The 72,089-nt window shown below is 40.9% G+C and overlaps 2 protein-coding genes, 1 long non-coding RNA gene and 1 pseudogene across 6 annotated transcripts; 1 reads left to right on the forward strand and 3 right to left on the reverse strand.

The window, feature by feature from the left end:
• Positions 1–14,796: 14,796 nt before the first annotated feature.
• LOC148845694 (putative disease resistance RPP13-like protein 1) lies at positions 14,797–19,844 on the reverse strand. Of its 2 annotated transcripts, none has more exons than XM_088953181.1 (2): positions 16,059–19,844; positions 14,797–15,302 (listed from the first exon to the last, which is right to left on the reverse strand). In XM_088953181.1, exon 1 carries the CDS (start codon positions 19,662–19,664, stop codon positions 16,074–16,076), a length of 3,591 nt encoding a protein of 1,196 aa, XP_088809307.1. In that variant the 5' UTR covers positions 19,665–19,844; the 3' UTR covers positions 14,797–15,302; positions 16,059–16,073. The 2 variants fall into 2 exon arrangements, with proteins under 2 accessions (XP_088809307.1, XP_088809306.1); XM_088953180.1 differs by having other exon boundaries at positions 14,797–15,281; positions 16,059–19,843.
• Positions 19,845–34,219: 14,375 nt separating this feature from the next.
• On the forward strand, positions 34,220–47,055 carry LOC148845695 (F-box protein PP2-B15-like). Its single transcript, XM_088955329.1, has 3 exons — positions 34,220–34,834; positions 38,852–38,970; positions 46,408–47,055. Exons 1-3 carry the CDS (start codon positions 34,613–34,615, stop codon positions 46,901–46,903), a joined length of 837 nt encoding a protein of 278 aa, XP_088811455.1. The 5' UTR covers positions 34,220–34,612; the 3' UTR covers positions 46,904–47,055.
• LOC148845696 (uncharacterized) lies at positions 43,028–44,685 on the reverse strand. The gene is made up of 2 exons (XR_016102343.1): positions 43,330–44,685; positions 43,028–43,225 (listed from the first exon to the last, which is right to left on the reverse strand). It is a non-coding gene; the product is annotated as an uncharacterized LOC148845696 (long non-coding RNA).
• A 10,572-nt stretch (positions 47,056–57,627) lies between the features above and the next one.
• LOC148845697 (UBP1-associated protein 2B pseudogene) lies at positions 57,628–68,274 on the reverse strand (annotated as a pseudogene). Of its 2 annotated transcripts, none has more exons than XR_016101998.1 (2): positions 66,748–68,274; positions 57,628–57,872 (listed from the first exon to the last, which is right to left on the reverse strand). The product of XR_016101998.1 is annotated as a UBP1-associated protein 2B pseudogene, transcript variant X1 (transcript). The 2 variants fall into 2 exon arrangements; XR_016101999.1 differs by lacking the exon at positions 57,628–57,872 and adding an exon at positions 58,180–58,520.
• Between the last annotated feature and the right edge of the window lie 3,815 nt (positions 68,275–72,089).

The following is a 72,089-nucleotide window of genomic DNA, read 5'->3' on the forward strand; positions in this document are numbered from 1 at the left end:
ATGGCTAAGAAATTCAACAATTCGAATCAAATTGATAAATCTATGAAGTCATAGTTAAGTAATAAAATTTTTAAAATAGAAATAAATATAGAAAATTATAAATGTAGAAAAAACTAGACACATTTATGATACTTTTATTAATCAAATAAAAAAAAGTGTACTAAAAAGAATTATTTTTATTGAGCAGTAGGCATGTTTCCCGCCTTCTCGGAACCGAAGAACCCTGGCAAAGGCAACTCGCGTAGTCAAGATTCGAAGGATGGGACAAATCCACTTACCACCTCGCAAAACTCCCCGCACTAGGGCAAGACCCTTGGCGCGAGGAGTGGGGGGCAATTGATGAAGGAAGATTTGGCCCAACCTCACACTTATGCGACACGTGGCAAAAGCAACAGCTCGGCACAAAAGCAAGCCTAAGGCGTTTACACCAAGGGGAGAAACTAGCGGATCGTACTCCCTACTAGGGGCCCGAACTCACCCTTGGCCCCAACTGGCCTACCTTGTAACAGTTCAGGATATACTTTGTCGAACTGACCTACCTTGTAACAGTTCGGGATACACCTCGCCGAACTGGTCTGCCTTCAGCTTGGGATACACCTCGCCGAACTGACCTGCCTTTAGCTCGGGATACACCTCGCCAAACTGGCCTGCCTTGTAACAGCTCGGGATACCCCTTGCCGAACTGACCCGCCTTGTAACAGCTCGGGATACACCTCGCCGAACTGACCTGCCCTATACATACCTCCGAACTCAAGACTTCGCCTTGCTCACCACTCCACATCACCTTCAGGGCACCAAAACCAAACAAATCGTACTATGCCTGACACTGAGGAAGTCCGTACCCGAGGGCGCCACACCTGACTGACTTGGGATCTGACGCTTGACGGCCGCACTCTAAACGGCCACCTGCCACCGCCACCTGACACCGCCTTCTCCAATTAGAGAGATGGTTAGGCAGTGACGGTTTTGTCCCAGTAGAAAGGACGACAGCCGAATTGACAAACGCAAGGGTAATCATACCCGACCTGACAAGGGCCTCGAAGCGAGTGGGCGAAGTGATTATAAGAGCCCCCTGCCCCCAACAAACAAGGTATGTGAACTTTGCGCTATCTGGTCTACACTTTGCCTTTGAGAGATTACTGACTTGAGCTTCGGAGTTGTCACACCAGGTTCCCCCCAGAGTTCTCTCATCTTTCCCGTTTCAGGCTCCCCGACGCTCCAGCTCAGAGGCGAGTTCGTTGACAGCTAAGACCGGCCAGATTGCGCTCCATCAATTGGCGCCGTCTGTGGGAATGCTTCTAAAAGCCTCCCTCTAAATCTCTTTTTCCTATTCTTCTTTCAAAAACTCCAACACCCACTCCAACACCGAAATGGCCTCCTCCAGCAGTGCCGGACGTGGGATCGAAACAGCCACTACCGGAGAGCAACTTCATGTTCCGGCGGTGTGCATTGGGCAGTTCACCATCTCCCTTTCAGTGGATGGGATCCCAAGTTTGAATGTGCCACATGTGGTGGCACCTCTGAACACTCCCTCGCTAAACATCCCTCTTCCACTCCCCATCGAAACGAACTTCGCGGAACCAACTGCCGTCCCACTGGCAGCCCGCCAAAACCAGATAGATGATATGATGCAATGCATGCGGGCAATGCAGGCCCAAATGCAACAATTCCAGCAGCACCAACTCCAGCAACACCAGGTGTTGCACCACCTCTCCCAACACCATTATCAACAACAATTCCCTCAGCTACCCTTGACCCATCCACTCCCCCCCCGGCACCCTGTTTCAAAGCCGGTCAAGGCCTCCCCTCAAGGTGGACGACCTCACCAAGGAGAGGCTTCCCGACCGCAAAACCCCCCTAACAGTCAGGCCTCATCCCTGGGTGGGTCAAGAACCTCGCCAACAAAGTCACCTCGACGCTCCAAGCCCGAGTTCCCACTCACGGAGAACCGCTTCAGCGCCTTGGCCTTCCCCCCATTCAGCAGAACTTTTGGCAGTCCCCTTGCCTAGAGATTTCAAACTCCCTTCTCTGGACAAGTATGATGGGTCATTTGACCCAAACGACCACGTCGACGCGTTTCAGTCGCAAATGCACCTCACTAGGGCAAGCAAGTCGTGCATGTGCGTGGCTTTCACCACCACCTTCAGAGGGGTGGTCCACACCTGGTACCGGAACCTAGCTTCCGGGTCAATAAGAAGCTGGCCCCAGTTCGTGCAGATCTTCACTGCGCACTTTGTTACCAGCAAAAGGTGTCCCAGAACCGAGGAAAGTATCTTCGGGGTAATCCAAAGAGAGGGAGAACCCATCCGGAGCTACATCAAACGTTTCAATGAAGCATGTTTGCAGATCCCTCGGTTAGACCCCGTGGTACAGCTCGCCGCGGCCAAAAGAGGGGTGACGCACAAAGAGTTCAAATGGCACATGGTGGCCAGCCAGCCAGCAACCGTGGCCGACTTCCTCAAGCTCACGGACAAGTTTATGAGAACAGAGGAAGAGATCAACCAGAGAAACGAAGGCGGGGTTGAAAAAAGAAAAAGAGAAGGTGAGCAGCCCTCCAACCCCGGTGACAGAAGAGGCCATAACCGAGAGGCGAAGCCAAGCCAGCCGTCCCGAGCTCCCTTAGTAGTTCGGACGGATTACACGCCATTGAACACAAGGCGGACCAAGATCCTGATGACGATCAAGGACGCCCCTTACGTAAAGTGGCCACCTCGGTTGAAGAGCAACCCCAACGAGAGGAACAAAAATTTATATTGTAGTTTTCATAAAGATCACGGTCATACCACCGAGCAATGTAATAATTTCTGCGATGAGATAGAAGGACTCATCCGTCGCGGGTACTTGAGAAATTTTGTACATTATGACAGTAGTAATAAAGCAGGTCGGCAAGGGGAGCACGGGAAGGATGTCCCCGAGCCGAGCAACAAACTCGCCGAAGCCTTTCAGCGACCTCCCCCAGAAGAAAGGCCAGTCCGGGGAACCATCCACATGATAGTGGGCGGTTCGGTGGTGGCAGGATGCAGTTCGGCGGCATCAAGGACGTCAATTCGCAAAGCAGCCCGAGAGGAGCAGAACCCTCCCAAGAGGCCGAAGAAGGAAGAACCGATCTTTTTTACAGAAGACGATGCGCGAGGTGTTCACTACCCCCACGACGACGCGCTCGCCATAAAGCTAAGGATCAGCAACTTTGAATTCCGGCACGTACTGGTAGACTCAGGCAGTTCGACGGACATACTATTCAAATCGGCGTCCGACCAATTACAGTTGTAGAAAAGCGATTTGAAACCCGCTCACACTCCTCTGGTAGGCTTCAGCTGAAAGGAAGTCAGGCCCTTGGGAAAAATAATAGTACCTGTGGAAGTCGGCACATGGTCATGGGCGGTAAGACTCAACCACGATTTCTTGGTGGTCGCGACCCCCTCCCCTTACAACGCCATAATAGGGCGACCAATTACGCATATTCTGCGTGTAGTGGTCTCCACCTATTATCTGGCAATGAAGTTCCCCACGGACTTCGGTGTGGGGGTAGTGCGGGGCGACCAACTTGAGTCCCACAAATGTTTATGTTGTCGCCGTGAAGGGAAAAACCAAGGCAGCCGACGATCTCGAACTAGAGCGACCTGCGGAGCAGGGCGAGGAACGAACTTCGCCCACTGAGGAAACAGTCACAGTCCCGGCCTCGGCTACAGATCCGATGCGAACACTATAGATTGGTGCCTCGGTCAACGAGCCTTTGCGAACTGAACTGGTGAGTTTTCTACTCCAAAATTTAGACATTTTTGCATGGTCTGCGGCAGATATGCCCGGTATTGACCCCGGCCTTATAACTCACAAGCTTAACACTGACCCTGTAGTCAGACCCATTAGACAGAAGAATCGCAACTTAGCCCCGGAGTGTTGGAGGGCGGTCGACGAAGAAGTCAAAAAGCTCCTCGCAACGGACTTCATAAGGGAAGTTCATTACCCGAGCTGGGTAGCCAACCCAGTGCTGGTGAAAAAAGCCAACGGCAAGTGGCGCATGTGCGTCGAATACACCGACCTGAACCGAGCTTGCCCAAAAGACTGCTTCCCCCTGCCTCGAATTGACCGCCTGGTGGACGCGACCTCGGGACACGAGCTGCTAAGCTTCCTGGACACCTACTCAGGCTACAACCAGATTAAGATGGACCAGTCCGACCAAGAAAAAACCAGCTTCATTACCGAGTTCGGCCTGTACTGTTACAAGGTCATGCCCTTCGGGCTAAAGAATGCTGGTGCAACCTTTCAAAGACCTGTAAATAAACTTTTTCGGCCTTTAATTGGCACAAAAATCGAATGTTATGTAGACGACATGGTCGTGAAAACACAATTTTCGCGAGAATTAATAAAAGACTTGGATTCTGTCTTCCAAATTCTGTGTCAATATAACATGAGACTAAACCCAAACAAGTGTGTCTTCGGTGTCACCTCGAGTAAGTTTCTAGGGTACATTGTCAACCGGCGCGGTATTAAGGCCAACCCGGACAAAATAAAGGCCATCCTTGACATGAGACCACCTCGGAAAGTAAAAGAAGTTCAAAGGCTAAACGGATGCATAGCCACTCTGAGCCGCTTCATGTCGAAGTCGGCAGACCGCTGCCTACCTTTCTTCAAGGCAATCAAAGGCAAAGGGATCGAATGGACCCGAGATTGCCAACTCGCGTTCGACAAGCTAAAGACTTACCTCGCCACCGTACCAACCTTAGCCAGACCCGAGGAGGGCGAGGTCTTAGAACTGTACCTCTCGGCAAGCGACGAAGTGGTAAGTTCGGTATTAGTAAAACAAGTAGATCGGGTCCAACGGCCCGTCTATTATGTTAGTAAAATTCTGCAGGGAGCAGAAACAAGGTACCGGCAGATAGAAAAAATTGCCTACGCACTGGTGATATCAGCTTGGAAACTCCGCCTGTACTTCCAAGTTCACACCGTCATCGTCTTAACCGAAAAACCCCTAAGACAAGTCTTGCTGAAGCCCGAGGTCTCTGGTAGGCTGACGAAGTGGGCCATCGAACTCAGCGAGTACGATCTCCAGTACAAACCACGGACCGCAATTAAGGCCCAAGCTTTGGCAGATTTTATTGCCGAGTGCACTTTCAGCCACGAAGCCCTACAGGTTGAGCCCGAGGTCCCCAGTTCGGGCGAACCCGGAGCTCCCAAGCCAATAGAGTCTGAACCCCGTGAAGTAGCAGCCAGTGTGGCATCTCTCCTGGTTAGGCGAAACCCGAACTAGGATGAGGAGCCCTGGATCCTTCACGTGGATGGTTCCTCGAACCAGCAAGGCAGCGGGGCTGGAATAGTCTTATGCGGCTCGGGAGGCACAAAATTAGAGTATGCACTACGCTTTGAGTTCGCGGCATCCAACAATGAGGCAGAGTACGAAGCACTGATAGCCGGGCTGAACCTAGCACGAAAGGTAAAGGCAAAGCACCTGGTCATCTGCAGCGATTCCAAGCTCGTGGTCAACCAAGTTACGGGCGAGTATGAAGTGCGCAAGCTCTCCATGATCGCATATTTGGCGAAAGTAAAAGAGGCCCTGCTCAACTTCCAGTCACACTTCATCAGGCAAATCCCGAGTTCAGAGAACACTGAGGCCGGCGCTCTATCCCAGTTAGCCAGCACAAGTCACAACAACATGAGAACCGTGTACATAGAGGATTTACCTCGGCCTACTATTCTCGGGGGGGGGGGGGGGGGGGGGGGGGCAGAGGAGGTCGCTCCCGTCCTCGAAGCAGAGCTGAGCTGGATCGACCCACTCGCAAGCTTCTTGATAGACGGAACCCTCCCTGCAGAACGCAATGCGGCCAAGAGGGTGCAGCGCCAGGCAGCCAAATACGTCATAATAGACGAACGGTTATACCGACGGTCCTACACGCTCCCCTACTTGCGTTGCCTGCGACTTGCCGAGGCCGAGCTCGAACTCCATGACACTCATGAAGGCCTGTGTGGCGGACACTTGGGAGGCAGAGCACTTGCCCAAAAAGCACTTCTACGAGGATACTACTAGCCAACGATGAAGGCAGAAGCTGTTGAGCTCGTCAGAAAATGCGATAAGTGTCAGAAACACGCCAATATCCACCATCAGCGTGCTTCCGACCTCAAATACCTCGCCAGCCCATGGCCCTTTGCACAATGGGGCATCGACCTCCTGGGGTCATTCCCGCTAGCAACAGGTGGAAGAAAATTCCTAGTTGTTGTAGTAGATTACTTCACGAAGTGGATAGAAGCTGAACCTCTGGCAACTGTTACGGCCCGAAACATACAGAACTTCTTTTGGAAGAACATAATATGTCGTTTCATGTTACCTCGGGTACTAATTTCCGACAATGGCAAACAGTTCGAGGATATCAAGTTCCAAGAGTGGTGCTAGAACATGGGGATTCAGCAAAACTTCACATCAGTCGCGCACCTGTAGGAAAATGGTCAGACGGAAGTAATGAACAGAACCATCCTGCGCGGACTGAAGCTTGTCTCGACGAGCTAAGGGATTGTGGGTCGAAGAGCTACCAAGTGTCTTATGGGCTCACCGAACTACAGAAAAAACTGCCACGGGAGAAACCCCCTTCAACCTCACCTACGGCACCGAAGCAGTGATCTCGGCGAAAATCGAAGTACCAACAATGAGACTAGAAACATACGACGACCGGACAAACGGAGATGAGTTACATACCAACCTTGACCTATTGGACGAGGTAAGGGACCTCGCGCACATCCGGATAGCGGCCTACCAGCAGCAGGTAGCTCGCTACTACAATGCCAGAGTAAAGCAACGAAGCTTCCGAGTCGGTGACCTGGTCCTTCGTAAGATTATGGTGTCCGAACCCGGCATAGGCAAACTTGGACCAAACTGGGAAGAGCCCTATAAAGTAAAGAGAGCGCTCAGGGGGCGCATACGAGCTCGAAACCGTGGAAGGCAAACAAGTACCTCGAGCGTGGAACATCGTGAACTTAAGGCGATACTACCTATAAACCGCCAAGCGAAGTGTGCGAAATCGCTATAAGGTCCTATGGGCCACGATGTAGAGCCAAGAGGAACCTCGGCGTAAACATGCAAAGAAAAGTCGGGCATATTATCAGCTCGGTGAAAAATCAGTTCGCTGCAAAAGCCTTAGCAACAAAACAGGTCGCGGAAGTACAATAACCCGGACAAGAAAGTGGCATATTATCAGTTCGACAAAGAATCAATTCGGGAAAAAGGAACACTTGGGCAAACAGATTATCTATTCCGTTGCAAGAAACAGGAGTACATTGGCCATCAGAAGGCACTTCAAAAAAAAAAAAAAGATTATCTTTACATGCCCATAGCTACTTCTTCGCCACCAGAAGGCACTTCAACAACACCCGAAGGCCCTGCCTCTCCTTTAGAGTCCGGCTCGCCATTGGCAGCATTGGCCATCTCCTGAGTTATACGTGAAGTGGATATGGCACTAACATCAAGGTCAGAGTACGTGTTATGGATCATCCACCAGCTCAGCTTGAACCCCCTTCTGTAAGAATCCACCATCAGATCGTCAAAACGCGGAGAGGCAATATAGTCTTCAACGGCCTTCTTCTTGACGTCTTCAGTGCCTTGGGAAAAAATCTGCGTTTTCTCCCTGATGTCCTACTGAAGGTATTCAACTTGATGCTGCAAGTCCAACTTCAAGTCCGCCATGTGCTTGACGACTACCCCCATGGCCTCGACATCACGCTGAGACCTCGCTGCCTGGCCATTGCGACGCGAGCAGCCTTTTCGGCAGCATAAGTGGCCGCCTCAACAGCTCGGGTATTCACCTCTGCGGCACGAAAAGCCTCTTCAGCAGCATGGGCGGCAGCCTCAATAGATTGCGCCTGTTGCGAGCTCCTCTCCACTTGGGCTGCTAAGGTGTGAATTGAAGAATTCACCTACCAAAAGAAACAAGTGAGCAATAACAGCAAAAGCGATAGAAAATGAAAAAGGTAGACGAAATCAGACTTACCACCATAGCATGTGTTACGGCGCGACAGGCGACCTGGTTCAAAGGAAGATCGGTCCACGCCGCGACCTCCTCGGGAAAAGTATCCTCCCTACTCTTCTGAAGAGCGTAGTTCAGCGTCAACACGCTCCTGAACTCCCCTTGTGCTCCCGAACCCGAGGGCCCAGCCCGTGTACGAGCGGACCCAGAGTGAGTAGGAGCACTGGAGTATGCAGGAGCGCCCGTAGGAATGAAATATGTATACCCCCCAGGCAGATTGTAAGACATAAGTATAGATTGAAGCCCCTCGGGCGTCATGGTCGAGGGACCAAACCTGTCTAGCATCCAACCTCGGCGAGAGGTAGATGCCAAACTGCCCAAACCAGCTCGGCCTATGGGTTCATATTCATCCTCGAGTTCCACCTCAGGATCACTAAGGCAATCGGGGGATACGACTCGGTTTGTAGAACCTACGTCAGTCCTACTTGAAGAGTCGTCTGAGCTATCAAAGCTAGACATTGAGGAAAAGAGGTGGATTCAGAAAGGTACTCACCGGAAGAAAGTTTTGAAGACTCTGGAGACGGGAACAAGCCAAAAAACCTTGGAGGCTATGTAACCAGCCTAGACGCGAGCTGAAAAATTGGACACGAGCTCAATAGGCAAACCGCAGAAGTGACAAACCGACTGGGGTCCCCCACTATTTATAGCTACAGTAACCAAGAACCGGCTGTGCAGATCAAAGATGATCCGACGGCCCACATTCGCTCTGACCACACATCCCCTGAGGTCGAGACGTGCTTGGCGCACGTCTTTCCAAAAAGAGCGAAATGTCAGCGCACGTCTTTTTGAAACCGATGTCGCGTCGACGCACATCTTTCTGAAACTGACTGCGCCGCATGTCTCCCTGACAACCGCCAGCGCACGTCTAGCAGTGGCGCGCTTTTTTCAAATTTAAATAACCCGCTGTCACATCCCAGCGGCGCGAATTTTTTGAAATTTAAAACGCGCGCTGTCACGACCATCAACATTTATGAGCAGTAGGTACGTTTCCCGCCTTCTCGGAACCGAAGAACCCTGGCAAAGGCAACTCGCGCAGTCAAGATTCGAAGGATGGGACAAATCCATTTACCACCTCGCAAAACTCCCTGCACCAGGGCAAGACCCTTGGCGCGAGGAGTGGGGGGCAATTGATGAAGGAAGATTTGGCCCGACCTCACAGTTATGCGACACGTGGCAAAAGCAACAGCTCGGCACAAAAGCAAGCCTAAGGCGTTTACACCAAGGGGAGAAACCAGCGGACCGAACTCCCTACTAGGGGCCCGAACTCACCCTTGGCCCCAACTGGCCTACCTTGTAACGGTTCGGGATATACCTTGCCGAACTGACCTACCTTGTAACAGTTCGGGATACACCTCGCCGAACTGGTCTGCCTTCAGCTCGGGATACACCTCGCCGAACTGGTCTGCCTTTAGCTCGGGATACACCTCGCCAAACTGGCATGCCTTGTAACAGCTCAGGATACACCTCGCCGAACTGACCTGCCCTATACATACCTCCGAACTCAAGACTTCGCCTCGCTCACCACTCCACATCACCTTCAGGGCACCAAAACCAAACAAATCGTACTATGCCTGACACTGAGGAAGTCCGTACCCGAGGGCGCCGCACCTGACTGACTTGGGATCTGACGCTTGACGGCCGCACTCTAAACGGCCACCTGCCACCGCCACCTAACACCGCCATCTCTAGTTAGAGAGACGGTTAGGCAGTGACGGTTCTGTCCCAGTAGAAAGGACGATGGCCGAATTGACAGATGCAAGGGTAATCATACCCGACCTGACAAGGGCCTCGGAGCGAGTGCGCGAAATGATTATAAGAGCCCCCTACCCCCAACAAACAAGGCATGTGAACTTTGCGCTATCTGGTCTACACTTTGCCTTTGAGAGATTACTGACTTGAGCTTCGGAGTTGTCACACCGAGTTCCCCCCGGAGTTCTCTCATCTTTCCCATTTTAGGCTCCCCGACGCTCCAGCTCAGAGGCAAGTTCGTTGACAGCTAAGACCGGCCGGATTGCACTCCATCACATCGTTTAGAATTGACCAAAAATGAAATTATGTTACTATTTGGCAAAGATCAATAGTTCAACTTTTGGACCAAGTGTATTAACATTTAATGTCATAAATAAGTAATAAAAATTAATAAAATATTAAAATAAAAAAAAACATAAATGTTACAAGAAAAAAATTTAGGCATATGTATAATATTAATTAACTATCATATTAAACAAAAAGTAAGTGTGACATATTAGAATTATTTTTACACAAAAATATTAAACAAATATAGAAAAAATTAAACACATCTATAATTCTATATTTATACTACTATTAAAAAATAAATAAGATTGTGGAACCATCTTTTCACTAAAATTAATGTTTTAAAAACCGACTAAAAAAGGAAACCACTTTGGCTTCTAGTTTCTGAGAGTGGTTCAACTGTCACTACAACACCGCTTGCCCTCTTCTTACATCTCTCTCATCTCTCTAAGTCTCTCCCAAATCTCAAATCATTTGATTCATTAGTGTATCTCATATTTAATATAGGATTGGTGTTTGATCTCTCATCTCTTGCATTAGTTTTTCAATTTCATCATGGAGTCGCAATTAATTTTTTGTTATTACAACTTGAAAAAATCACAAAAATGATAGAACTCAAAATCAAAATAAAATAACTAAAAACCCTAATTTATTTTGGCCATTGGGAATAACCAAATAAGATTTTGAGATATGGAAGTTTCTTTTATCATTTTTTTAATTATTATTTTTAAAATGAATAAAAATTTTGGATTTAGTTTGAAAGCAACTCGAGAATCGTTGACCAGGTTGAACATTTTAATGGTTAAATTGTCCAAATTAGCAGTTCTCTAACCATTTGAACTTTTTTTTTTGTAAAATAGCAATTCAAGGCCAAAACATAATTGGTGACCTAACCAGTTCCTGGGCCAAAATGGTTTGACTGTCTGGTCTAGTCCAAAATTTAAAACATTGACTAAAATACTTATTTTTGAATTTAGTCCCTATTTAATTGAAAAGTTTAAATTGTAAATTGAACTACTACTTTTCACATCATTTAATTCCCTCTATTTAAATCTTACGTTTTTCTAATAAATGAACAAAAGAAAAAGATCTATATCTCTACAATATATAAAAGTGGAAGTTTTTTGTGGACTAAAATTCACCTCTATTTCTTTGTTTGATAAAGGGTATGGAAGTCATTTTATTACAACTTTAATGCCAACTTTTGATGGCTACTAAAATGCTTATATTTTTCTTATTTTTACATCTCTAAATGTAAGTTTTGAAAATATAATTTGAATTATTACTTTCCACCTCATTTATTCCCCTTTCGTTCAGTCTTATACTTAAAGGTATTAACTCCCATTTTCTCTTATTAAATCATATATTTAAGTTATTTTTCACCAATAAACGTTACTAATTAGATCTATGTCAATTTTTTTAACAATATAAACCCATATATTTTAAAACTGGCTAAAAACAAAAACATTTTTTATCCAAGTGATGGATAAGCAATTCAACTATTCAAATCAAATTGATGAACCTATGAAGTTATTGTTAGGTAATAAAATTTTAAATAGAAACGAATATAGAAAATTACAAAAATGTAGAAAAGATTAGACACATTTATTAAACTTTTATTAATCAAATTAAAAAATAAGTGTAATAAAAAGAATTAATTTTATTGATAATGAAAATGAATACATACTCTAGAACTAACCAAAAATGAAATTATTTTACTATTTGGAAAAGATTAGTAGTTCAACTTTTGGGGAAAATGTATTAACATTTAATGTCATAAATAAATAATAAAATAATATTAAACAAAAAAATAAGTGTGACATATCGGAATTATTTTTACATAGAAATATAAAAAATATAAAAAAAAAATTGAACACACCTTTAATTCTATATTTACACTCTATTAAAAAAATAAATAAGATTGTAGAAATTTCTTTTGACTAAAATACTCATTTTTGAATTTAGTCTCTATTTTTGAATTTAGACGAATGTATAATATCATATATTTTTCATATTAAACAAAAAGTATGAATACTTCTTTATTTACACTACTATTAAAAATATGAATAAGATTGTAAAATTTTCTTTTGACTAAAATCAAGATTTCAAAAACCGACCCAAAAATATAACCTCGTCTCGGCTTTTACTTTTCAGGTTAATGGTTCAACCATCCAGTTTGAGTGAGTCCAATTGGTAAAAGTCCACTATATATGCATTATTATGAGAGGAGAGTGTAATATTTTGATAATGAGGTAACTAGTTAAAGTTGAGAAGTGAGAAAGAAGAAAAAGAAGAGGAAGAGGAAGAAGAAGGAATCACTGGCGGTGGCTATCTCTCTCATCTCTCTAAATCTATCTTAGATCCCAGATCATTTGGTTCATTGGTGTATCTCAAAATTTCTAATCTAAGATCAATGTTAAATCTCTCGTTTCTTGAATCGGTTTTTCAATTTATTCATTGGAGTTTCAATTTTTTTGTTGTTATAACTTAAAAAATCACAAAAATGATCAAAAAGCTCAAAATCAAAATGGAAAAAATTAAAAACCCTAACTAATTTTGGCCATTGAGAATAGTCGAATAAGATTATGAGATATGTAAGTTTCTTTTCTCAATTTTTTATTTTCTAATTTCTATTTTAAAATAAATAAAAAATTGAAATTATTTTGAAAGCAACTCGAGAATCATAACCAGGACAAAAATTTTAACAGTTAAACCATCCGGGTTAGTGGTTTTCTGTTCATTTCAATGGTTTTTTGTAAAATAGCAATTCATGACTAGATTGGAACCGATGACCTCAGGCTAAACAATTTCGATTGGTCTGGTTCGATTTTTAAAATAGTGACTAAAATACTAATTTTTGAATTCTCTATTTAATTGTAAATTGAATTACTACTTTTCACCTCATTCAATTTTCTCTATTTAAATCTTACATTTGTTTGATAAATGAACAAAAGAAAATAAATACACTACAAAAAAAAGAGTCTAGCCAAGTAGGTAAGCCTATCAATGATACTTAAAGCTTCACAATTCGATTTGATTATCACATATATGGATGATGCATTTATGTAATTAGATTTGGATTTTGCAATTTGCATCTAATTAATAATAAAAAACAAAAAATAAAAAATACATAAAGTTTATAGAAAATTGGATATATTATTGCTATAATTATTATCATCTAGAATTATCATGTGCAAAGCATATCCACATTTACTAGTGTCAACAAAGGAAGAGCAATCCCACCCTCAAGGGGGCAATCAGAGACCATAAAATATGTCTCGCCCCAATAGGGAAGGTCCTTTTGCTTTTGAAAATGTATTTTGGGGTAAGGATGGGTTTTGGGATTTTACAACCTATACAGGTACAAGTAGGGTATGGTATTAGGCTAAACCCTTCCCTCCTTGACCCACATATTGTTTAAAGACTTGAAATTATGTATTAGGTGTTGAATTTAAGAATATTTTGAATTTTATGTGAATAATAATTGATAGTTTATATGTTTTTTTCTGACAAAGGTAGTTTATATGTTTTTTAAATGCTTTAATCAAATAATTGGAAATTTTGATGTTTAGTCATGTTACTTGTTTATTGCTTATATTTAATAGAAAACAATAGAAAATTAAGTGCATTTTCATGCATAGGGAGGGTTTGAATTTTAACTTGCTACGGAGTTTGGGGAGTACAGGTGGGAGGGTTTGAATTTTAACCTACTATGGAGTTTGGAGAGGGTATGGGTTAGGATGCCTAGAGAGGTGGATAGGGTCTAGAATTTACAAAACCATCCCCAAACCCGTTCCATTGCCATACCTACTAAGTAGGGGTGCAAATGGATCGGATCATGATCCGATCTTATCCTATTTGGTCGAATTCAAATCACCCCCTATTCGGATCGATTGGATTGAATAATATGATCCAATCAGAAATCGGTTCGGATTTGGATCACCCTCTATCCAATCTGATATATATTATATATTTATAGATATAAATAAATATATATATATATATATATATATATATTTATAAATTTGTTATAATGTTTATTTTTTATAAAATATATATATATATATATGATGAAAATAATTAAAAAATACTTATATTTTTTGCTTTTAATTTTTTATTTAAATTAGTATATTTTATTTTTCTTTTAATAATTTATTATTTAAAAAAAAACAAGTCGGATCAAATCAGATCCAAAGATCCGAACTACTAATATAATTCGAATTCAAATTGAGTCTTATCAGATCCGATCAGATCTTCAGATCGGGTCGAATCTGACATGAACAATGTTGGATCGATTTCAAATATATCCTGATTTAAATCGAATCCCATTTATTTGCATCCCTACTACTGATACGTCGACAAAAGTGGAGCTTACACCCCTAGGGGCAGTCACAGCCCATGAAATTTGTCTTCCCAGAGAGTGGTTGTATCCTTAAAACTTATCATCATTAATTGTTAGGTCAATTTTGAATGTTATTGGTATCATACACACTGTCTCAGAAACAAGAACTTCACCTATTTTAGAGCTGCTAGGACTCCTCAAGGTCCTGGGAACAAAATTTGAATGCAGGGAGCATTTGCTCATTTCCGTGTCCTGTCACAGTAGGGAAGAGGCAAGAGGGAAAGAGGGAGAAAGAGGGGAAAGGAGAAGAAGAAGAAGGAGAGTATGGAAAATTTGATTTATTGTGAGTTTAAGAGAAATGGGTTAAAATCATGGTGAGTTTTATGACATCGTAGATTGACCATTGTGGTATTTTAATGAAGAAAATGTCCCAAAATATGAGACCCCATTTGTATTTCTAATAGTAATATAGATATAAATAAAATAATATTGTACATTGGCATTTGGCAAACAATAAACTATATCGTCTGTAGAAGAAATCAGCAGGTAGAAATATAAATTACAACAAACATCAATCCCTCACAATATGCGGTACGACTCTAGACTAAGGAGGAGGAAAAAAGAAGAGAAAAGAAAAGAACTGAACTGAACTTCAATTCCATCAAGTCTACGACTGGATTTGTTTTTCTCCCTATGAATTAGGCCTTTCACACTTTTGAATCGGATGCTTGCTAGATCGACTTGATCATCACTTCTTTCCTTGCCCTGTTCTTCAATGCTCAAACCATGCACAATACGGTTCTTATAATTCTCAGTACGAAAGTTTAGATCTTTGCCATTGATGAGCTCAACAGATGAATCAGTCCCATTATAATCCCAAATGGAGCTTGGTTTGCCTTCAAGTTATAAATCCACGCCTGGAATCAAATTTTCTCACATTTCTCATGCAGGAAAAAGTAAAAACTCAAAGAAATTCATTAATTAAGGATCTGCGAGAAAAATGGATCCAACACAAGTAAACATTGGAACAATGTTTTAAAATGTGGAGGCGTGAGGTGAAGTGTTCCACTAAGGCACTACCTAGAGGCATTAGGCGTAGTTCAGAACATAAGAGGCGTAAGCCTCCCGAACACAAGGAGGCAAAAGAGGAAGAAGAAATAAGAGGGAGAACTTTTTTTTTTTTTAATAAAATCTTTTATATTAAGATAAATGAAGATGCATAGGTCCGGGGGCTAAGCCCCCGGCCCATTTTCTTTCTTCTTTCCTTTTCTTTCTTTTTCTTCCCCTTCCCTTTCCTTTCCTTTCCTTTCCTTTCCTTTCCTTTCCCTTTTTTCCTTTTTCTTTTTGCTTTTTTCTCTCTTTTTCTGTCTTTTTACATGATATGTGCATGAGTCATATACCTCTAGCATACCTCATGAAAAAAGCAAATGAGACGTATGCTTCTTGCACCTGAAGTGTATGAGGTGTCAGCACCTCTGGCATACGCCTCAGGGCGTTTTAGGGGTGTCTCGTCTGGAGGGGCGCCTTCCAGGCATACCCCTCCCACGGCTTTCAAAACACTGCATTGGAATAAGGTATAGCCTCTTGTTTCATTTAAATGCAAATGACAAAAAAGAGTGGAATTTAAACAGAAAATTGGTAAATATATTACAGATCAGAATAGAAAACTGTACCTTGGGGGAGCCAATTTAGTTGTGGTTTTGGATCTTTACATGGTCGATTTCAATATCAGCTATATGGGATACTGTCGACCTATCAATTTTCCTTAGAAGTGGACAGCCAACGATACAGAGTCGATGAATCGTCATCTGATTTAGCTCTTCAGGCAATGATCTTAACTTGGGACAAAAGTGAATATCAAGTGAATTGAGTGCTTTGAGCTTGCACAAGCCCTGCGGGAAGCTCCTGAGGTCAGATGATAATGTAATTTTCAATGATTTGAGCTCCGGAATGTTGGGCAAAGAACGCTGCTTATCATTCACCATGTAATCATTGTATTTCAGAACAAGGTGCTCCACTGATGGTAGAGGTGGATTAAGAGAAAGTGACTCGCAATTATAAATCTCTAGTTTATTCAGTTTTTTGTGGAACCTTGGAAGAGATATCAAGCTAGGACAGTCTCGGAGTATGAGTTCCTCAAATTTAGGCATATCTCCCACCTCCCTTGTGACTTCCCACCTCTCCAATTTACGCATTCTCTCAAAAACCAGGCTCAACAACTCTGGAAAGCATTCTGTGCTGCTACCCTCATCATAGAATTCATTGCCTATGCTTTTCACTTCATCCATTTCACATATGAGAAGGAATTTAAGCCTCTGCAGTTTACCAAGTTGTGGTAAATGCTCCGCCTTCAAGCACTTGACGAGCTTCAAAGAGGTAAGATTTGTGAGTGATGATGCATCTTTCATCCAAAAGGGGAATTCAGATCCGATGTAGTTCCATATTTCTAACTTTTTCAAATTGGAATGAGGTTTGATGCCTTCAAACACATCACGCATCCTTGTCATCTTCTCAGTTTCATTGGATGAATTCAATTGGGTGTCCTCGTTATGGATATGGTCTAGCATAAGAGAAGCCAAATGCGTGCTACGACCCAGTTTCCGCAAGCTGAAGTGTTTCTTAGCATCCAACACCAACCAATCTATTTGATCCTTGTTAGCAAGGTCTGCTTTTTGGGTGTCTTCAATGCTTTTAAGTCTACTCAAGTAACTAATGATTAGCTTTCCCTGGAGGAATCTTAGAGGTCGAAGTTCACAAAGCATACAGCCACTTTCACCATCACTTACAATGAACTCACTCAACTTTTGGATTCTAGTTAACCTTTCTATCCCAACAGGCAAATAGTTTATAAGAGTACCTTCAATTTCCAGGTGCTTCAAGTTTACCAGCTTCCCCGTTTCTTTCGGCAATTCACGAAGTAATGCATATGAAAGCTTCAATGTCTGAAGAAACCAAAGGTCGCAAATTGATTGTGGCAGCCCTTTCACACTTGTATAAGACAAATTGAGGTATCTCAAGAGTTTCAATTTGTTAATGGAATGTGACAGTTCTTTAATGTTAGTTGAACTCAAATCTAATGCTCGAAGCAGATTCAAACGTGAGAAGAGACGATTTGGCAACTTACCATTTTTTGGATTTCCAAAACATAGCAGTGTGTGCAAATTACTGTTGGTGTTACCCAAAATCATTGTTGTATTCCCATTTTGATTTCCTGGATCTCCAAAACATAACAGTGTTTGCAAATTGCTGGCGCTAAGAGGTTTTGTACCATTCACAGTTTTAGCATCACCATCTCGCTTCTTCAGACCTCCAAAACACGACAGTGTGGGAAAACAAAGATTTCTTCGATTCCTTGTTGAATCCACATCCCAATGCAATGACAAATGACGAGTCCTCCCAAGATGATTGAATCCTTCTTTTGCATCCTTAATTAATGTATATTCATCTCTTGAAAGTTCACGCACAAAATCATGGAATGGCTCATGGATCTTGCATCTAAAAATTTTCCCATCTTCATCTTTTTCAACATCCCTAAAGAAACAAGTTTGTGACACCAACTTTTCAAAGTAATCAATGCTGGTATCTTCAGCACCTTGGGTGACACCCTCAGCCATCCATAACTGTATTAAGACATCCTTCTCAATCCAACAACCTTTGGGGAATAGCGAGCAGTACTTTAAGCACCTCTTTAGATCTCTGGGCAACCTAACATAACCCGATTTAAGTGATTGTAAAACATTTTTCCAGACATTCAACTGCGGATAAAGTTGCCACTGGCCAATCTTAGCAGCCTCCCATATCTCATTCTCAGAGAAATGCTGCCACTCTTCTCTTGTATCCCCCATAAGGAGAATGCTTCCCCACGCCTTAACAAATAGAGGAAATCCTCCACCTTTTTGAAAAATCTTCTTCCCGATATCTTCCAACGGCGAGCAATCAGATTTTCTTCTTTCCCAGAAAGCTATACTCTCAAATAGTGACCAAGAGGCTTTATCTCCCAATGGCTGTAAATAGTACTGAAGGTGGGTCATGCTCATGCCCATTGACCGTGCAACTGCAACCTCGCTTCGAGTGGTGACCAAAACTCGGCTACCCCTTGCCCCGTTCTGTAGGAAATCCCACAGTTTTGACCAGATATCGGTCCACATATCATCCAACACAATCAAAAAACGCTTCCTTCGCAAACGTTCTTTAAGTTGTTGCAAAGAATCGAGGGTGTTGTCAGATGATGATGGTAGGTTATTGGTGGAAATGTCTGCAAATTCTATAATAGGATCTGCATTTGTACTTCCATCTGATCTAGAATCATAATCAGAATCAACCATATGTACCGTGTTTCCAATGATCAATTCTGCATCGGTACTTACATCTGATCTAGAATCATAGTCATCCATATGTACCGAACTTCCAATTATCGATTCTGCAATCTTACTTACATCTGAACTAAGATCATAATCACCCATAGGTACCCAACGTATGATCTCAAAGTGGGACTTCACCTTGTCATCGTCACAGACAATTTTAGCAAGGGCCGTTTTCCCAAGACCCCCGGCACCAATAATCGAAATCAAAATCACAGAATCGCGGTATTGTTCATCTTTCTCTAGCAATAGCTCGATTATTTCTTTCTTTTCGGATTCCCTGCCAAAGATCTCTACTTCCTCGGCGGATTGTTGTGGATCTATATCATCAGAACTAAAACTAGACGAAATAGAATCGCCAGATGACTGTCGACTTATATCACCAGATCTCCTAGTAGATTCACTAGAAGAAGAATTGGAATTTGTTCTTAAATCCTCAAGCCGCTTCTCAAATGAACTTATTTTTTGGCGAAGTAGGTGATTTCGGAAGAACTTGCGTACCTTGTTATGAACTCTTGGAGATCTCCCCCTCCTATGTTGAAGTTGGGAATTGGGAGTTCCGATGTTAACTGTAGCAGCTCCATCTCTATCATTTTCCTTCCGTAATGCGAGAACTTTGGGGCTTTGCCTGTCCAAGAAGTCTTCTATGTCATAAAGCAGGGCTCTGGCATCCAAAAACCATTCAAGCATCCCCTTGGAGCCATCAGATGGGGTTACAATGAAATTGAGAGACTCCGCCTCAGCTTCCTGAACATTCGCTTGGATTTTTTGGAGTCTGATAGACAATTTCCTGAGAGCTTCGTCACTACCTCTGAGCAGCTGCTCTCCTTCTTCTGTAATAGATGTTTTTATACACTTTAGTAGGTCTTTCAGTTTAATTAAAACCTTCTTCTGCATAACCATCTCCTTTCCCTCCATGGTGTGGTATGTATTAGCAGGTTGAAAGAACGAGTCTACAACCGAGCTCAAGCTGTGACAGAAAAAAGAATTGGAAGGGATTTTAGGAGAGCAATTTCTCAGACCACCCAGATCATCAACTGTGTCCTGTAAAACCCTCCCCTGCTGCTTGTGAATTAGAGCTAGCTGCGACCAAAAAAGTCTACAAGGGAAGGGGGCTTTGACCTCCGCGCCAATAAAATGCGTTCCAACACCCTCCCAACTACACATCCCAGCATATGTATGAGATTTGAGTCCAACCTTCTACCAACATGATCACACACCTCACATCTCCTGATACCGACCTCACAACATGTGTTAGGCCGCCGCACGTCCGAAACATATTTAGTACTTTCAATATTCATGGGGAGATGTCCCTAACAAACGATGGGATGTGGTTGTGACATCGGTTCAAAGAGTACTTTGTGAGAAGAAGATCCCAATAATTTATATTTTTTGTGTATTTTTATAGGTGGTGTTTGGGCATTAGCTCTTAAGTTAGTCCCATTCAAATTTTGACAAATGCTCAAATTTTTCTGATTCATGATAAGTGGCATTTAATATGGTTAAAATGTTTAACCTAATTAATTAATTTTTGAAATTATGTTATATATATATATAAATATATAATCTAATTTTTTAAATTCATAAAATTGAATGGAAGCCATAAACCAAAATTTTAAAGTTTCTCAAACCAAATGAGACCATTTTTAATTAAGACCAGGCAAAATCAAATCGTCAAATTCTATTCAGTACAATCCCATTTGGTGCTTGGATCATATTACGAATACCCCTATTAAGAAGAGTAAATTGATCGTACTAGTGTACTAACTTGATGGTTATGTTAATTTGGTGCAAACCATGCAATAATAATTAATGCCCCGCACCAACCATAAATCAAAGTGAGAAATTAGGTGGTTATGAGTCATATATATGCAATTTATGGGTAACGTGAAGTGTTATTATGGGTTCCACAGACAATAACATAGCCATAAAGTTCAATTAAATGAATTAATCCATCTTTTAGAGAAGAGTAGATTGTTTGAACTTGATGGCTGTGCTTTATGCTATGGAGGGGTGTTTACGGTTTGGTTAATAGATCCGTTTTTCTTTAAATTGAATCAGTCCTATCGGTTTTTTCATATTCTCAAACTGAAATCGAACCGATACCATTGCTTGATCGGTTTAATTCTTTGGTTTTCTTTTGACTTTTTATGTTTATAACAATCTTATAAATAAATATATGATAAATAGTAATTGTAAATAATATATATATATATATTATGCATTTAATTACGTATATTGGCCGATTTGGATAACTGCCAGTTTTTTCTAGATTAACTAAAAACCAAACCAATTGATTTGGTTAATCACATTTTTCGGTTTGGTTTGCTTGATTCAGTTCGATATTTTAGTTTTTCAATTTTTTATGAACACTCCTAATGCTATGGGCCCTACTGATAATAATGCATTAATGCCCCATTGCCATGTGGCATTATCATTGATCCCCACTTGGGTCCGTTTTACACACACACAAAAAAAAAAAAAAAAACTTGGGTCAAATCCCACCTCAAGTGGGTTGAGGTTCTTGGGGTGAATTGGGATTTTCTCCTCAGAGAATGCTCCTCACGCCCAGCTTATAGTCACATCTCACCATTAATTTGGAACATCTCCCCATGAATAATAAATACAAGCACAAAAGATGTACCTGATGTGCAGCCAAGACACACTATGAGATCAGTGTGAAAAGCACTTTGTGAGAACAACTCATATATAATTTATGAATTGATCTACATAGTCGATCACAAGTGTTTAACTTTTATACTTTATATGACAAAATAGATTGAAATAGGCATCTGTAAATTAATATTAACCAAAATAATATTTATTTTAACAAAATGGTAATCAAATGATTTAAAAAAATAAAAATATTATTTTATTGATAAAAACATTGAAAATTTAATATTAACATGAAAAAGATTATTATTATTTTATTAAAGAAGGAGCTTCCAACAATAAATGTAAGGAGGCAATGTACAATATCAAGTAGAAAGTAAAAAATCACCATGGATCAATATAACCATGATATATATATATATATATATATGTGTGTGTGTGTGTGTGTGTGTGTGTTTGTGTGTTGAGGAGATTTTGAGGTGTGAACGGGGCCGGTCCATGATATATTGTAGACTAATCTCATCCATACCAAATTGAATGTCGTGGTCATCCTGTGGTATGGACCGAAACGGGCCATCTACAAGATGACCATGGTTTTGAACACCACCTAAAATTTCTCATGGGTGAGCTAATAGCAAGCAAGATAAGAACACTAAATTTTTCCAAGGAAATCTCTTGGGCCATCTACGAGTGAGGGTTGTAGAAACTCAAAGGATTTGCTTGCCAACATAGATAGAAGCACTACCCATGCATGCTTAAGTTGTAACTCTTGAAAGGTCGGATTGTGAAGAAGAAATTATTATTGCTTTCAAGCAAATGACCCCCCTCAAAAGCTGAGGCCGGATGGACTTCCAAAATTATTTTTTTTCAAAAATATAAGAATAGTGTTGGTCCTACGGTGGTAAAGTCATAAAGGAGTTTTTCTAAACAAGGGAGTTAAATGAAAAAATAAAGTGTTTCTAGCAGATAAGGGCAACTTTTTGCCCTTTATATCAATAAAAAAATAATATTTTTATATAATAACTAAAATAGGATAGCTTTTTCGGAAAAATATTAAGAAAGGGCATGGTTGCTCGTCTTCCTCCTTTGCCTCTATATTCGTGGTAGGTTAAGTTTGTCGGCAACAACTATGACTGAAGTCCTCATGAGAAACCATGTTAGGTAAAATCATAGGTGGCATAGTGGAATGTCTTCTTGCTTCTTTAGTTAAAGTGATATCAACAACCTCAGGATTCCAGTCAACCTCAAACCAGAACTCTCTCTCTCTCTCTCTCTCTCTCTCTCTCTCTCTCTCTCTCTCTCTCTCTCTCTCTCTCTCTCTCTCTCTCTCTCTCTCTCTCTCTGTGAAACTTATTTCTATAACTATAATGGTAACTATAATGGCTCCAATTGCTCCAGTGGAGACTGCAACGAAGCAAAAGAAATTCATTTACAGGTCAAGTGATTATGCTTCTACTACCCAACTCACTCGAATTTGTCTTCGCCTTCCTCGGTGCATCTTACCATGGTGCCACCAACACAACAACGAATCCCTTCTACACCTTGCCGAAGATTGCCAAACAAGACAAAGACTCGAATGCGGCTGCCGGTTTGCTTTATGGGGTGTGAAGAGCATTTTTTATTATAACTTGGCCGGAATCTTATGATCCATTCACATGAATACAGAGGAAGAGGAGGAAGACAAGCAACGTTGCCCTTTCTTGATATTTATCCAAAAAAGTTACGTCCATTCGCATGAATACAGAGGAAGAGGAGGAAGACGAGCAACAGTGCCCTTTCTTGATATTTTTCCAAAAAAAACTACTCTTTTTTAGTTATTATATAAAAATATTATTTTTTATTGATATTAAGGAAAAAATTGCCTTTATCTGCTAATCAACCTCAGTAACACCACTTATAAACTGAACACAAAAGTGTTGGTGAACCGAATAAAGTAGGTAATGGACCAACTAATCAGTCCTTTTCAAAGTGCTTCATGGCTGGTAGATTAATCTCTGATAATATTCTTGTAGCTAATGACAATATGCACTTTATGAAAAGAAAGAGAAAATCCATATGGCTCTGAAGCTAGACATGATGAAAGCGTATGATAGAGTAATAGAATGGCCTTTTCTAGAAAAATAATGCTAAAGATGGGTTTTGGATCCAAGTGGACGAGTTGGATAATGGAATGTATCAACGGTGTTGTATAGGATTTTGATCAACGGGTCCCTTAGTCAACCTATTAAGCCAACGAGAGGTCTAAGACTGGGAGACCCCCTCTCCCCTTTCCTCTTCCTTGTTGTTTTAGAGGCCTTCTCAGCCAGTCTAAGTGCAGGAGAGAGAAATAAAAAATTTTGGCTATTAGAGTGTGTAGAAGAGCTCCATCTGTGAATAATCTACTCTTTCTACATGACAGTTAACAATGAAATTTTGAATATTTTGGATCGAGCTCTACAAAAGGGCTAAAGGTCAAAAAGTGAAGTATAAAAAATCTGAAGTTTACTTCACTAGGAACACCCCTTGTAAGCTCCAAAAACTTATTGCTAGAATCCTAAAGATGAAACGAGTAGATAAGCCTGCAATCTACCTAGGCCTTCTAGCAGAGCTCCAAAGAGCTAAAACATAGTCCTTTGAATCTATCATTGACAGAATGGCTACAAGAGTGCAAGGGTGGAAGGAACAGTTTCTGTCACCTGCGGGCAAAGAGATTTTGATCAAAGCAGTAACATCTGTCCTCCCAAGTCCCAATTCCTTTTTATGTCCTGCTTCCTAGTTTCTCGGAAAGTGTGCAATGCCATTAAAAAACTCCAAGGAGCTTTTTGGTAGGGTTTTTCTAATCAGAATCACAAGATGGCTTGGCTGAAATGGAGCCTTCTCTGCAAAAATAAGGAAGAAGGGGGTCTTGGATTTAGAGATCCCCACCTCTTCAATTTGGCTTTACTAGCCAAGCAAGCCCGGAAGATCCTCTCCGATCCTTTCTCTCTTTTGGAAAAATATTTTAAATCAACTAGTTTCCTTCAGGCTAAAGCTTCAGATGGGTGCTCTTGGGATGGCGGAGCATTTGTGATTGGAAAGATGTTTTACTGAAAAGCTGTTTGTAGAAGGTAGGTGATGGTCCCCTCCTTGACATTTGGACAAACACTTGGATCCCTACCTTTAGGGGTTTTAAGGTCTCCAGACAATCAGACTTGGAATGATGATCTGCTCAATGGGTTGACTCAAATTAGAAAATCCGTGAAATTAAAAAAATCTATCTGCCCTCGGATCAGGGTCAGGGTCAGGGTAGAATTTGTTGGACTTTGGATAAGAAATGTTTATTTTCTGTTAAATATGTTTATAGAGTCCTAAAAATAAAGCATTATTTTCATAACCCTTTGCCATCCTCATGGCAAGAAAATTGGTCTCACTTCGATTGCAGTTCATAGTGCCAGTCTACTTTTGATTCAGGCACTCAAATCAAACTCAAGTTCGATCCATTCAGATATTTGGTTTATGTTTGATGACATTCTACAATTAGCTTCATCTTTTGTCTCAGTAAAATGGTGTTTTATTAAAAGGGATTTGAATGTAATAGCCCACTCTTTCTCTAGCACCAACTGTCCTAAAGGTTGTTGGGTTCACAAGTCACAACCCTCTTAATGTCTTTGAGTCGGAGGCAATGGCTGGTCCCAATGTCTTGTATTTGGATCTTGTTTCTTTCAATGAATGAATCTATCTTTTAACAAAAAACAAAAAACAAAAATTCTGGTCACATCCATAAATGTTTAGTGTTACTTTCTCTCTTAAAAGCTCAAATCATAATAAATTACTGTAACAAGTTGAAACCAACAATTTCCAATAGAAATTGCCACCACTCTCTACTTTTTCTAAAAAAAACTTTTCTACTTTTCATTTTTTATTTTATTTTATTATTATAGATAACTTGGTTGATTGTACATCGCAACTATTATTACAAACCCTTTCTTGTTATAATCAACTATCTTTATACTTTTATTTAATTTACCCTTTAATCTAAACCTGGCAATTGGGTTGGGCGGGTCAGGTTCAGGTTGGGTCAAGAAACTTTGGGTTGATTTTGGGTTGGGTTGCCAAATGGTAGACCCTCACCCTAAATGTTCGGGTTAGGGTTGACTCATGGGTCAATTTGGATCATCCAAAAAATAATTAAAATTTAAAAATTGAAGAATAAATATATAAAAATTGCCAAAATTAAAGGAATTAACCTTAAATTTTCAAATATAAAATGAAAAAACTTTAACATTTAACAATTCAAAGAGTAAAGACTAACTACTAAAAATTAAAGAGTGGAAACTTCTAACAATGCATAAATAGTCTCAATTAGACCTAACAATCGGGTCAACGACTTGATCATGACTCAACCCAGTTTTTTCCGGGTTGGGTTGGGTCCTTCTCAAATTTAGGTAGTTCAATTTGAGAACCTAAATTAAGATAGTTCATGATGGAACGCGATCCGGATGGTCTTAGCTGTCCGCTGCCTTGCTTCCGAACGGGGTAGCAGGGAACCTGAAACGGAGGAGATGGGAAAGCTCTGGGGGGAACCCAGTGTAGAGGCTCCGAAGCTCAAGTTAGAATCCTTCAAAAGCAAGGTAATACCAGATAGTGCAAAGTTTGCATACCTCCGTTGTCGGGGGGCAGGGGGTTCTTATAGTCACTTCGTGTACTCGTCCCGAGGCCCTTGTCAGATCGGGTATGATTACCCTTGTGCTTGTCAATTTGGTCGTCGTCCTTTCTGCTGAGACAGAACCGTCACTGCCTAACCGTCTAACTGGAGATGGCGGCGTCAGTGGCGGTGGCAGGTGGCCGTTTAGAGTGCTGCTGCCAAACATCAAATCCCAAGTCAGTCAGGCGTGGCGCCCTCGGGCACGGACTTCCCTAGTGTCAGGCATGGTATGACTTGTTTGGCTTTAGTGCCCAGAAGATGATGCGAAGTGCTAAGCGAGGCGGTCTTGAGCTCGGAGGTATCTATAGGGCAGGTCAGTTCGGCGAAATCTATCCCGAGCTGTTACAAGGTGGCAGTTGGGCGAAGTCTATCCTGAGCTTGTTACAAGGTGGGTCAGTTCGGCAAAGTCTATCCCGAGATGTTACAAGGTGGCAGTTCGGCGAAGTCTATCCTGAGATGTTACAAGGTGGCAGTTCGGCGAAGTCTATCCCGAGATGTTACAAGGTGGCAGTTCGGCGAAGTCTATCCCGAGCTGTTACAAGGTGGGTCAGTTCGGCAAAGTGTATCCCGAGCTGTTACAAGGTGGATCAGTTCGGCGAACTTGTTCCCGCCAAGGCTTAGCCCCTTTTGCCGAGCTGTCGTTTCTGCCACGTGTCACATAATAGAGAGGTCGGGCCAAATCTTCCTTCATCAATTGCCCCCCACTCCTTGCGCCGAGGGCCTTGCCATGGTGCGGGGAGTTTTTGTGAGGTAGCTGGTGGATTTGTCCCGTCCTTCAAACCTTCACTGTACGAGACGCTTTTGCTAGGGTTCTTTCGGTTTCCGAGAAGGCTGGAAACGTGCTTACTCAAGAACGCTGGTGGTTGTGACCGCGCGTTTTAAATTTCAAACCAAATCGCGCCGCTGGGACGTGATAGCGGGTCATTTCAAAAAGGCACACCACTGCTGTATGTGCGCGGTCGACTGTCAGGGAGACGTGCGACGTGTCAGTTTCGAAAAGACGCGTGTCGAAGCGACGTCGGTTTCAAAACGATGCGCTGACGTTTCACTTTTTTTGGAAAGACGTGCGCCAGTCACGTCTCGACCTTAAGGGTTGTGCGGTCGGTAAGAACATGGGCCATCGGATCGTCTTCGGTCTGCACGGTCGATTCTTGGTTACTGTAGATATAAATAGTGGGGGACCCCGATTGTTGTCACTTCTACGGTTTGTCTACTGAGTTCGCGTCCAACCCTTCAGCTCGCGTCCAAGACTTTTCCAGCTCGCGTCAAGGCTGGTTATACAGTTCACGGTTCTTTTGTTTTTCTTCAAACTTTCCGGTGAGTACTTTCTTGAATTCGTCTTTTACCCAATGTCTAGCTTTGATAGCTCAGACGATTCTTCGAGTAGGGCTGATGTAGGTTCCACCAACCGAGCCGTGTCTCCAGACTGCCTCAGTGATCCTGAGGTGGAGTTTGAGGACTACGAACCAGTAGGTCGAGTCGCTTCGGGCAGTTTGGCGTCTACCTCCCGCCGAGGTCGGATGCTAGACCGGTTTGGCCCTACGACCATGACGCCTGAGGGGCTTCAATCCATACTTCTATCTTACAATCTTCCTGGGGGGTACACATATTTTATTCCTTCGGGTAGCTTTCCTTGGGAACACGGTCCCGACGAGATCGTGATTTTTCGAGAGCAGCTTGCTGCAGGGTTGCGACTTCCTTTCCATCCCCTTCTCGTCGAAGTCATAAACCACTTCGGTGTCACCATTGGCCAGCTTCATCCGAACTCTATTCGGAACCTGGTGGGGACAATTTCCCTTTTTTGTGAGCAGAACTTTCCCTTAGACTTAGAGATATTCTCCTCTATCTTGATGCTCAAGAGACAGGCTGGTTCTCTTCCAGGGGGGAGACGGGCGTATTACATTTCTCCTCGCCAGGGTTTCAAGCTTCTGCATGATCTTCCTAATAAGGTCCCAGCTTGGAAGCGGGACTACTTTGGCGTGCGAAGTGCACAAGGATGGCCCTTTCAGACCGGGTGGGGTGAGGCCGCTCCCGATTTGGGCGTAACTCTTGATGAAGAGACGGTGAAGGGTTTCCGGCAATGGGCACGGCAAGGCTTAAAGTGCCACCACTACTTAACGGAGGCCAAGCTTATTGCAGCCGGCCTGAGTTCGGGTAGGTTTCTGGCTATGCGGTTTCTTGCTTTCTTTGTTCTTTTTTTTTTTTTTTTTTTTTGTCGAACTCGTTTCTGTAGGTGTGATGGATGCGAAGAGAACTCGTGGGGGGCGTTTGTTCCAAGGTATGAAGAGGAGGAAATGGGTAACCAAGCAAACTCGTAACGAGCTGCCCCTGGATGAGGAGCCCCAAGCCCCAGACCATACGCCAGAGGACCTGCCCAGGGAGCCCGAAGTGACTCCATCGGTGCACGAAACTACCAGGGCGCCTTACGCTAAAACCACTCATACGGGCGCTCCCGCATACTCAAGTGCTCCTGCTCACTCCGGGTCTGCTCATACGCGGGTTGGGCTCTCAGGCTCGGGAGCTCAAGGGGAGTTTAGGAGCGTGTTGACGCCGAACTACGCTCTTCAGAAGAGTAGGGACGCTACTTTCCCCAAGGAGGTCGCGGTGTGGACCGATCTTCCCTTGAATCAGGTCGCTTGCCGCGCTGTAACACATGCCATGGTGGTAAGTTAGATTTTGTCTTCCTTTTTTATTCTGTTGCTTCTGCTGTCATTTTGCTCACTAGTTTCTTTTGGTAGGTGAATTCTTCGATTCATGCCTTGGCGGCCCAAGTGGAGAGGAGCTCGCGACAGGCGCGATCTACTGAGGCTGCCGCTCATACTGCTGAAGAAGCCTTCCGTGCTGCAGAGGAAAATACCCGGGCTGTTGAGGCGGCTGCTTGTGCTGCTGAAGAGGCTGCTCGCGTCGCGATGGCCAGACAGGCGAGGTCTCAGCATGACGCCAAGGTCATGGGGGTAGTTGTCAAGCATATGGCGGACTTGAAGTTGGATTTGCAGCATCGAGTCGAGTATCTTCAGGAGGACATTAGGGAGAGAACACTGATTTTTTCCCAAGGCATTGAAGACGCCAAGAAGAAGGCAGTTGAAGACTACATTGCCTCCCCGCGTTTTGACGATCTGATGGTGGACTCTTACAGGAGGGGGTTCAAGTTGAGCCGGTGGATGATCCGGAATACATACCCCGACCTCGATGTAAGTGCCATAACCACTTCGTGTATAACTCAGGAGATGGCCAATGCTGCCGATGGCGAGCCGGACTCTGAAGAAGAGGCAGGGCCTTCGGGTGTTGTTGAAGTTCCTTCCGATGGCGAAGAAGTGGCTCCGGGCATGTAAATTTTTTTTTTTGCCAATGTACTATTTTTGCAATGGAGTGTCTTTTTCCCCTTACTCATCTTCCCCGAGCTGTTTCTTTGCTGGGTTTTTAAATTTCCATGGTCTTTTATGCCGCGAACTGATTTTTTGTCGAGCTGATAATGTGCTGTCTACGCCAAAGTTCCTCGGCTTGCCTTGTGGCACATAGGACCTGATTTCGTCCACTTCGCTTGGTGGTTTATAGGTAGTATCGCCTTAAGTTCACGATGTTCCACGCTCGAGGTACTCGTTTGCCTTCCAAAGTTTCGAGTTCGTATGCCCCCCGAGCGCTCTTTTTACTTTATAGGGCCCTTCCCAATTAGGTCCAAGCTTGCCCACGCCGGGTTCGGGCACCATGATCTTACGAAGGACCAAGTCGCCGACTCGGAAGCTTCGTTGCTTTACTTTGCTATTGTAGTAGCGAGCTACCTGCTGCTGGTATGCCGCTGTTCGGATGTGCGCGAGGTCCCTTACCTCGTCCAGTAGGTCGAGGTTGGTGCGTAACTCGTCTCCGTTCGTCCGATCGTCGTATGTTTCTAATCGCAATGTTGGTATTTCGATTTCCGCCGGGATCACTACTTCAGTGCCGTAGGTGAGGTTGAAGGGGGTTTCTCCCATGGCTGCTTTTTCGGTCGTTCAGTGAGCCCATAAGACACTTGGTAGCTCTTCGGCCCACAATCCCTTAGCTCGATCTAGACGTGCTTTCAGTCCGCGCAGGATGGCTCTGTTCATTACTTCCATCTGACCGTTTGCCTGCGGGTGCGCGACTGACGTGAAATTTTGTCGAATCCCCATGTTCTAGCACCACCACTCTTGGAACTTGATATCCTCGAACTGTTTGCCATTGTCGGAGATTAGAACCCAAGGTAACCCGAACCGACATACTATGTTCTTCCAAAAGAAGTTCTGTATGTTTCGAGCCGTGACAGTTGCCAGAGGTTCGGCTTCTATCCACTTCGTAAAATAATCTACCGCAACAACTAAGAATTTTCTTCCGCCTGTTGTTGGTGGGAATGGCCCTAGGAGGTCGATGCCCCATTGTGCAAAGGGCCACGGGCTGGCGAGGTATTTGAGGTCGGAAGCAGGTTGATGGTGAATGTTAGCGTGCTTCTGACACTTGTCGCATTTTCTGACGAGCTCGACAGCTTCTGCCTTCATCATTGGCCAGTAGTATCCTTGTCGAAGTGCCTTTTGGGCGAGTGCTCTGCCCCCAAGTGTCCGCCGCACAGGCCTTTATGAGTGTCGCGGAGTACGAACTCGGCTTCGATAGGTCACAGGCACCGCAGATAGGGGAGCGTGTACGACCGTCGGTATAACCGTTCGTCTATTACGACGTATTTGGCCGCCTGGCGCTGCACCCTCTTGGCCGCATTGCGTTCTGCAGGGAGGGTTCCATCTATCAGGAAGCTCGCGAGTGGATCGATCCAGCTCGGCTCTGCTTCTAAGACGGGAGTGACCTCCTCTGTCCCCTGAGAATACTAGGCCGAGGTAAGTCCTCTATGTACACAATTCTCATATTGTTGTGACTCGTACTGGCTAACCGGGACAGGGCGTCGGCCTCAGTGTTTTCTGACCTCGGGATTTGCCTGATGATGTGTGACCGGAAGTTGAGCAGGGCTTCTTTTACTTTGGCCAAATATGCGATCATGGAGAGATCGCGTGCTTCGTATTCGCCGGTAACTTGGTTTATCACGAGCTGAGAATCGCTGCAGATGACCAAGTGTTTTGCCTTAACCTTTCGCGCTAGGTCCAACCCGGCGATCAGTGCTTCGTACTCTGCCTCATTGTTGGATGCCGAGAAGTCAAAGCGTAGCGCGTATTCTACTTTTGTGCCGCTCGGGCCGCACAAGACTATTCCAGCTCCGCTGCCTTGCCGGTTCGAGGAACCATCCACGTGAAGGATCCAGGGCTCCTCATCCCAATTCGCTCTCCGCCTGACCAGGAGAGATGCCACACTGGCTGCTACTTCACGGGGTTCGGACTCTATGGGCTCAGGAGCTCCGGGTTCGCCGCAACTAGGGACCTCGGGCTCGACCTGTGGGGCTTCGTGGCTAAAAGTGCACTCGGCAATAAAATCTACCAAAGCTTGGGCCTTGATAGCGGTTCTCGGTTTGTACTGGAGGTCGTACTCGCTGAGTTCGATGGCCCATTTCGTCAGTCGACCGGAGACTTCGGGTTTGAGTAAAACTTGTCTAAGAGGTTTGTTAGTTAGGACGATGACGGTGTGAGCCTGGAAGTACGGGCGGAGTTTACGAGCTACTATTACTAGGGCGTATGCTAGTTTTTCTATCTCCGGGTACCTTGCCTCTGCTCCCTGTAAAATTTTACTAACATAATATATGGGTCGTTGGACCCGGTCTGTTTCCTTTATTAGTACCGAACTGACCGCCTCGTCGCTCGCCGAGAGGTACAGTTCTAAGACCTCGCCCACCTCGGGCCGGGCTAAGGTTGGCACACTAGCGAGGTAACCTTTTAGTTCGTCGAACGCGAACTGGCAGTCTTGGGTCCAATCGAACCCTTTGCCTTTGACTGCCTTGAAGAAGGGTAGGCAGCGGTCTGCTGACTTGGACAAGAAGCGGCTTAGAGCGGTTATGCGGCCGTTTAGCCTCTGAACCTCTTTTACTTTCCGAGGTGGTTTCATATCTAGAATGGCTTTTATTTTGTCCGGGTTGGCCTCAATGTAGCCTAGGAACTTGCCCGAGGTGACGCCGAAGGCACACTTGTTGGGATTCAACTTCATGCTAAACTGACGCAGGATTTGGAAAACAGAATCTAAGTCTTGTATTAACTCTTGTGAAAACTGAGTCTTGACGACCATGTTGTCTACATAGCACTCTATCTTCGTACCAATCAGGGGCCGAAATAGCTTATTTACAAGTCTTTGGAAAGTTGCCCCGGCATTTTTTAGTCCGAAGGGCATGACTTTGTAGCAATACAGGCCGAACTCGGTTATGAAGCTGGTTTTTTCCTCATCGGATGGGTCCATCCTAACTTGGTTGTAGCCCAAGTAGGCGTCCAGGAAGCTTAGCAACTCGTTTCCGGAGGTCGCGTCCACTAGGCAGTCAATTCTGGGGAGGGGGGAGCAATCTTTCGGGCAAGCTCGGTTCAGGTCGGTATAGTCGACGCACATGCGCCACTTGCCGCTTGCCTTTTTTACCAACACCGGGTTGGCCACCCAGCTCGGGTAGTGGACTTCCCTTATGAAGTTTGCTGCGAGGAGCTTCTCAACCTCCTCGTCGACTGCTCTCCAACGTTCTGGGGCTAAGTTGCGTTTCTTCTGTCTAACGGGTCTGACTACAGGGTCAGTATTAAGTTTGTGAGTTATCAGTCCGGGGCTAATGCCGGGCATGTCAGCCGCGGACCAGGCAAAAATATCTAAATTTTGAAGTAAAAAACTCACCAGTTCGGCTCGTAGGTGGTCTTCGATGGAAGCTCCAATGCTTAGTGTGCAAGCTGGGTCCGTAGCTAAAGTCGGGATTGCGACTGTTTCCTCCGTGGGCGAAGCTCGCTCCTCAGGGCGTAGCTAAAGCCGGCCGTTCCAGTTCGAGGTCGTCGGCCGCCTTGGTTTTTCCCTTCAGGGCGGCAACGTAGCACTTGCGGGACTCGAGCTGGTCGCCCCGCGCTACCCCTATACCGAAGTCCGTAGGGAACTTCATGGCCAAATAGTAGGTGGAGACCGCCGCCCGTAGGATATGCGTGATCGGCCGCCCTATTATGGCATTGTATGGGGAAGGGGTCGCGACTACCAGGAAATCATGGTTGAGTTTGACCGCACAGGGCCATGTGTCGACTTCTACAGGGACAGTTACTTTTCCGAGGGGCCTAACTTCCTCTCCGCTGTCGGGGGGCAGGGGGCTCTTATAGTCACTTCGTGTACTCGTCCCGAGGCCCTTGTCAGATCGGGTATGATTACCCTTGTGCTTGTCAATTCGGCCGTCGTCCTTTCTGCTGAGACAGAACCGTCACTGCCTAACCATCTAACTGGAGATGGCGGCATCAGTGGCGGTGGCAGGTGGCTGTTTAGAGTGCTGCTGCCAAACGTCAGATCCCAAGTTAGTCAGGCGTGGCGCCCTCGGGCACGGACTTCCCTAGTGTCAGGCATGGTACGACTTGTTTGGCTTTGGTGCCCAGAAGATGATGCGAAGTGCTGAGCGAGGCGGTCTTGAGCTCGGAGGTATCTATAGGGCAGATCAGTTCGGCGAAGTCTATCCCGAGCTGTTACAAGGTGGCAGTTGGGCGAAGTCTATCCCGAGCTTGTTACAAGGTGGGTCAGTTCGGCGAAGTCTATCCCGAGATGTTACAAGGTGGCAGTTCGGCTAAGTCTATCCCAAGCTGTTACAAGGTGGGTCAGTTCGGCGAAGTGTATCCCGAGCTGTTACAAGGTGAGTCAATTCGGCGAAGTGTGCCCTTGTTCCCGCCTAGGCTTGGCCCCTTTTGCCGAACTATCATTTCTGCCACGTATCACATAATAGAGAGATCGGGCCAAATCTTCCTTCATCAGTTCAAAAGTAGCCGAGTTTCTTGGACAAAATCAAATTCACATAATCTTGTTACCCAAAATCCCATACCACATCTAGATCTTTTGACTGAGCAAAGCGATGCCAAACACACCATCTATAATGATGAGGGTTTGACTCAGACTTGACCCATCAAAAATTTTCACCGTCAAGTACATTGCACTTCGCATCAGAAATCTGAAATTACAGCCCCATAATCTATTAGCAACCCCTTTAATAAACCGCATCTGCCCGTTTCACATGTACAATGAGGTTAAGAATTCTGAGGTGGGCTTAAACAGTCATTCTCCCAAACCTTTATTTACTTATCAATTTCCAAACTAATTTTATGGGATACTGAATAATAATCATCGAATGAATAGGAATGTACTGCAACACAGCTTGGATTAAACACTTGGGGATTATTCAACCAAAAACCAAATAAGTGCTTCCTGGTGTGGTTCTTAGCCTAGGTCAATTACAGGGGAGGTTTTTATTAATATCAAAAGAGAGGTTTATATGATTGTCGGAAAATTTAAGGGTGATTTTTATATTCTACCCAGAACTCACAAAGCCGTTTGTAGCGGTCCATTTAATATCGAAAAGTCTTGGCGTTGCCCAATGAGTCAATGACGGTTTAGTCTAAAGCCCATTACTCAAACCTTTATTCTTCCATGGAAGTATAGAACCAGATTTCAACATCCTCTCTTTCGCTCAAAATCTTTGTCCATCGATCAATCTATCATGGCCTGTTTGGAAAATCCATCTGCTCTTTTACCCCCTTGCTTATTTCCAAGAAAGAAGACACTCGTACCCACTTCGGAATCTGGTGATGATCATGAGAAATTGCTGCCACCGGATTACCAGGAAATTCTCAAAAGGTCGGGTTCTCAGGTCAATTCTATGACGAAGGACAAGATCTACAGAGAACTATGCGCTGGTATACTCATCGATGGCGGTAGGAAGGTAAACCATTAACCCCCCCCCCCTCTCTGCTTATTCGTTTTTTTTTTTTTTCTTTGAAAGTTTCTCTTGAAAAATCAAATAATTTCATGTAATTCTTCATTCTCTGAAGAAGGAAATGGGATTTTTTTTCTTGATGATGCGCTTCGTTAAAGAAACTGCATCATACACTTGCAAAAAACTTCGTAGAAAGCAATTTGATGTGGTTCCCACTTTATATGTAAAAGAATAGAGGTAGGAAGATTTTATTGTTAAGATAGGAGGAAGATGCTGCAATTTGTGCAATTTTTGCACCAGTATCCAGTTGTAAATTGGATGATGCAATTAAGACAGGATTATTGGGGATGGATCATAGGATGGATATGTAGAGGAGTTGAGGGATGATATGGTCTGTTATTGCCTTTTCTCTGTAATTATTCTTTTATGAGAAGACAGAATGGTTCTTTCATTCTTTTCTAGTATAAATACTGGTTTTCTGGGTGATGTCTTCATTGCAGACACACTCATACAGACTCTCTTGTTTCTCTCTTCCACTTGCTTTAGGCTGCTAATTTTCTGGTTTTATTTTCTGTACGAAGAATCCTTTTCTTCTCTGTTTGCGGAGTGGTACTAGGGCTATTTTGATCAGCCCTAATCTGCTGATTTCTTGAAGCTGCGCAACCGGATTTTAGTTTTCCTGTTTCCTCTATCAATAGCAGTTAGTTCAAGCTGAAAACTTGAATTTTAGATTGCCTGGACCCATTATTCATTCAGCTGTTATCCATTGCTGATTTGGATCTCGATCTGATTTGAGAGAGTTTTGATCTCTCTTTTGGGTTGCAACCTGTTACAGTTTCCATATATGGACAGGTTATGGATTCTTTCTTTGAAATCGTGGTCCCTTCATAGATATTCTAATTTGATTTACTGAGAGTTTTGGGGTTTGTTATACTTGTTTCTACAAGTCATTGCAGGAGTTAGTCATTTCTATCTTGGATATTTTTTTTTTTTTAATTTCCTCATTGGACTGCCGACCCAAAATACCACCTCCAGCCACCACAAACCACAAACTGACGTCCATTAGGCTATGTTTGGTTTGAAGGAAAAAGTAGGGAAAAGAAGGAAAAGGTAGCAGTGCTTTAAAAACTGATCCAGAATCAGAACCGCTTTGGCCACCGGTGTCCAGTCAACGGTTCGATTATCTGGTCTGAACAGACGACCTATTCAAATTTTAATAAATAAAAAAATATTAAAGTAAACATGTTCAAAAACCGTTGTTTGGGTCTAACAGGTTGACGGTTTGACCATCCAGGTCAGCAGGTTGCTGATCAAGGTAGCAGTTTTTAGCAAAACTTTTATTCAAGGGTGAAACGGAACTGATTGACTAACAGTTTCTAGGCCAAGTGGTCTGATCGTCTGGGTCAATGATGATTGGAAAATCATGATATGACCCAACTGAATTTTTTCTAACCCTAACCCTACCCATCACAGAAATTTCTGAAACCAACATCCAAGCACCTCACCTGATTGTATACATGGATTGGATCAACACGTCATAGTTATATTCTTCCGCTGTTTAACATAATAAACATATCCTCTTTACTCTTAGAGCTTATTATGCCCTTATTAAACAAAGCATTTTAGTGTCCAAAAACCTCCTATGAAATCGCAATAGAAGCAATGTAAATCTATGTGGAATCTTAATGAAATGAATGGCTTTCAGCTGGATATCATGGCATAATCTCCATATGGGCATGGTTTTTCTGCAAAGACATACTATTCTTAAGCATTAGTTTATTATCTATGAATGTTAATGTTCAGCCAATTTATACTGTTTAGGACTAAAAATATATGATGTAAAAAAAATAATATAAATAAATATAAAGCTTGAGGGGGGGCAGATTTGACAGTTGGGCCCACTCCACACAAGTTCAAATTTTCAGTTCTGGTTATGGGGGGGAGTTAAGCAACTACTCCACGTATGAAGAGTGGGGATCCCATCCACCCCAAAGTATTTCAGTAGGTTAACCCACTGCTGTCAATACACATAAAATGGGACAGGTGTGCTGATCTGTAACAGCACTTTGCCACCTGTTGCAGACCTAAAAAGGGGGACATATGTTACTGTGGCAGCCTAAATTGCCACTTGTAAATGGCAGGCTACTGGGTCCCACTGTCAATGGATCTTATCCACTTAAAAAGGGGGACACCACATGTGTTGTAGACCGAAGAAGGAGGACAAATGTACTAGTTTGCTATAGCTAATATTGCCTTTTGTAAATGACAGACCCTTAGGACCCCACTGTTTCAGTTTGCTGCCAACTGTTACAAAGGGACCCACTGTCATATGAGGTGGATCTTATCCACTTTAAGAAGATGAATTACATTACCCCATGAACTAGTTAAGATTCAACCGGTGGATCTTATCCACCTCAGTTATATATATATATATCAAATTAAACTAGTGGATCCCACCTATTAACGAGGCCCATTGTCAAAATATTTAAGTTAAAAAACTTAAAGTGAGTCATGCCCACTATCAAATCAAACTAGTGGGTCCCACTACTAAAATATTTAAGTTTAAAACCTTAAAGTGGGTCTGCCCACTATCAAATTAAACCACTGGGTCCCACTTATTAGTGGGGCCCACTGTCAAAATATTTAAGTTTAAAACCTTAATGCCCATTATCAAATCAAACAAGTGGGTCTCATTTGTCAGCGGGGCCCATTGCCAAAATATTTAATTTTAAAACCTTAAAGTGGGTCATGCCTACTATCAAGTTAAACTAGTGGGTCCCACTTGTCAACGGGGCCCATTGTCAAAATATTTAAGCTTAAAATCTTAAAGTGGGCCATGCCCGCTTTCAAATCAAACTAGTGGGTCCCACCTGTCAGCAGGCCCACTATCAAAATATTTAAGTTCAAATGGGCCATGCCCACCATCAAATCAAACTGGTGGGTCCCACCTATAAATGGGACCCATTGTCAAAATATTTAATTTTAAAATATTAAGGTGGGTCATGCCCATCACTAAATCAATATAGTGGGTTCCACTTTTTACTGATTAATGGGACTCATTGTTAAGATGTATAAGTTTAAATACATAAATACCCAATGGTGTATGAGTCCCATGATCTATCTACCAATTGTGGGGGCCCACTCATGGGTATAACCCACTAAGAGTCCAAGTTGATGGGACTGCTTATACTTGTTATTAGGTTTAACCCTTACAAAGTAACTCTTTGACATAAAATCAAAATCAAAGGGTATTTCCTTTAAGGAATATAATTAAGGGGTTTTAGCAGACATAGTGCATACTTACGCACCCTGAATAGGAAAACCCTAATTCTACTCAAGTTCCTTTTTTTTTTATGAATTATGATCAAAAGATAGACATACTTTGATTGCTTTTAATGTTGGTCCATTACCTATGTCTCAGTTTGGGAAGACTACAAATACAAAATATATATATATATATAAATGCATGCAAAATAATACAAAATAAAAGGTTTTGCTCTCTACAAATTTGTATTTTATTCCTTCCAAACTGAGCCTAAGAAGTGTATGGTCAGCTAAAACATGATTAACAGATTGGATTGGATTTGGATGTTACAAATTGGGCTATTGTTGCTTTCAGATTGAATTGAACCAAATCCTGTCCATTTTGAAGGTTGCAGAAAACATCCAAGACATGAGTTTGGCACAAATGTTCATTGTTGATTGCATGTATAGCAACATCTATAGCATCCCAATACATAGGTCATTATCATCATCCAAGCCTTGTCCCAATCGTATGGGGTTGGCTATCTGAATCCTGTTTTGACATTCCGTTCTGTTCATTGTCATATAAATTGTTAAATTATTGATTCTTAAATCATTTCTTGTTTACTCGTAGCCCTTTTAACCCCTTTAACTTGCAATAAATCACAGAGGATAGAATACGTAAGTCTTCGAAAGAGAAAAATGAATAAATATTTGCTTCTATGGGAACAAGTTCATAAAAGAAAGCCAATTAAATACATTTTTCTTTTCTAATGGCAGTTCTTTTCACTGGAAGAATCAACCGGTAAGAAATGCTACCTGCTGAGTGCAAGAGAGCTTGAGATTATATGGGAAAATGACAACAGGTATTGGGATTGGATACCATCAAAAGAATCAAGGTTAGTTTTTCTTTCCAATCCTCTGAAAAATAAGAAATGTTTCTTTATCCATCCATCTTCCTTTCCAAGGTAAGACGGTCCAGATCTCTTGTATTTACACTTTGCTAGGCGTACACTAACCAATGGGAATTCATCAAAATTCACAGAGGTGGATCCATTGGTCAAATTCTAGTATCGTACCTTTCCTTCATGTTTGAGAATTTGAGCAATCAAAACTACCCCATGAATTTTGATGAATTCCAATTAGTTAATTACAACTTAGCATAAAAGTGTAAGCTTAAGTGTAAGAGATTTGGACTGAACAAAAGGGTGCATTGTGTTGCCATGCAATGCTTATCAAAGAATAGGACTGTAAACAGGTTGGGCTGTGATTAAACTGAGTTGGATTCAAATCTGATTCCATTGTCTGAACCCCTAATCTGTGATTGAACAAGAGTCCAATTGAATCTTACAACGAGTAAATCTGAATTCTATCCAACCATGTAGATTCAATTCAACTAAGTTTCGTTTCACGGACTAGAGAATTAGTTTTGTCACTTTGTGAGTAGCCCTCACTAACGAAAGGGCTATTCACAGGTCAGATTAGGTTGGAATCGTGGCCCCATAAGATTGACTCAGGTTTGATAATCGTATTCTATTTCGTCATGTTGGGTCATTTTCAGTTAGACCTGTTTGGTCGCGGGAATAGGGATCTAGAATTGAAATCAGAATGGGCTGTTCCAATTCCATTTGATTGGCTGGACAGAATTGGAGTCCCATTCCTGTTCCTGCTGAAATGACACTCTCCCATTTGAAGGACTGGCCCTTCCTTGCCCTCCCCCTCCTTTGGGAATAAAATTCCATTCCTGTTGATTTCAATTTCCATTCCTGTCAGAATCAAGTAGACTATGGGAATAGACCATTCCAATTCTGGTTCTGAAGGATTTCGATTCCGATTGTGAATCAAATGGACCCTTAGTGTCTTGTGCCAAACCGAAGCTATTGACAAATCTATGTTGATGGGCCAAATAAGAGAACTACAATTAAACATAATTACGAGTGTTCTCTTTAACTTTGTCAGTGCGCACTTGTCTTGCACCACCCATCCCAAGCCTGGGTTAAGGAGGGTTATGTTACGTTAGCAATCAGGCACTATAACTATATTCCATATTCATGATCAAGGATCCAATTCATGGTTCAAAGTATTCATACATCTTTGTATTTTGACACAGGTGTATTGGTACTTTAAACCATGTTATTTTACTTTTTTTTAGTTTTTTTTTTTTTTGAAGTTTCAGTTTTAAACATGTATAAATAGGTGTATCGGGGACCAAAAGATATGATATGATACGCTTGATACGGGACATATCATATTGATACTTTGAACCTTGGATGAAATGGCTGAAGTACTAAACACATTCAAGAGGAGGTCCTATGGTGTATTGGCTGATTGTTTTAATTGGTGAAGCAAATGAATCATTGAAGGAGAAAGGATGAAACACTTCCATAGACTTTAATCAGTGTATTGCTTTATTCATGATGCAACCCTTCAAGGTCCGGTTGCTCCTTTCCTTCTTGTGGAATATTCTATTATTCCTTCCTTTCCAAGCTGTCCAAATCAAAGCTGCTCTTGCACACCTCCACATACTTCTTCCTCTTTTCTGGGGCCAAGAGAAGGTAGACGGGTTGAACAGCATATTTATTTCTGATGGTGTCTCCCACCTGCACCCAAATAAGGAGAAAAGCCAAACCCAAAGCTCTACAGTGACATCACAAGAAAGAAATAAATGATAATAATCCTCACTATGAGATCTGCAAAGAGTGCACTAGTTTGGAGAGATATAGAGAATGGTCTTCTCCTTTATAAGTTATCCAAGGTATTAACTTTCCCATGGCACACATCTAAACAAAAAAACCATTACCTTAGGGGGGAACTAGCCTAAACTAGACTTCTTTATCAGGGAAGGCCTGTTGAGAGGAGGTGTTGCAAAGTGACTTTAAAAATGAACCACAAGAAAAGAATCCTTTGGGGTTAGGGGTTCAGATTCTTTAATATGGCAACGAGGGATCCAACCACACTTTATCAAGGAGGCAAAGCAAGTTAGACATACAATTAACTTTCTCATTCATTTACCCTCTACGAAAACCAAAGTTGCAAGACATAGCCGACAAATTTAAAGGAGAAGGAAGGAATTTTGAGATCACCTCATTTTTGTACAATGAAATAGGAAACAAAGAGAGAAAAAAATCTTTAAGAAGTAGATCTGCAGCCCAAATGTCTTTCCAAATACGAACAGAAGTACAAGAACAAATATCATACCTGACACAACTGAGGAATTATGGGAGGATTCTGTTGATTGCCTTCCAAAGTGTTGCCAAGTTAGCCCTCCTTGATGCACTAGTATCCTGTCCATTTTCTGAGCAACCATGAATACTTTTCACTACTTCATGCCAAAGTCTTTTTCGCTCTAAGGCCACCTCCACAACCACTTCCCTAGCATAGCCACATTCTTTTTTATCACATTCCTTAATCCTAAACCCCATTACTCTTTTCTTCTACCAACAATCTCCCATCTAACCAAATGATATTTTTTTCCTTCTCCCAGTTCCCAAAGAAAGTCTCTCATCAATTTTTCTAGCTTCTTCACTTCCCTAGGCAGTATCCTAAAGACAAAGAAGTAGTAAGTAGGTAGGTTTGTGAGAGTAGCTCTTATCAAAGTGATCCTTCCACCCAAAGAGATGTAATTTTTCTTCCAAACCGCTAACTTGTTCTCGAACTTTTATATGATTGGAATCCAGAACCTACTCTCCCTAGGATTTGCTCCTAATGAAAGCCCTAAATAGGACATAGGCCAAGAGGAAGTAGAGCAACCAAGACAAAGTGCAATGGCCTCAATGTGTTTGTCCATAAACTTCTGCAGACTTTGAAGAATTTTATACACTTTATACACTACAACTACTTCTACATCAATCAACAATAGGAACGGGATGCACCCCAACCTCCAAAAACGTCATCTAACAACCCACGATCACCCATGCAATCATAGCTAATTCCCCTTCAATGAACCATCATAGTAAACTGTTTTATCGGTATGATGTGCAAACTCATCTCTTAACTTTTTTCCAAAATCATTCGAATTCTCAATCCTAGTACATTCAACTCATTCATGATTCAACTACAAATTTATTTATTTTGGGTAATGATTCAACCACTGACATAGAAACCCTCTAGATTGCCACAAAATGAAGCACTTATATTAAGTATGTGTTTGGAACGGTGGGCGTTTATTCACTAAACATTTGTATTTGATTTGTTTGCAAAACTGAAAAAAGCAATAATGAACCTGTTTATTGACACTTAGGTGCCACTAGGCACCATTATGCACCACATCAGCAAAACAATGAATAAATGCCTACCCGTTGGGTGAAGCGCTAAATGAAGCTTCCCCCAACAGTAGGCATGCACATAAATCAAGGCCTGCTTTTGCAAGTCTCTATCTGTACAGATCCACCTAATGGGGGAAATGTTGAAGCGGCACCTATGTGATAGTGTTTGTTCAATAAACACGCACAGTTCAAAACACACACTAAGAAATCGGTGCAAGCAACCTCCAAAATAGTGTTCTGCAGCCATTCTATCAACAAGCCGGATGCAACCATGTCTGGCCAATAGCCAAGGCTCAACCCAGATGAGCAAAGTGGCAATACCTTGTGGTCGGTGCTGTTGGTGAGAGGTAGTTTGTGGATTGCAGATGTTAGTGGTTGTTAGTGGTTGGGTGGTACATGGAGTGCAAACCTCTATCACGTTTTTTTGAGTACGCGGCACACTAACATACTAAGAACTTAGCAATGGACAATAATGGACAGAATTGGATTTTGGGCAACCATGTCTGGCCAATAGCCAAGGCTCAACCCAGATGAGCAAAGTGGCAATACCTTGTGGTTGGTGCTGTTGGTGAGAGGTAGTTTGTGGATTGCAGATGTTAGTGGTTGTTAGTGGTTGGGTGGTACATGGAGTGCAAACCTCTATCACGTTTTTTTGAGTACGCGGCACACTAACATACTAAGAACTTAGCAATGGACAATAATGGACAGAATTGGATTGTGGGTTCAGTTTGGAATGAGTACAAATACAAATATGTACAATGCAAATACATACAAAATAATACAACATACAAGGTTTTACACTCTATGTCAAGGTTTTTAAAACCTAACCGGTGACTGAACAGGTTAGGGTCCGGTTACCAGTTCGAACGGTCCAATCGTTCGGCCCATTCTGACAAAAAAATAAAAAATAAAATAAGAATTTAAAATTTAAAAAACGGTCAAAACCGTTTGAACAATTCAAATTTTAACTAGATGGTTCAGCGGCTTGCTTACCAAAATCAACGGTTTTGGGGGAAAACAAACTCGGTCAAGTGACTGGTGACCGGTTTTCTGGTCCGATCGTCCGGTCCAGTTTTGAAAACAGTGCTCTACATATTTGTATTTGTACTTCTTCCAAACTGAGACTTAGGCTGTGTTTGTTTCCAATGCAAACGCAAATATGTACCCTGCATATTTGCCTTCATCTTGGTTCATGAATGCAAAGTCGGATCACAGCTTAATCCGTTTTTTGTACTCTTCTCGTTTGTTTGGAATTGAGGTAAATGTGCGTACAAATTTGCTAACTCTTGGTTGGCATCGATGCAATCTATAAGAGCAAACATAAATGCTCTAACTACCTACTCTCCATTGTGTTGAACTTTTGGTCAAATAACCATCAGAGCTTCGATCAAATTTGGACCGTCCATTCTAACCAAGATCACATCATAAGAGGATTGTGCGCTCCTTTTCGAAACTCCTCTTCTTCTCTCTTTCTTCTTCTTATTCTTCTTCCTTCCTCTCTGATCAATCAATCCGGTGCTCTCTCTCTCTCTCTCTTTGAATGTGCTTGGGACTCTAGTGTTATTCCAGCCTAGGACCTGCAAAACACTGCATTTCTTTCTTCAATGACTCGATCTGGCTTACATTTAATCGGTGCCTACCGCTTTCATTGTTGTTGTTGATTGCGTTTGATCAGATCTCCACCCAGAAAGACCTCCGACAGTTAGATGTTGCTCGGATGGTCGCCGAAGAGCCACGTGATGCCATTGGTTTGGCGACAGGGAGGAACGCCGAGGGATTTCTCCCTAATTCGGCTCGTGATGTTGGTAGTCTTGGGTCTAGACAACCACTGTATTATGCGGCAACAGTTCCCAATATTGGGTATGTGGGGTTAGGGTTTGCGAATCCAATGATGACTTGGTGTTCTCGTTTGCTTGTGCTAATTGGCATCGCTGGTGGTGTGCCTGTTGGGTATACTGAATTTCCAAATGTTGGAAATGGGGTTGGAGGTAATGAGGCCGATCGGGCGAGCAATGAGGGTGGTGAAGAATCGGTGTCGGGGAAGAAAGTTAAGTTTTTGTGCAGTTTCGGAGGTAAGATTTTGTCGAGACCAAGTGATGGGATGTTGAGATATGTCGGAGGTAAGACTAGGATAATTGGCATGAAGAGAGATTTATGTTTTCAAGAACTAGTGCAGAATATGACCGATATCTATGGCCAATCCGTGCATATCAAAACACAAGAGGAGATGAACATCTCACCCCCATCTCCGACCAGCGACGACCATGCCATGGTCGGAGATGGGGTGAGAAAGTTACCGTTGGGGGGGAGCAGATCTCCTCTCACTCGAACGACTATTTTTGTTCGATCAAACAACAGCACAAACATATACCCTATTTACATTGTTAGTCAAAGAGAGTAAGTTTGCATGTAAAAAATCGATGCAATAATACATTTTTGAAAGGACACAAAGCTGTCAGAAAAAACAATTTTACCCTTTTAATCGATGCAGTTATGTATGCCAAACAAACACTCACAAACTGAACCGGTGAAACGAACACAACCTTAGGAAAAAATAACTCCCATATAATATCAAATGCTAATGGATTTGGACGAAATGCAGGCGTTTGGTTGATGTCTTTTTGTATATGTCTTGTCTCTCCAGGACCATCCTAATATCCTATTTATATGTGTAAAGAAGCGTCAATTTCACATACACATTTATCAAGAATTCAAGTTTCGTTAATCCGTTACGAGCATGGATGTTTGACGCGTGTCGAGTTGTTATTCGTGAAATAAATTCGCTTTACTTCATGCTCGCATGTTCCCACTATTGTCACTCTCTCATTTGTAATCATTGTTGCAGTTGCTTGTTTTTCAAGTTTTATCTTTTGTGAACATTATCCACGGTTTCACCTTTTAGTGAATTTGTGATCGTACGGTAAGGTTTTTAAAATCGGATTGGACAATTCGAATTTGTTATTCGTGGAATCATTTTGGGTCCGGTTCCCAGTCGAATGGTCCAACCATCCGGTCCGAATGGGCAATTCGCTCAAATAAAACATAAAAAAAAATTAAAATTTTAAAAAACACAAAAATTGACCAAAAACTTTTCTTGGGTTGAACATTTTGATGATTCGATCACCCAAATCAGTAATTTACTGATCAAATCAATAATTTTTTAGCTAAAAAGCAATTTTGGGGTTAAAGTGAGGTGACCGGTTGTTGGTTTTTTTATCTGACCATCTGGTCCGGTCCAATTTTGAAAGCATTGACGCACAGGGATAGTAGTGCACAATACAGTAGCGCTTATGGACTGATCATTCCAATAATTTGTAATAAAAAGATTAGCCCTTCGGGGTATCAATTTAGGATCCCACAATTGATTTTGGAATACAATAGCATTGCACGCAAGCCATAAGTACAATAGGACAACAAAGAATTTGGTGATGGCCATAGCTGCCTAGAGAATGCAATCCAATGGTATGGATTGCAAAGTGAATTATTTCCAGCACAGCCCTGAGCCCGTATAGCTCAAGGTTCGTCAGGCCGGGCTGGGGCCATGCCAAAAAGAACATGAATTAGCATTGAAGAAGTAAGCTTTTCAGCTAATAACAAAGATTTCATAGATGAAAATCAGTGTTTGTCTATACTTGGTGCAGCAAGCATTTTATGGTATCAAGTAATCCCCAAATAAGAGAGTATTTTGAAATGTGGTTGTGCATTTCTACTTAAGGGAGTTTTTTTTTTCGGATTTTGAGAGGGGGGAAAGTTAGTCAATGAGTTTTGGTTTCCATTGATCAAAAATCTTATGTTCTTATTTAGATTTATGTGGGGATCTGAAAAGTTTATTTTCTTGAATACTATTTATTCGGATAATTGATATCCACCGGGGGAAAGTTACCGGCACTTGAATGGGACAAAAATGTCCTTTTCAATAAATGGACTTTTTTGGCTAAAATGACTATTTACATGAGAAATAAAAGAACATGGATAGATAACTTACCCAAAAGTGAATGGGCCTAAGTCAAATAGGTTATTTTGAGTAAAAATGTAGAATCCCCAAAATAACAATTTTGCTGTATCGTACAGGTTCGCAGAGGTGGCTCACCTAGAAGAGGTATGGTGGATGGATATCAGTGCAGCGATTCCTTCTCGCATGTTATCCCCGGAAACAAATTACGTTGCTTGTCTCGTCGTGAATTTTGATAGAGGAGCGTATGGGCTAGATAGAGAACCGTGGGAGATCAAAATTTCTTACAGAGGAAAGATATTATCTCAGTCTCGTCAGAATATAGCTTGTAATGTGAAGGAAGGTGTCGATCCCAGAGTGGCTCTTCAAATAAAGCGCCTCCATTTTCTGCACCGTATAAAGATGTTGCCTAATCCGCCGTCTGAACCTGATATCAAGTATCCGTGCAGAAGAGATGGTAGTCAGTGGTTGGAGATCGAGTTGGGGGAATTTACTACCGAGGGAGATGATGGGGAGGTGGTGATAAATGTGAAGGAAACAAGTAACTATAATCGCAAAACAGGGCTTACCATTGAAGGAGTTGAGTTTAGACCACAGCATGGACACACACATTGAACCGTAAGTATCTCTGGTTTGTAGTTATTTTTATCATGTTTATTCTCTGCAGATTGGTTGACTTGAGCTGCACCCAACTGGGCAAAATCCTTCCATGATCAATGAAAAACATTTTATTTACATTTTTCATTATTTTAAAAAGTTTAATTCAATTTTGCTTGTTTGTCATGCCTTTAGTTATAATCTCTTTGCAAGTAATCACGGTGGTGAATCTATTTAATTATAAAAGGCATGGTGTTTAAAAACGGACAGAGTAATGTTAGGAAATGGTCATCTTCATATATAAGCATATTTGATCTGAGCACCCATGAACTTCTATTTTTATCATGTTGGGTCGTTTTCAGTTAGGGGGTCCTCAGTTCAGATCAAGGTTCAAGTTGAGCCAAACCCAGATCAGTGACAAACCTACATCTGATTAAAATAATCTTGAATTTTATCTAAATCCAATCCATTTACAGCCTTAGGTGGACCGGTAGTCCACGTCAGTGATGGTTTGCTGTTCATGAATGGCGTTTGCAGCTATGGGAGAAGAACTTTCAATTTTGGATTGACGTTTGTTAATGGCGGATTTCTTCTTCCTAAATCTAGCCCCTCTCCCTTATTCTCTGACCTCAATCAAGGTTCTAAATATGGATATGGGGCGTATTGGGCAGTATCAGTCTTTTTTTTACTTTTTTTATTTTTTATTTTTTTTTCAAAACTAGTTCAGGGGGCCAGTTTAAGACTTCTTTACTTTATAAATTGGTCAAAACCCCAATACACCCTTTGTAGGGGCATATCGGGGTGCTCCCAATACGATACATATCAATCGATACAGGTCAATACGTGTTGTTATTTTGAACCTTGATGTCAATTGGACATACCCCCTTATTCTCTCTCTAATGTCATTTGACATGGAGGTATTTGGAAGATAAAGCGTCTTCTAATGAAAGTTGAATAATCTTTGAAAAAAATGAAAATAAAAACAAAAAAAAATGGAAAAGGATTTTGAAGGAGGTAGACAGGATGAAGAGAGCTTCTGACATCAATGTCATTGCTTCATCATATCACTATTTTCAAAACTGGACCGGACTGGATGGTCGGACCGGAAAAACTAGGAACCAGTCACTTGATCGGTCCTATTTTCCCCCAAAACCGTTGATTTTGGTCAGCAAACTGTTGAACCGGTTGATTAACCGTTCGAACGGTTTTGACTGTTTTGTAATTTTTTTATTTTTTTATTTTTTTGTCAGAACGGGCCAGCCGTTTGAACCGGTAACCGGACCCCTGACCGGTTCAATCACTGGTTCGTTTTTAAAAACCATGCATTATATAGATATATAGACGTTTTTTAAAGCAACTCTTACTATATTATCAAAATACTTTTTGACTCAATTTTGTTTTTCACTGCCCAAAGTAGCAAAGCTCGAGAGCAAAAGCTTATTATGCAAACATAAATTCTCTTGCTAAATAAGCATAGTAATATACATATATACATACCTAAGACCCATCTATTGACCATTGGTGCCAGAATCAAAAGAAAAATAGCAATAATCAAAGGGTAAAATGTGCAAGCTCAAAGCCTTCTCCTTACAAGATCTTATCGCATTGGTTTGTCAATGAAATGATTATATAAAATAGGATTAGAAGTTGAGATCTCCCTCTCACCATATGGGAGTCTCCCTCTCGCCGTATGTGTGAGTTCCACCTCCCCCCTCAATCTTTACTATCTTCTACAATCAATTATCACAGTTATCCATTTGGTTTATGATGGAGGCCCATCCCAAGGCCCATCTCACCCCTAGGAGCGGCAGCTCCTAGGATAAGGCCAAGAGTCCAAGATAATTCAAGAATTCAAGAATTATCAAAATTCAAGATTTCAACATCCATCAAGAATTCAAGAATTCAAGACTCATCAAGAATTCAAGAATTCAAAGAATCCAAGATTCATCAAGAATCCAAAGAATCCAAGACTCATCAAGAATTCAAGAATTCTAGATAATCTAAGATTCATGCATGGATAAGATCAAGGGAGATCGGACGGGGGAGATCCAGTCAAGAAGAATTCGATCCTATCTACAAGTTTGAGATGTTTAGATCAAATCTAATTTCTTTTCCTAGTTCTTTTATAATTTCTCAATGTATTATAAATACTGCTATTTCCTAGAATTATTAATCAATTCATACTTAAGATTTTCAGAATTTCTTCAAGTTCTCTTCTTCCTATTTTTGCTACATTTTTCTCTCTCCTAGAGAAATCGGTGTTTTTCGCTAGGTGCTAGCGGACGCCCGGTGCTTGCATAGCCAGCTCCGGTTCTCATTGCCTCCACGCTGCGTCAGGTGGTATCAGAGCAGGGAATTCGCCCAGTCATGTCCAACCCAGATGGTACCAGTCGCAATCCACCCCGTGACGGAGATCAGGGGTTCCCAGCTGTTTGGAGAGCAATCGAAGAGCAGCGTACAGCCACACGTAACATCGAACAGCAGTTGGCAGAGGTGACTGAACAATTGCAAACCTTGTTACGGGAGGTTGTCCCACGAATCCAGGAAAATCCACAGCAGATCGCAGGCGACGACCACGACAGACCATCCGTCGCTACTGCGTCTCGACGTCCAGTTCTTGACGACGACAGTGATGATGATTTTGAATTTGGTGGTGCTCCAATTCTTCCCGGCAACGACAGAAACGATAGAAATTTGCACAATCAAGGTAATTTCAACCCCCGTAGGAATAATGATGAATTTAAACTCAAGATAGATATTCCTACTTTTAGTGGAGATCTTGGTATAGAGGGACTTCTGGATTGGATCACAGAAGTCGATAGGTTCTTGATTACATGGAAAATACCAGAGGAACGAAGGGTAAAATTAGTAGCTTTCCGATTAAAGGGAAGTGCATCTGTTTGGTGGGAACGGATGAGAGAGACCCGGATGAGAGAAGGAAGGGGTCATGTTCGAACCTGGAGGCGCATGAAACAATTAATTAGAGGTAGATTTTTACCTCCTGACTATGAACAATATATGTTTGAATTTTATCAGATGTGTGCGCAGGGTCCTTGTAGTGTTAATGAATATACATCTGAATTTTTGAGATTTGCTGAAAGAAATCAATTATCTGAAAGTGATAACCAGCAGGCAGCCCGTTATCTAAGCGGTTTAAGACCGTCTATCAGAGATAAAATTGGTGTACAGATGGTTCTTAGTGTGCAGGAAGCAAGGAACCTAGCCTTGAAAGCAGAATTACTGTTCCAGGACAAGGCACGCAGTGATAATTATCGCAGGTACAGCGGGAGCGACAACAGACCGGCAACTGTCGACAGGAACAAGTCAGTTCCAGCGGCACAACCTTCTCACCCGGCAAGTACAAGTAATGCCGGTAAGGCTACTACAGGAGGACATACTCGAGGTAATCCTTCCAACCCTCCTAAACCCAGTAACCCTTATGCAAGGCCTGCTCCTATTAAATGTTTTAAATGTAATGAGGTTGGACATAGATCCAGTGACTGTCCCAAGAGGAAGGCAGTTAATATGGTAGAAAGGGAAGAGGAATAAGATATTGAGGAAGAGGTATATTGTGGACCTGATGGGGAGGATGAAGAGGGTCCATATGAACATGAGGAGTATACTTGTGTGGTAAGAAAATTAATGTTGTCCAAGAAAAATAAGGATACTTCTCAACGGCACAGATTATTTCGTACCAGATGTACTGTCAAGGGAAAATTATTTAATTTAATTATTGACAGTGGTAGTCAAGAAAATATTATTTGCAGGGATGTCATCCAATAATTACAGTTGATTCCTGAAAAACATCCCAACCCATACACAATTGGGTGGATCAAGGAAGGAGGCGGCGTACGAGTGGAAGAATGCTGCAAGGTACCTTTTTCAATTGGTAAGTACCATGATGAAGTATATTGTGATATTATAGATATGGATGCTTGCCATATTTTGTTAGGGAGGCCTTGGCAATTTGATACAGATGCAAGGCACATGGGTAGGAAGAATACCTACCAACTTGAAAAAGAATGTACACGCTATACTTTGTTACCCATTGCAGAAAAAAATGTTACAAATACTCCAAAGGCACATGAAAAAAATTTCCTTACCATCACCCATCATCATGCTGAATTTGTTAAAGAATGTAAGGATACTCATGAGATACATTTGTTAGTAGTAAAATGAGAAGATGTTAATGATGAAAATACAATTCCAGCTGAAATACAGGGACTACTGGATGAATTTAATGATGTAGTTCCAGAGGAGTTACCAAATGAACTCTCTCCCATGAGAGATATACAGCACCATATTGATTTTGTTTCAGGTGCTAGTTTACCTAACCTCCCACATTACAGGATGAGTCCTAAGGAGAATGAAATTTTACGAGAAAATGTAGAATAATTATTGAAAAATGGACACATTCAAATCAGCATGAGTCCTTGTGCAGTACCTGCCTTATTAACACCTAAGAATGACGACATGCTGGACGACATTGGGTATAAATTTCCCATTCCTAGGCTGGACAACATGCTGGACCAACTAAGTGGAGCTGTAGTTTTCTCAAAAATAGATCTCATGAGTGGATATCATCAAATCAGGATCCGTCCCGAAGATGAATGGAAGACAGCCTTCAAGACTAGAGATGGCTTGTTCGAATGGTTGGTCATGCCCTTTGGACTAACCAACGCACCTAGCACTTTCATGAGACTGATGAACCAGGTATTGCGCCCCTTTATTGGTAAATTTGTGGTAGTCTATTTTGATGATATTTTGATATACAGCAAATCTATCACTGAGCATGTGGGACATATTAGGGAGGTCTTGAAAACATTGAGGAAAAATAAATTATATGCTAATTTGAAAAAATGCATCTTTATGAATGATAATTTATTATTCCTGGGATTTATTATAAACAAGGATGGTGTGAAAGTAGATGAGGAAAAGGTGAAAGCCATTAGAGAGTGGCCGACCCCATCCACTGTCACAGATGTCAGGCGATTTCATGGGTTGGCAACCTTCTATAGGCGTTTTATTAAGAATTTTAGTAGTATCATGGCTCCCATTACTGAATGCTTGAAAAAGGGAAATTTCAATGGGGAGAAGAACAGGAGCAAAGTTTTGCTCTCATAAAAGAAAAGTTATGTACTGCTCCTGTTCTTGCCTTACCTGATTTCAATAAATTATTTGAAATTGAATGTGACGTCAGTGGAGTTGGCATAGGGGCTATATTGTCCCAAGAGAAAAGACCCATTGCCTTCTTTAGTGAAAAATTATGCGAAGCCAGGAGAAAGTGGTCTACTTATGACAATGGGTTTTATGCTATGATAAGAGCCTTGAAAACATGTTGCAAAAGAATTAGTTCTCTATACTGACCACCAGGCCCTAAAATATCTTAGTGGGCAAAAGCAATTAAGAAGTGATTTACATGCCAGATGGCCTGCTTTCCTAAACAAATTCCCATATAAAATTGTGTATAAGACAGGGCAGCAAAATAAAGTGGTTGATGCACTTAGTAGGCGTGTAGCTCTCATCAAGGCCCTCAGCGTTGAGATCGTGGGTTTTGAGTGCCTAAAAGACTTATATGCCCGAGATGAAGACTTCCAACAGGTATGGGAGAAATGTGTGAATAAGCAGCCAGCGGAAGACTTCTTTATTTATGACGGGTTCCTTATGAAAGGGGAACAGCTGTGTATCCCTTGCACCTCCCTCCGCGAAAAGATCATCAGGGATTTGCATGGGGGTGGACTAACAGGACACTTGGGAAGGGACAAAACAATAGAAGCTGTTAAGGGGCGATATTACTGGCCGAAATTGAGAAGGGACGTGTCTACCATCGTAAGCAGGTGCTATGTTTGTCAGACAACTAAGGGACAAACCCAAAACACAGGTCTCTACATGCCCCTACCCGTTCCTACTGCTATATGGGAAGACTTGTCCATGGATTTTGTTCTCGGCTTGCCAAAGACCCAGAGGAACATGGACTCCGTCTTCGTGGTGGTTGATAGGTTCTCAAAAATGGCCAACTTCCTCCCATGCAAGAAAACTGCAGATGCATCCGCAACAACCAAATTATTTTTCAGGGAGATTGTTTGCTTACATGGGGTACCCAAGACCATCACTTCAGATCGTGACACACGGTTCCTTAGTCACTTTTGGATGACCCTATGGAGGTTGTTCGATTCATCACTTAATTTCAGCAGTACATCCCATCCACAGACAGATGGACAAACAGAAGTGGTAAATTGAACCTTAGGGAATTTAATTCGCAGCATATGCCGGGAACGACCGAAACAGTGGGATTTCGCCATAGCCCAGGCTGAGTTCGCCTATAACAATGCAGTGCATAGTTCTACAGGCAGATCCCCATTCTCCATCGTGTACATGAAGGTCCCTAACCATGCACTGGATTTAGTGAAACTACCCAAGGTACCCAGCGCCAGTATCTCAGTAGAACAGATGGCAGAACAAATCCGGTCCATCCAAGACGCCGTGAAGCAAAAGCTAGAGCAATCCAACGCCAAGTACAAGATGGCCGCAGACAAACACCGCCGACCTCAAGTGTTTGATGTAGGTGATGAGGTTATGGTCTTCTTAAGGAAGGAAAGAATTCCCGTAGGTACCTACAACAAGTTGAAGCCTCGGAAGTATGGCCCATACAAGATTGTGAAGAAGATTAATGACAATGCCTATATAGTGGACCTACCAGATCATATGGGCATATCCAAGACCTTCAATGTTGCTGACCTTCACCGGTACCTGCCAGAGATAACACTTGCCTATCCTCGTCACGACTCGGGGTCAAGTTCTCTCCAAGTGGGGGAGAATGATGGAAGCCCATCCCAAGGCCCATCTCACCCCTAGGGGCGGCAGCTCCTAGGATAAGGCCAAGAGTCCAAGATAATTCAAGAATTCAAGAATTATCAAAATTCAAGAGTTCAAGATCCATCAAGAATTCAAGAATTCAAGACTCATCAAGAATTCAAGAATTCAAAGAATCCAAGACTCATCAAGAATTCAAGAATTCAAAGAATCCAAGACTCATCAAGAATCCAAAGAATCCAAGACTCATCAAGAATTCAAGAATTCTACATAATCCAAGATTCATGCATGGATAAGATCAAGGGAGATCGGACGGGGGAGATCCAGTCAAGAAGAGTTCGATCCTATCTACAAGTTTGAGATGTTTAGATCAAATCTAATTTCTTTTCCTAGTTCTTTTATAATTTCTCAATGTATTATAAATACTGCTATTTCCTAGAATTATTAATCAATTCATACTTGAGATTTTCAGAATTTCTTCAAGTTCTCTTCTTCCTATTTTCGCTACATTTTTCTCTCTCCTAGAGAAATCGGTGTTTTTCGCTAGGTGCTAGCGGACGCCCGATGCTTGCATAGCCAACTCCGGTTCTCATTGCTTCCACGCTGCGTCAGTTTAGAATGGTTAGATAACACTTCTGGTATTGTTCTCATAAATTGGATTGAAGAACATCGGGTCCATTTGGTTAACAGTCAAAATTGAAATTGGAATCGAAATCAAAATCCATCAGAATCAAGTCGAATGATTTATTCCCCATAATCTATTTAGTTAAGACATGAATCAAAATGGAAAATGGAATCGGTTGGGGGGGAGGGAGAGGAAATGGCTATTCTCTTAAATGGAGAAATGCCATTTCATCAAGAATGGGAATGGGAATGAAATTTCGATTCCACCAAACCAAACAGTTGGAATTGGACAGAATGATCCATTCTAATTCCAATTCCAGACTCTTATTCCTATGAACCAAACAGGTCCTAAGTTCCCAACCATTATGCTCTGCAACTAAGGAAAGAGATACAGCCATATTCAAGATTGTGACAGGATTCTCATCTTTTGGATTCTCTCTTATGAGCCTTATTGCCTGAAAGTGGTGTGAGAAGCCTTGTTGAAAAGCCGGGGTCTAAGAGATGAGAATGAATTCAGATCTCCTGCCCACGAGAATGCTACCCATATGACACAATTGTACATTAGGAACATCGATGTCCCCATAAATGGTAACATTCAAATACAGGAGATATTCTTAATGTACAGCTATAATGAGGCATGGGTAGGTGTGGGTAAGAGACCTGAACTGGATAAGAATGTAGTCTCTAATTGATTTTTATGATGATTTCTACCATGTTAAGTTTCCTAGTAAAACAAAACGAGATGATGTGTACATAAGACGCCCGTTGATCTTCAATGATGATTATGTCATTGTGAAGAGGGCTAAACTAAAATAAACAGCCTCATTATTCTTACAAGCTTGATAGGATTGACCTTTGGATCCACATCCTTGGTCTATGATCAGTGAGCCATGTGAAGCGACCAACAAGGAAGTTGAAGGATGGAGCGAATTTATCAGCTGACTCAAGGTTAATTTTTGTACAGAGATTCGATTTTTAGTGAAGGACGTAAAGTACACCGTTGAACAACTAGGTGATTATGATCAATTTTCAATATGACTATGAATACTTAGCATGTTTTCGATGAGTCTGGATCTCCTGTCCACATTTATCACAGTCATACATGGAGAACATCTCATCGTCTGCATAATATTATGCAGGGAGAGATGTTTCGAATTCACAGGGAGTAGTGTGTTGTGAGTAGACGTGGGCAGGAGATCTAGACTCGTTTTCGATAGGGGAAACTTGGAGGAATTGATGCCGATACAAAAGGGGGCTAGTGATGCTTAGGTGGGATGTTGGAAGTTTTGAATTGTTGTAGGCGCATGGTGGAAGTTTTCCCTTTTTATTATTTATGTGGGGGATTGATCCATGTTTGCAAGATGTGTTCGATCAAAGAACTAGAACAATCAATCCGAGGATCACAAAATGATGAAGATAAGTAGAAAGCTCTGACGCCTAATATAAACAAGATTCTTGGACTCTGTCCGGAAAGGAAAGACATCGTCATCTTTATCACTAGTTATCAGTGGTGGCCATAATGGCATTCCAACGGAGCCAATGGTTCAATGGGCCAGCAATAAGTGATCAGCAGATCCAAACTCATCCCAATAGCGGTAGCCAATGGGCCCATACCTGAGGAATCCCAGCCCATGGACTTCTATGAACAAATACTAGTTTCAAAGCGGAGAAAAGCTTACACCTGATGTGGACGAACAAATGGGCCTATCTGCGCATGATGATATCCAGATTACTACACATCTATCTGGTTATTCTAATTTCAAGAGTTAGAAACTTAGAATGTTAGATCTCCTGCCAACAAAACACGCTCCAACACCCTACCAACCTAATGTGACACCTCACATTTTATTATAAGACTGGGACCCACCATAAAAGTGGGGCATATATCATGTATGAGTTGTGTGGTGTCGGATCATGTATGTTGGTAGGGTATTGGAACGTGTTTTATAGGCAGATGATCCAGATTCAAAGAAAAGAGCATCTCCAAGTAACAAAGCTTAATGAACATAAATCTACTAAAATCGTTTGTCAATTTTTCTCAGTATGATTTTGATATTGTTAGCTCTAATGGACGAATAGATTGGCTGGCTGTGGCTCCCTCATCTAATTGTGTGGTCTCTTACCAATGATCCGGGTGCAGGGTCTTCTATATTCTCTAGTTCTAATAAAAATGGAGGGAGAATTTAAAAAGATCGTACTGCATCTAATTTGAGAACTCTTGGATATGGCCCTCTGTACTCCTGATCTTGGTTTTTTAACCATTATTGTCCCAGAAAGACACCGTTCAGCCCCAAAACCGTCCAAGAAACCGGTCTCGTTTCACCCCTGAATTGTTCCTTTACCAAAAAAATATTGGATTGATTAACTACATGCTCACCAAATCTATTGAACGGTCAATCCATTCAACCTGCACAATGATTTTTGAATTTTTATTTTAATTATTTTTTATTATTTTAAATTGAAATGTACCATTCATTTGGATTAGATGGTTTTTAAAGCATTGCTCAATATGTTAACTCGAAAGCCGTTGCTCGGCTGCGCTACCGCGCAACGGCTTTCGCACGTCAACGTGCATCCGACTTTCTTGCTGCTTCGGCTTTGCAGCGCTTGCGGCGCCCGCTGCCGAAGCAACCTTGAGCATTGACGCACAGCGCATCAGCACATTCGTTTTCTTGCTTGAATCTTTTGAAGCTTCAAGGCGCCCTCAAAAATAGAATCAGTTAGTTTCTTCAGGATTAACAGATCGTCCAACTGGAAATGATAACAGAATGCATAGGTCATTAGAAGGAGTTCCAATACAAGTTCGTTGGCCCTTCCAGGCACGCCTTCAACGGAAGAAAGAGTGCCAAATGAACATTGGGGACCATATCCATCACTCAATAGAGCAGCGGCAGTAGGTGTTGATTCCGTTAGAATTCCAGCATAACGATTCAATCCAATTGCAGATTCTATGTCTCTAAGGAGCTGGCCAGCCCTAGCCCTTCGATAGACATATTCATTTCCAAAGCATACTCATATCCATATCCAACTTGCCCAATACAATACCCGATATCAATACTTTGATCAATATTATAAACAACTACATGTTCTTTTCCGACATTCTCTAGATTGCTACCCTCACCGGTAAAGAGCTTTTCGTTGGACTCGTTTCTACTTCTTTACAGGGATTAGAGTGAGCAACAGTGATACTCAGGTCCAAGACTATCCAACTTATTATCAACGCTGTTTTGGTTATTTTCAGTTTTTCAATTTTGATAATTTAAAAATGAGCATTTTGGTAATTTTACCATATACCATAGTGTGAATTAACAGAAATAGACCCAAATGTCTATTTTTTATAAGTCTGAGAGTTCAAGGTACTCAAGTGTAAATTGAAATTTCAAGGTACCTATCAATACCCCCAAACTACAAGGTACCAATATGTAATTTACCCAAAAACACTCGTTTTAACACGTTCAATCATCACAACATATTTTCCAAAAAAGCCCCTTGCATGAATTTTAAGTACATTTGTGCTCCTCTTCGGTATGTAACTTATTTCCACTGTAACCTGTTATCCAACAAAACAAAGACGAGGGAAATTAGATTGAACCATGAAAGGTTTACTTATGTCAGAATAGAGGTAAGATGCTCGAATTGAAAAACATCAAGAGGCTGAAATGGCCAAAATCTTAAATTTTTTTTTGTTTATTTATTTATAGAGATTCCATTGGGTCTAGTATACATGATTCATTATTGCAGCCTGACACAATGTGTTGGATATACAGATCACGCAAGTATCGAAGTATCGATATAATATGCGGTGTATGATATCAGCTTCAAAGGCCACCGGCACACAAAATACGGAGAGTTGGGGGTTTTGAATACTTCATCAGCCTATCTTTCAATTATCAGGCTGAAAAACTTGAAAAAAAAAAGTATATTATCCAATCAATACGCACGGTACCCAATTTTTTGGTGTCATACATGTCGGTATTTTGAACCTTGAGATCTGAACCTACCATTGAATAGGCCCCATCTAATAACAGATTAACAGGTCCGCCACCAAAAATTGGCACTGTTGAGATTTCAAGCATTTGTTTATGCTATTTTATCCATCAAAATAAATAAAAAAGAGCCTCTGTCTATGCATTATTTCCCAGGCATCATCAACTCCACCAAACATAATGAGCAAAAGACTTGTAAGCTAATTTTCACCCTGCACTTCAGCACAAATTTGGGGGGAGAACGGTTTGGGTTTAGGTGCTTGTAACATGGCAAAAAAAATGGTATGCCATGAATGGGAATTCACAATGCACATGCCAAGAAAAGAGAAGACAAAAATAAACAAGCTGTCAATGCAAATTTACCAAGATATGTGAACATATGACCAAGACCCTGAAATTGAACACACACACATATATATATATATATATATATGCTAAAGGAATGAATATAATTAGAATGTAATTGAAACAAACCTTGAAAACTTGTCACATTGAAAGACTTCAAAGACAACCATGACTACCCCCAGTTATATTACCACAAAAATTCAAATCTAAAAACAAATTGAATCAGGAACTTCAGCTAATGAGATCTTCAATAAAAGTAATAGATTTTTGAAAGGTAAAAGATATAATTGTATTGATAATGGGAGAAGCTCCTGCTAGGTGCAAAAAACCCCTCAAGAGAGAAAGATGATCAACAGGTAGGAGATGGTCAAGCAATATATGCTATACAGTAGGAGATGGTCAAAAAGATATAATTATCTTTTTGAAAGCTAAAAGATAATGAAGTACGAGATGGTCAAAATATATGCTATACAGTAAAGATGATCAATATGATCAATATAGATCATATACAAGAAGTTCTCAAAACAGAGGAAGCCCAACTATTTGTCTCCAATGATCACAAACAAGAGAATAAGAGAGGCCTTGGAACTATTTGATGGACATCACTTGCATCAGTCCTTCCACTCTATCAATCACTGCTTCCACATGAGGCCTTCCCCGTGAAAATCTGACTGCCCCCCACCCCCCAAGTTTCCAACAGGTACGGGCCAAGCAGAAAACAAGGATTGGATATCATTAGGAATGACCTATTCCTTGCTCATACGCTGCAGAAAAACCACACGGCAAGGGAGAAGGGGGCAATGAAGTAGGAGATGGTTGACAGGTTCTCAACTGGCCTAGCAAAGGCAGAAACGATTGACCAAGTCCTCTGGCTATCAGATAAGCAATAGTTTGTATCTTATTCAAGATAGCAGGCCAAACAAACATTGGAAGGGACACCTGTTTCCCAAAATCCACTTCCAGGAAATTTCAGGAACTTGATGAGATGAAATAAGAAGTGAGAAAGATTTTACTGTGAAGACCCCAGCAGTATTTCCAAGCCACGATCTTCTGTAACTCTCATTTGGATTTGGAGAAATAGAAGTGAGTTGCTGAAAGAATAAGCTCAACTCCTCAAGCTCCCAATCCCGAACATTTCTTCCAAGGCTTGGACTCCAAACCACCTGACCACCCAAAAACTCATAGCATCTCAAAAACTGTGGCATCTTAATCACTGGCCAGCTGATAAATGTGTGGGGAGACAGAAGCCAAGGGTGAGGGACCACACCAAACATCTTTCCATAAATGGATCTTATCACCAATGCCAACTTTAAAAGAACACCACTGAGAAAAAGACTCCAGACTTTGTCCTTCCAGCAACTTGTCCCATAGGGGTTCAGAGACGGGATTTGTAATCTGATTCAGTTCTTCCTCCCCATATTTACTTTGTATAACTATATCCACAAAGCTCCCCTTTCCAAGCCAAAACGCCATATCCACTTGGCCAACAATGCAAAATTCATGTAATAGGGGAGGGGCTTAAACCAATACACCCCTTTAGATTTGGGAAGACATGCTTTGTAGTTGGTCCCATGCTACAAAATGTAGCTAAAACCTCTGCCGGAGGACAAAAGGGGAAGAAATAGTAAATTGGGAGGTTTGATAAGGCATTATGAATCAAAATAAGCTTACTGCCTTTGGAGAGGAGATGGCCCTTCCATAACCAGCCAAGCTTCCCGTTCATATGTTCTAAATGGGGGTCCAGATGTCCTTGGAGCTGTAGTTTGCATCCAATGGCAACTCGAGAGATTTGGTTGGAAGAGACCATGTTCTACAACTAAAGTGGCTGCCAATTCTGAAATATTTGGAACCTCACAAATCGGCAACAACTCAAACTTCTATAAATCTATTTTAAAATAGCCTCAAAACAGATGAGAGACCGTAAAAACAGCAGATCTCTGTGATTTGGCTTAAGAGAAGAGAATCATCTGCAAACTGGAGCAACATAATGGACTATGATAATAAATAAAGGAGACGGGATCTCGCTAGCAAAGACCCCTCCAAGCTTCAAAGAGACCCTTCGAAGAGCGATTTATAAGTATCAAAAAAAAGGGGTTAAGTATGCACTCCTTCATCCAACTATGCCATTTCACTCATTCGCTTGGAACCAGAGAGTTCTTGACCATTGTCCCCAAGTGATCTCTTCCATGTAAGCCAGTGGCCATATTTGTCTCTAACTATTTCCTTCTGTTGTTTCTCCTCAGATGAAAAAGCTAATTCTTCCTCTTTTGCATCAAGGTCTCTAATCGTTTTTGCAAAGATCCAAATTCCTCCTTACTCCAAAGTTCGATATGATATTTAGATGCTTCAGTTTCCGGTAGAATTTTTGGAATGGGTCTCCTTGTGAACTGAAAGATTGCCAACATTCTTCTAGCTTCTCAGAAAGCCCCTCACCTCAAAATACATCATGTCTAACCTAAATAGCACAGCCTTTGCTTGTAATTCTCCCACCTTCAACAGCAGAGGTTTGTGAGAAGAAACAAATCAAACAATAACTGATACAAATGAGGAAAAGAATGGGGGAAGATAAGTCCACAGCAAGAGAAGAAAGGAAGTAGAAGAGGGAGATGGAGAAGGGAGTTAATCAATCCTCTCCAGTCCCCTAATTATCTTTTATTAGTTCTAATCTCAATTAGAGGGATAATTACAAAGATACCCTTCATAGAGCAACTAACTCAAAACATAAAGAATAAATAATAGTTTGCCCATATCAGTGAGGCCCACTAAGCTAGAAATGGATCTGATAAAAAGAAAGAAAACAAAGGCCCATTCAACCTAATATCTCTACACTCCCTCTCAAGCTAAGTATAGATGCCAATTCTACCCAGCTTGCTTACATAGTGTTGTTGATTGCCTTTGGAACACCTTTAGTTATGATATCTGCTAATTGTTCTTTTGATGCAGGAGCTGAAGAGTCAAAATTGGAATTTTATGCAATTTTGTGTATTTCTGTATTTTTGGACAGTAGGTTATTTTTGTCACTTTGAAATTTTCTATGGGGTCTAATGATAAGGTTTAATTTGTCTAGTTATAGTTTATTTATGTTTAAAATTTCAGAGTCATTGCATAAGTGGGATTAGAGTTATTGAGTCTTCTTTGAATTGAAATAGGATATGACAGCTTAGTTTGAATCCTACTAGAAATATTGAGTCTAACAATTTGACTCCTAAGACTATTATGAGTCTAACAGTTTGACTCATAGGATTATTATGAGTTTAGAGTCCATAAATATGTATGAATGTTTTACACAAAGGCAATGAAGTTTATTTAATTTTCATCAGCTAATGGTAACTATGGTGGTGATTCCCAAGCCCTAGAGTGATTCTACACACCCTATGAATAATTCTAGATATTTTCTCTCTTGTTTCTCTCCCTATTATCTCTCTTATTCCTTCAACATGCCATTACAGCCACCAAAGAGCCATAAAATTCTGATCAAAGAAGACCATTCAACATTCTCTAAGGACTAGAACTGCGCTGGTCCTACATCAGTTTGGTATCAGAGTTAATTTTTATTCACTATGTTCTAACAAAGTGACCGATTCTTTGGTTGACTTATTTGAGAAGATGGTGGGAAGAAAACAGATTTAATAGTGTTAGCTACGGGAGTAATGTTTCCAAACATGTTAGAAGAGAAAGGGAAATACCAGATTTCAAAGGAGATGATGATCCACAAACATTCTTTGATTGGGTTGCTGAACTAGAAGAATATTTTGATTGGCATTATATGTTTGACAAATAAAGGATTATATTTGTGTGCATGAAGATGACAGGTCATGCTAAAAGTTTGTGGAGAACTCTTGAGCAAGGACTAGAAAATAGAGGCAATGATCCAATTAGTACATGGGCTGAGATGAAGAGGTGTTTGCAAGAAAAGTGCATCCCACTAGATTTCCATGATACATATATGGAGTTAACTAATTTCAAGCAAAAGAAGAAACAGCAAGTTACAACAAAGAACTTGAAGTCAATGGGAAGAAGATACAGAGTTGAAAAGAAAGTAGATGGTTCCTTGAATGTTGATGCCTATCCTAGAGATAAAGTTGTGGATGAAGAGAAGTAAGAAAAATATCAAGCTATAGAAGTTGTAGATATTAAAAATCAAGAGGATGCAGGTCAAAAACAAACAGAAACTGCTAAAGTTTCCAACACCCATGATCAGCTTGAGGTTAATGATCAAGAAGAAATAGAAGTGGAGCAAGTTAAAAAAATTCAGGTGCAAGATACAAATGTGCTGATTGTAGCAGATCCTAGTAAGTAAGTAAGTGACTTTACCTTACAAGTTCAACTAGAACTAATTCAAGAATTACAACCAGCAATAGCACAAGTTCTACCAACATCAACAATGGAAGGAGTCCAAGAGTTTGTTGAAGAACCAAGGATAGAAGAACACATAGAGATGGTGATTCCTAATCTAGAGGTTGAAGGAAAAGTTCCAGATGTTGCAGTTGAGCGTTTGGATAAGCAAGGGGAAGATTCATCACAATGGCTGGTTGATGAATTAAATGTTCAAGAAACTAATGCTATTGATGATTTAACAAAGATGGTTATGGAAAGCAGTGTTTCAAAAATACATTTCTTTCAAAATCCTTTTTAGTTCTGTGTGGCTTCTACTCTATAGTCCAAGCATGTAGTTGTGGGAAGTCCTACTCCTTTTGCAATTGAGGAAATATCAACTTTTCATCCTCAAGTTCTTCAAAACTCGAGTACGATTTTTTTAACCATGGGAGAATGTATTTCTATATTTTTGGACAGTAGGGGTATTTTTGTCATTTTGCATTTTTCTATGGGGTGACAGCTTAATTTGAGTCCTACTAGGATTATTGAATCTAACAGTTTGACCCCTAAGACTATGAGTCTAACAGTTTGACTCATAGGATTATTATGAGTTTAGAGTGTATAAATATGTATGGACGTTTTACACAAAGACAATGAAGTTTATTGAGTTTTCTTCAGCTAATGCTAACTAAGGTGAGTGATTCTCATGCCCAAGAGTGATTCTAGGCACCCTGTGAGTGATTCCAGGTATTTTCTCTCTTCTTTCTCTCCCTATATCTCTCTTATTTCTTCAAGAAGCCATTACAGCCACCAAACAGCCATAAAATTCTGATCAAAGAAAACCATTCAACATTCTCTAAGGACTAGAACTGAGTTGGTTCTATACGATAAAGCCACTCTTTATCGTATAGAATGTCTATCCACCTCAATGTGCTTTATCCTATCATGTTGAACTTGATTATGAGTAATGTTGATGGCCGCTTGATTACTACAATCATGGTTCAAAGTATCGATATGATACGCCCTGCGCCCGGGTGTATCGTTTCGTATCTTTTGAAAAAGATACGGTGTGAAATGCTTGTTCCCAAGTGTTTCGAACCCCCAACTTTTTTTAATAATAAAAAACATCTAATAAGCTTCCCAAAAATACAAACTTAAAAAAAAACTAAAAAAAAAGTGTGTATCGGCCGTTTCTAAGTACCGATATGATACGGCCTAAATGCGTATCATATCGATACTTTGAACCTTGATCACAATTTAACACCAAGGGCCTATTATAAATCACACCCAACTCCTCAAGAAGAGATCTAAGCCACAACTTTAAAATGCTATGGGCCATAGCCCTGAAATCTACCTCTACTAAAGATCTAACTATTATTGATTGTTTCTTACTTCTCCAAGTAGCAATATTCCCAACACCATAGCATAGTAACATGATGTAGAGAACACCCTTCCTAGGTGTTCCCTTTAAGTAACATAACACCATTTATGCTGCAGGCTTGCAGCCATATGTGCCTCTAGAAGCATGCATAAACTGATTACACTTGCAGCATAGGAGATGTCGGGTTGTGCCATACAAAAGTATAATAGCTTCCCAAGTCTGGAACACTCCCTTGCCATCAACTAATTCACCAACACTAGTTGAGACTTTGTGGTTCAAGCCTATAGGAGTAGAATTTGGTTTGAGCACAAATTTTCCAATTACAATGACAAGATCAAGGACATACTTGCTCCAGGAAATGAAGTTAACTTCTTTTGATCTAATCACTTCAATGCCCAAAAAAATATCTCAACTCTCCAAAGCCCTTAATCTAGGCTATGAACTTCTTGTGGAGCACTACCAATAACCACAATATCACCAACATACATAACAAGGAATAGCCAAAGAACTTCTCCTCTTAAAACAAAGAGGGTGTAATCAGATTGAGTCTGTGTAACCATACCTGTTTGGAATAATCACAGTCGAAAAATATGTGGGGGTTATCCTCTACTTCCCCACAAATACTGGCATTCTTCTTCTACACTGATTCCTCTTTTTCTCAATAAGCTCTTAGTAGGAGGTACATGAAGTATTTCAGTTTTGGTGGGCATTTCAAATGCCAGATTCTCGCTCCATTTTGGTTGTTATTCTCAATGTCTCCAGTCAACATGTTGTAAGTTGATTTGACTGTGAACTTCCCTCTTGGGTTCAGATATCATATCATGTAGCCTTCCTTCTCTCTGGAGGGGATAATTATCGTTTTGAACTTTTGATTCTATTTCACAGTGTTGGTCCAAGGAGGTCACAGATCTTTTTCTCATCCCAGTGTTTCCCCGATTCATCCATGAGGTCCCTTACTATCCTATATAATTGTTTGACTCTTCATTGCCATCCTCTTGATTCAGGCTTGGGTGACCCACTATTCAATTATCCGTCCATATATTAATCATTCTCCCAATACCTACTATCCAATAAATTCCTTGTTTTGGTATGTCTCGGTTGCTTAGTACCCCTTTCCAAGCCCATGAGCTTCCTTTCACCTTGACTTCCCAAAAATCTTTTCTTTTTAGATATTTGGCTCTTATTAATTGAACCCATAGATTTGTGTGTTCTGTTAAGATTTTCCACCCTAGCTTGGTTTGACATGCAGCATTCATCCATGAGGCTTTCTTAATACCCCAACCACCACAGGTTTTTAGCTTACAAATTGTCTTCCATACCACTAAATGAATTGGTTGTTTACCACTTTTTCCCCATATGAATTTTCGTTGGGCCTTATCTACATTTGGGTGGACTAAAAGGATAGCAAATGGATTGATAGACACGCTAGAAAAACAGGGAGTTGATAGGCCTTCTCTATTTTGGGCAAAACTATAGCTGGCTGTGTTAAAACAAAGGGTTGATGATCCTTGTATTCTGGGACCTTTCAATATTGTTGTACTCTGGAAAGTACTTGTAATCTGTTATTAAATTAAAAAAAAAATCCTCTTTTGCTGATCAAAAAATATATATTTGGTTGACATTTTTGTTAATGTAAAAAAGTTAAATTAGTAAAATAGAAAATAATTAATATAATAATTAAAATATGATAGGTGCATATGTTTTGTGTATTGGACTCTTGATACGATAGGTACATAGTACATACATTTTCTTCTGGTGGTCCTTTGCTAATAAAAGAAAAAACAGCAACTATTATGTGAATTTCCCCTAGATTCAGAGCTTATTTTATGGGATTTTGAAGCAAGGATACTCATCGACCTTGCCATCTCTATCTACCAGCTACATCAGAATAGCAATCCTACCAATTTATTACCTAATTCTTTTCATAGCCAAGCACCAGAACCCTAACTCTGGTTTAGTTTGAACTTACATTCTTCCCTGTGAACAAATGTGATCAATCCAATTGCACCTGTAATAATGTGAGGATGAATTTTGATTCCCATTTTCATTATTTCCTTAATTATCCAGGAACCCTTGGATTCAATCTACAAATAGATAAGCCTCTTTGGTTGGGAAATACAATACGATTGATTGTTCTTTTTTTTTTTTTTTGTGTGTGTGTGTGTGTGTGTGTGTGTGGGGGGGGGGGGGGGGGAGTATGGTAAAGAGGAACTGCATTAATCGTTAAATTAAAAAACACACACTTGGAGCAGAAGCAATTTAGACAGAGAAAGAGAGAGTAAATAAAAGAAGGAAAAGGGAAAAAAACAAATTAATTTAGCAGAAAAATTAGTACAATAAAATCAAATCAAATTGTCAGTAGAGGGAAATATATCCGAGACTGAGAGATGTAGTACCTAGCGTCCGAAGTAAGGCGGCAAGGAACCTACAGACCCAAGACCAGATTGAGACCTCGTTGCCGCTGCAGAGGATTGGCCTAAATGTGCACTTTGGTAAGCACCCAGCCCCTGCAAAGCTGCCTGAGAGCCATAACTACCAATTACACTAGGGCTTATGCTATTTATCCCTGCTTGCCCACCATACGCTGAACTTAATCCCAACGGAGGAGTCGCCCCACTCCGGTTCACAGAAGGTGATAATCCACCAGCAACGGAAGGTGACAACCCCGTCTGAGTCAGGGACGTTCCCACTGCCGGATTCAAAATCCCAATTCCTGGATTTTGAGCCACCAGTAGATTCGGATTGACCATCCCTGGATTCAATCCCATTGCATAAGTGAGAGCAAGATCGTTTGGGGGCAAAGCAGCACCTGTCCCAGCAACAACTCCCACCTGACTTTTAATACTATTAGCCCGTAGACCTTCCACTGCCCTCTGACACTGCAATTTGCAACCCTCAAATACCTTCACTGGTTCTTCCAAAGCTTTCTTACATCCCTCCGTTGTCTTATAAACAAATATGGCGAAACCCTTAAGCTTCCCAGTAACACGGTCATACCCCAATGGCCCTTCCTCAATCTCCCCAAACTTCGAAAAGAAAGCACGCAGCTTCTCCGGATTCACATGAGGTCCAACGTTTGCGATGAATATCTTCCGTCCCGTCGCATCAGGAGCCGGGTGGCTCGGGATCGGCCCAAACGAAGCAAGCTGGCAGGCCGTCATACGGTTCCCAATCTTCTTCTGTGGCTGCTGAAGGGCTTTGCGGGCACCAGCACGGGTCTTGAAGAGGACGAACCCATAGCCCTTGGACTTCCCGGTGAGTTTGTCGGTGACAACGTTGCATTCCTCGATCTGACCGTACTGCTTAAAAACGGAAACTAGGGTTTCGGTGGTGGCGTCCCAGCCGAGGCCGTGGACGAAGATTTTGCGGTGGACGGGGCCGGACTCGGCGGCCTGGGTGATACGAGAGATAATGGACCGGTCCCTGAGAGCAGCTTCCTTGAGGATTTCGATTAGCTGGTCTTTCCCGAAGGGCTCAAGAAGCGTCCGCACAGATTCTCTTTTTGAGCCCTCATCTTCTTCGTCCTCTTCTTCTTCGCTGTCATCTTCTTTTTTTTCCTCCAACTCCTCTTCTTCTTCTTCAGATGAAGAATTGACGCCTTCTACTTTTTCATCACCATCTCCTCCTCCTTCTTCCTCCTCTTCCTCTTCTTCATCTTCTTCCTGTGAAGGTTCATTTTCTTCTACATTCATCTGTTCTTCATCTTCGGATGAGACTTGCTCTTCTACCGCAACGGGCTTTCTCTTCGCCATTGGAGAAGAAACAGTGGAAAACTAAAACGGTACAAAAATATCTCGCCGCAGGATTTTAGGGTTTTGAGAAGGCTTGGTTAAAGTTGTAGTATATTTGCCAAGTTGGGCGAGTTCACATCGTCCGGCACACAGCCACCGCTTATAATTTGGAAAGAATTTAATCTTTCATGGTGAATCACAATGTCGATCCTAATCTTTATTTAAATAAATTTAATTAAAAAATAAAAATAAAAATATTATTTTTGCCCCTAATAAAAAATGGGCAACCATTTTATTAGTGATATTTTATCCATTTTATTTTTTGTATAAAAAAATTTAAGAGTATTTTTGGAATAAAAATCATAGGTATAATGACAAAACAAACACTATTTAGTAAAATGTTGATTAAGTAAATAAATTAAAATATCTTTTATAGTTTCATGGATTTACTAAAATCTACCATATAGTTCAAATTTTACCAAAACACCACTTATAATTTGCAATTGATCTTCCATTAGATGACATTGAAAAATGACAGTGTTGACCCTAATGTTCATTTAAATAAATTTAATTAAAAGAATATAAATTTAAAAATGTCATTTTTGCCCTTTATAAGACACGGGCAACCACTTTATTGGCTATATTTGGTTAATGTTGTTTGTTGTAAAAAAAAAGTGTTAATGGTATTTTTGGAATAAAAAAATCATGGCCTAATGGCAAAACAAACACTCCTTAATGAAAAGTTGATTAAGTAAATAAATTGTAAAATATATGGATGTTTTAATAAAATGAAAACTATAAAGTAGGTTTAAGTAAATATGTAAAACTATAAGATTTGTTATAATAAATGACCCTAATAGAATCAAATAAGAGTATACAATTGTTTTATATTTTCAACTTTTAAAATAATTAATAATTATTCATATTTTATATACTACTTTTAATATTTTTTTATATTACAAAAATAACAATAATTAATTTCAGTTAGGTTTATTCATCAAACTAATGAAGCTCGGTTTTCTAGTATTTTAGGTTGGCTTTGGTTCAAATTTTTCCTAATTCGACCAACTTGGATCAATTTCACTTTGACCATTTGTAAACCAACCAAAATTGAACAACCGAACCATGGGTATATATTAATATTTTACATTTTAAATATAATTTTTAATTTGAAAAAGTGGAAAATTTCTTATATTTCTTAGTCTAAAATGTTTTATATAATAATTTTTAAAACCAACATGTTCAATGGTTTTGAGGGGCATCTTTTTCTCTGACAATTCTAGAAGAAATAAGGCCCGAACATATTCCTCTTTTTAGAATGAAAATCAATTCCATTCAATTCCAATTCTGGTCCGAACCAAATAGACAGGAGGAATAGACTTATTTCAATTACGATCCTGGTTCCAATGTAAAATTTAACTCCTCTAGAGAAAACTGATCAAAGAAATCTCGCCGGTGAAAGGCCTTGCTTATGGCTATTATATTAATAATCTTCCTAGCTTTCACCACTTATCTTGGACTACTCTTTCCAACAATATCATAATGAGCAGAAAAAAAAATTACCAAATGGGACCATAGATAAGTATCCTTTGCATAAAAAAGTTAGAGTTCTCCATAGGATTGTAAGGAGGATTTCTACATTCCAAACAATGAATTCTCTACTCTTAAACATTGAATCACAAGGACTAAGGAGCTTTAAATATAAAATAGCTTATTCTCCTTTAGTGAAAGCATTTCATTTTATCCTGAATAATGTCAAGACTACCACTTTGGAGAAGATATAAGGTATATGTTTGGCATCGATGCTGCAGATGCAAAGAAAATGATGCTACTAATGTGTGGGTTGGAAGTACCACTTTCTCAAAAAATGATGCCTTTTTTTTGTTTGAAATCGTTGCTTCCAGGTAGGACGTTTCCTGGAGCAACAACTTTTTTTGTTTGGTACCAAACAGATGATTGTTTCCTGGAACACCATTTTTTCCTACATAACGCTAATGTGGTGCTATTTTCTGGAGCAACAACAACGATGCTAAACAGATGCAAGATATAAGAAGCACATATATAACATACTAAAACAGCTTCTCTACCAATGGTTGCTAATTCGGAGCAACCACAATGTAGGCAATGGAACTCAAGTTGGGTCGTGCAAAAGCTCCAACATGGAACAAAATAACTAGTTCGAGGAGTTGAGATCTTTTGCCAACAAAATGCCTTCCAACCCTCTACCAACATCATCTAATACTGCACACCTCACCATGGGACTGGGACCCTCTATGTACGAGATGTGCGGTGTGAGATCATGTTGGTAGAGGGTTGGAATGTTTGAACCTATATAGTTGGGTTCACTTGTCAAAACAGAGCTTGTATAACTAGGACCGATTAAAGCGAGTGGGTAATATCTAACGATATGGCTGCAATTTTATCCATTAGATTAAGATAGATGGGTTTTGTCAAAAGAATTTGAGGCAAAATGAGGTAGGGGTGTAGCTTGGATGGGCCCGCCCAACTTGAGCCAGATCTAGATTAACCAAAGCTTTTGCGTAAGTTGGGTTTGTGTTTTTGTATTTCAAGTTGGGCTTAGGCCAAAAAATTCAAACCTAACTTAAACTCAGGTTATGTTTGGTTTGAGGCCTCCTATATATATATATATATATACACACACACACACACGTACATTCTGCTTAGAAATTACGCTATAAAGCTCAACACGCCCAAGCCCAACCCAAGATGTTGGGTTAAGCTTGGGTTGGCAAACTCAAACTTAATCTTGGATTGGTAAACTTGGGACTGGGTTAGTTAATTATTTGTAATTATTGTCATTCTATTTTTATTATTTATTAGTAAATTATTAGTAATTATTAAAAATTACTAGTAATTTTCCTCTTACCAACCTAGGCCCAACCTGGCATAATTTTATGCTATTTATGTTATTTGTGTTTTTGAATATTTTCTACTATTTTATGATAATTTGTGCTAATTTCTATAAATTTATACTATACTATGATGATTTTTTATAATTATTGGTAATTTGTGATAAATAATGGTATAATTTATTTTGGTTATGTTGTTTGATAATTTCAAGTCATTTCTGGTAATTTAAGATAATTTATCAATAATTAGTGGTAATTTTATGCTAGGTCTTGGTAGTTTATTAATAATTTCAAGACATATCTACTATTTTGGGGTAACTACTGTTATTAATTACAATAACTACTGTTATAAATTACTGTAATCACTCCTATTTAAATTACTATTATTATTATAACAGTTATTAATTACTGTTATTAATTACTATTATAAGTAACAGTAATTACTGATTAATACAATAGTTAATTACTGTAATTTAATAATTACTGATTGTTACAGTAATTTAATAAATATATAATTAGTGATTATAATTAATAATTACTATTATTATAAATATTGTTAATAACTAGATATTTACTTTAATTTTACTTTAAATTAAAATTATAAATACTGTTCATAAATTTAGTAATTATTGTTATATTCAAAATAATTAAAAATGTTATTAAAAGTATTGTTATTGATTATTTAATAAAATATTATAATTACTATAACTAATAAATACTATTAATTTAATTTAATTTTGGTAATTATTAATTGAATGAGTATTGTTAATAAATCTTATTCATAAATTTAATATTTACTTTTATATGAAAAAAATAACTAAATTATATTATTAAAACTATCATTATGATTATTTAATTAAATAATATAATTACTTACTATTATTGATAAATGTTGTTATAACATTCTGACAACCGACGGTTCAACTGTCCAATTTGAACGGATGGTCCGTTCTCACAACAAAAGGTACAAGAAAAAAATTATAGAAGCATTAAGGCCACCGATTTTTGGGTCGACGATTCGATCATCCGGTTCGAATGGATGGTCCGTTCTGACAACAAAAATTATAGGCAAAAAATTGAGTTTGTGAGGTCCATTAAATAGTATCATATGTGTTATGTCATTCGAGTGTGTGACTC

Source organism: Nelumbo lutea, chromosome 7, assembly GCF_056320005.1.
Source record: "Nelumbo lutea isolate HS-2025 chromosome 7, American lotus-T2T, whole genome shotgun sequence".
Lineage (NCBI taxonomy): Eukaryota > Viridiplantae > Streptophyta > Magnoliopsida > Proteales > Nelumbonaceae > Nelumbo > Nelumbo lutea.

Coding starts and splice junctions, on each gene's coding strand:
- LOC148845694 (XM_088953181.1), bottom strand. CDS start 19,664: ATGGAGGGAAAGGAGATGGTTATGCAGAAGAAGGTTTTAATTAAACTG.
- LOC148845695 (XM_088955329.1), top strand. CDS start 34,613: ATGGCCTGTTTGGAAAATCCATCTGCTCTTTTACCCCCTTGCTTATTT. Junction 34,835..38,851: donor TCATCGATGGCGGTAGGAAG/GTAAACCATTAA, acceptor TTCTAATGGCAG/TTCTTTTCACTGGAAGAATC. Junction 38,971..46,407: donor ATACCATCAAAAGAATCAAG/GTTAGTTTTTCT, acceptor TGTATCGTACAG/GTTCGCAGAGGTGGCTCACC.